At 36.9% G+C, this 63,339-nt stretch overlaps 2 protein-coding genes across 3 annotated transcripts; one reads left to right on the forward strand and one right to left on the reverse strand.

Moving 5' to 3' along the window:
• Nucleotides 1–10,374: 10,374 nt before the first annotated feature.
• AASDHPPT (aminoadipate-semialdehyde dehydrogenase-phosphopantetheinyl transferase) lies at nucleotides 10,375–42,167 on the reverse strand. Its single transcript, XM_062567276.1, has 6 exons — nucleotides 41,978–42,167; nucleotides 40,881–41,106; nucleotides 24,790–24,911; nucleotides 24,180–24,338; nucleotides 16,956–17,033; nucleotides 10,375–13,774 (listed from the first exon to the last, which is right to left on the reverse strand). The coding sequence occupies exons 1-6, from the start codon at nucleotides 42,119–42,121 to the stop codon at nucleotides 13,616–13,618; spliced, it is 888 nt and encodes a 295-aa protein (XP_062423260.1). The 5' UTR covers nucleotides 42,122–42,167; the 3' UTR covers nucleotides 10,375–13,615.
• KBTBD3 (kelch repeat and BTB domain containing 3) lies at nucleotides 42,165–56,297 on the forward strand. 2 transcript variants are annotated; one of them, XM_062567275.1, is made up of 3 exons: nucleotides 42,165–42,232; nucleotides 51,238–51,485; nucleotides 54,617–56,297. In XM_062567275.1, the coding sequence occupies exons 2-3, from the start codon at nucleotides 51,262–51,264 to the stop codon at nucleotides 56,235–56,237; spliced, it is 1,845 nt and encodes a 614-aa protein (XP_062423259.1). In that variant the 5' UTR covers nucleotides 42,165–42,232; nucleotides 51,238–51,261; the 3' UTR covers nucleotides 56,238–56,297. The 2 variants fall into 2 exon arrangements, with proteins under 2 accessions (XP_062423259.1, XP_062423258.1); XM_062567274.1 differs by lacking the exon at nucleotides 42,165–42,232 and adding an exon at nucleotides 49,963–50,038.
• Nucleotides 56,298–63,339: the final 7,042 nt, after the last annotated feature.

Consider the following 63,339-nt stretch of genomic DNA (forward strand, 5'->3'; position numbering starts at 1 on the left):
ATTCAATGAAAAAGTAGTAGTATATTTTTGCAGGTTATAAGAACAAGGTTAGATGTTAAATGTCAAGAAACATCCAGAACACTGGTAAAAGAATATGGCTTTTAAAATTAGAAGTAATCTTTTAGTTTTGGCTTTGATTACTGTTTTGTTCATTTCTCAATGTGAGCCACTTGCCAGAAAGTCAGTATCCAGAGAACAAAACCCCTATCACAGATTAAATAATATGTAATTAAGACCTAACAATTCTGTTAGATGAATATTGAAGTAAGAGAAACAATAGATCAGTTTATGTTTATTGAAGAGCAATAATCTCATGGGAAAATATCAACTTATTCTTTACTACAGAAAGTAATAAAATCATAAGCATTTCCCTTTTTATGTATAATTAAGCTAGTCACTGTTTTCATTCTTGTGGTGTATAACATAAATCATTCATGAGCAATAACAATAAAAATCAGTCATTCAAAAGCATCAAGGAAACATAAAACTATTCATTTATTATATTAAATGAACATTTATTCAAGTACTACAGCTTAGTAGTTGTGGCCACTAGCCATATTTTGATGCCTTTGAGAAACTGCTCTATTCTGACAAATCTCAAATTACCTTATTAATAAAAATACACTTTATGCAGCCCTTATGATAAATGGTCTCATCATAGGCTTCAGTTCAGACTGTTCAAAAACACCTTGGAATGCAGCTGTCTTTTCAAACTTATCATACTATTGAACTACCTATTTTTTGAAATATTTGAGCTAGTACCAAACATCTCAACAAGGAAGTATAACTGTCTTGTGCATGATCTCACTGTTTTCATTTAACTCACCAAATGATTTGAACATTTTTGTTTAAATTGACTCAGCACAAGACTAACTTCAGTGTTACTCAGTGACAAAAGTTAGAGTCACAAAAGTTTATTGAACCCTGGAACTGCCTTGTTCATAGCTAATAAAAACTCTGAGTATGCAGAGACCTGTATGCAGTGGAAGGCCCAAAGAAAGGCCAGAGCTGTAATGTACCACGAAGAGCACACTGGCTGTGCAGTTCACTCCTGGACACTACTTGGACTGCTAGATATCAAGAAATTGGTAGGCTGGCATCTAAACCAATTCAGGCATAGTCTATAACTAAAAGCTATTCTACTAGCAAAAGCAATAAGTTTGAATAGACACACTTTGAAAATGTGATGACTGATTATGCTGATTTTGGCTTGACTACAATACAGAACTCCTCCGTACAACACTTACAGCATTAAAGCTAATAAAGCCTCCATAACCAACTGATGAAAGACTGGTGTCTTTCAAAAACCCATAAACCCTATTGGAACAAGATTTTTTTCATTATTTTTCATTTCTAAAAAATGCTGAGGGCTTTTGGGTGCTAAAAGAACCCAAACCACTGAATAATAGAAAGGCATCAACCCATTTTACAGGTGAGGAAACTTAAACTCATTGATAACTCGCTAAAGGTCCCATGCTAAGATTTCAGTTCTACAATGAAAAGAGTGTCAATGAGACATACGTGGCACAAAAAAGGTACTTTTCTTCTGTCCTCATTGTAACGTCACTTCTGGCTTCATAAGGATACAGTGAAGATCTTTACTTACAACTTTGCCATAGTGTGACTCTATTGTTCATAAAGGAGTGCGCAGCATCTCTGCAAGAGATGGCACCAGTACAAGTTGGGGGCTGTAGGCACCAGCAGACACCAGCACAAGGTGGGGGCTGACCTTCTGGAGAGCAGCTCTGCACAGAAGGACCTGGGAGTGCTGGTGGATGACAAGTTGACCATGAGCCAGCAATGTGCCCTTGGGGCCAAGAAGGCCGATGGTCTCTTGGGGTGCATTGGGAGGAATGTTGCCAGCAGGTGGAGGGAGGTGATCCTGCCCCTCTCCTCAGCCCTCCTGAGGCCTCCTCTGGAGTGCTGTGTCCAGTTCTGGGCTCCCCACTACAAGAGTACTTGGGAGTACTGCCAAGTACTGCCCTATGTGGAATGGCTACGACAGCTGGGCCTGTTCAGTGTGGGGAAGAGAAGACTGAGGGGGGATCTGATCAATGTGTACAAGTACCTGAAGGGAGGGTGTCAAGGGGATGGGGACAAACTCTTTTCAGTTGTCCCATGTGACAGGACAAGAGGCAATGGGCAGAAATTGAAGCACAGGAAGTTCCACCTGACCGTGGGGGGAAATTTCTTCCCTGTGAGAGTGACGGAGCACTGGAACAGGTTGCCCAGAGAGGTTGTGGAGTCTCCTTCTCTGGAGCTATTCAAGGCCCACCTGGACGCAACCCTGTCTACTATGCTGTAGGTGACCCTGCTGAGCAGGGAGGTTGGACTGGCTGATCTCCAGAGGTCCCTTCGAACCTTACTGATTCTATGACTCTAAGAGATACATACTCATTCCTGAAAAGTGTCATATTGTGGTTTGAGACAGTCTAACCAGATCTACCTTCGTCACCTCAGTGCTTGCACATGGAAACCTTTTCTGAAAATGATGAGCACAAAGGGAGAGATGAGGAAAAATCTGGGTGTGAGTGACCCCCCCCCCCATCACCAAAGACAGAGCATATAATTTCAGGAGAGATTTAAGGACTATGTAGGAAAAAAGAAAAGGAGGCATGACTAAGTGGGAAAAGTAAAATGTGGATTTATTTTATCAGGAGAATTAGAGAATAAGAATGTGAAAAGTCCACTGCACTGAGTGGCTGTGCAAACAAGGGAAGGACATCTCCACTGTAAGAGGGAGGCAAATCAGTTCCTCATAGAAGCAAACTGAACTGTAAGGGGTAAAAGAACATGAACGGGAAGAGGATAATGCTAAAAGAATGTGCTGTGTTTGTACAGTATTTAACTTGTTTGGGATGTGATTAGCTTCATAAAGCAGACTTTGGCCAGCAGAAGAGAAAAATGTTCTGACCAAGAGGTTTTAAGTAAGCAGGAAAGCATGGTAAGCAGAGGCCATACACACTAAGCACATCTCAACTGAATTATCTTTTCATTCATACACTCACACGTAATTAAGTTATGATACTGTCAAGCCTTTGGCATGCTGCCTGCTGTATAAACATTTTTGGCCTAGATGTTCTAAAATTCTATTACAGGCTTATTAATTCAAACAGAGGAGTGGGCAGGCATGAAACTACTCAGGCATTTCAACTGAGAACCATCTATAGGCTACATACAGAAGCACAGCATGTTACTGTAAAAGAGTCTAACAGCAATGTCTCCACGCACGGGAGCCATCCAAGGTCTACGTTCATCTCTTTAATATATTAGCAGTCAAACAACTAAGTCTGTCTTGTATCAGTACAACAACTGTGATCATATTCCATGTAAAAAAATAGCATCATCTGAGTTAGAACAAGCTGCTATTGGATTATTAGGTTTGTCACTGGTGGGATTCAATTATTTCTATATTATTTATGCAAGAGTAATGCAAAGAGGCTCCAGCTGAGATCAGGCCTCTCTTGTAAGTACTGGGAGAGAGTTTCTTTCTCAAAATGGGCTTGCAGTTTCAGCTGACAATATGCAGATGGAGGTGAAACAGAGGCACGAAGAAGTGATTTCATTAAGGTTGCACGTTAAGGTTAAAGTATAGCCAATAGGCAAAGACAAATTTTTGACATGGCACTTTTGTATTAGCAAGTGTCCACTTAAAATGTGGCCATATGCCATTTCTTGATCAGGACATAAGCACAGTCATTTCAGACCTACAAGACACACACACACACATATATATGTGCACATACATAAAATAAGAAAATGTATGTTAGAGGTACAGAAGTGCCACACTTAGGAAGCTGGAGGAAGGGAGAAAAATATTTTACATCTAGAATTTGAGGACTTTCTGACATCCTGATAATGCATTTTAGTCTCTCATTGTTTTTAACAGAATGTTCACAAACTGCATGCTTTGCTTTCCATCAAAGAAATGTTTTCCTTGGTACCTGATATACTGGCTGGTATCTTTGTTTTAGAATCTAAAATCCTTAGAATGATTTTCCTCACTGTAAAAGTTACACTATAAATCCCTTTTTATCGAATTGTGTTCCAGCTGCCCTCATACTTACCTTAACAAGTAAAGTTTCTATATCTGAAGTCTTGATTAATACCAGCTCAGGTGCTAGACTGGCTCATAGTCCTTGGACTGCCTTACTTCTCTTACTGGTTTTCCTAGGCTAACCCAGTGCTGAGCTTTCTGAAGCTCAGGAGGAAGCCTTGCATACTGCAATGGCCAAACATCTGAACCAGTGTCCTCCAGTAAAAACGGACTCCTAGGAGCAATGGAATCTTCTCCAGCAGATGCACAAGGTCTAAAGGCCTTCTATCCTCGGCACCTTGGGAGATCAGATCCAGACTTTTGTTAAAACTTATAATCTTGATCATTCTGTTACCAAAGATGTTCTACAGACACAAGTATGTTTGTGCATGCCCACAGAACCTGCACTGCTAAGCGGTGGAGAAGACGTAAGCAGTATTTCTGATATTGTGTCTTAAAATAAGAGCATGAAATCACTCTTTCATAGTTATTTGGCTGTGATATATTCACAAGATTTTCTAATGTGAGTCAGTAATTATTGGGTGTTTTGCTACCTGCTAACGCACAGTGCCAGGAATCTTTTTCAGAAACATTTGTATCTAGATTCTTCTCTTTTAGAACTGTTAGAAATCTAAACACATTTCAGGCATGCACTTACAGGCAGAAGTAGACTTACAGGCTAAAGTAAAAATGATTCAGTGTGGTATTTTTTCCCGAAATGAAAAAAAAATTGAGTTAGTTTAATAAAAATGGAGTTAGTTTCTAGTTCTTTTAGAGCTGATTATCTGTATATATCTACATATCTGTAGCAACTCCTCAATATATCTGCCAGTGACAAATTTACTGTAGCCTGAGAACAAATGAGTTAAAACTCCAAGAGACCAAAATAAATATATTTGCATAAATACATTAAAATTTTAATGCAGCTGCACTTTATTCTCTTTTTAAAAGCTGTACAAACTCAACAATTTAATCCTGCACTAAACTTTGCACTCAAACCAGTGTCACACTAAAACACCCAACACCAAACCCCTCATCATTCTGTAACCTTGTTTCTGAAGTCCAGACATTGACTTTTAAAAAATAATTTTAATATTTAAAAATTCCTGGCACATACAAATTTTCTTAATTATTTCAGCTCTTTACTGCAGGACAAATTACTGCCTTCATCTAACACTATTTCCTTCACTCTTTTCTATGAAGACTCATCTCAGAAGATAAACTATATCGTGGTCAGTGATGCATAGCTCTATAGCAACCATATCTGACTTTACACAAGTCAGTTGAAACCTATGTGCTTCCACTGCAATAAACAGTCTGCTAACCATTGTCTCTTGTTATCCTGAAAGATAACTGAAAAATAACAATTTCTGCAAGTAGGAGCTGCTTCACTGTCATGATTTAAACACAAATAAATATCCTATTGCACATTAGGGAATACATTTTAAATTAACAAAACAATTGTTTAAAGGTCCTAATAAGCAGTTAGGCTGAAACAGTGATATCGGAAAGATCACTCACATGAGAATTTTAATTATGGTATAACTAAGCACACAACTGAAGTACAGCCCTTAACCACACACAATTTTAATAAATAAAATTAATCCAAAACATTTTCCTAATGTTTTACAGGTAGCCAACTAATTATAGCTCATTCTGGATGTCATCTCCAGACATATGGAGGAGAAGGTGACGCAGGAGTAGCCAGCATGGATTCATCAACGGGAAATCCTGCTTAACCAACCTGATAGCCTTCTATGATGGAGTGACTGGCTGCGTGGATGAAGGGAGAGCAGTGGACGTTGTGTACCTTGACTTCAGCAAGGCTTTTGACACTGTCTCCCATCACATCCTCCTAGAGAAGCTCAGGAAGTGTGGGTTAGATGAGTGGACAGTGAGGTGGATTGAGAACTGTCTGAAAGGCAGAGCTCAGAGGGTCATCATCAGTGGCGTGGAGTCCAGCTGGAGGCCTGTGGCTAGTGGCATCCAGGGCTCAGTCCTAGGTCCCATCCTGTGCAACTTCTTCATCAATGACCTGGATGAGGGGACAGAGTGCCTCCTCTGCAAGTTTGTTGATGATACCAAGCTGGGAGGAGTGGCTGATACACCTGAGGGCTGTGCTGCCCTTCAGAGAGACCTGGAGAGGCTGGAGAGCTGGGCAGAGAGGAACCTCCTGAGGTTCAACAAGGGCAAGTGCTGGGTCCTGCACCTAGGGAAAAACAACCCCAGGTACCAGTCCAGGCTGAGGGTTGACCTTGTGGAGAACAGCTCTGCAGAGAAGGACCTGGGAGTGCTGGTAGATGACAAGTCAACCATGAGCCAGCAAGAAGGCCACTGGTCTCCTGGGGTGTATTAGGAAGAATGTTGCCAGCAGGTGGAGGGAGGTGATCCTGCCCCTCTCCTCAGCCCTCCTGAGGCCTCCTCTGGAGTGCTGTGTCCAGTTCTGGGCTCCCCACTACAAGAGTACATGGAGCTACCGGAGAGAGTCCAGCGTAGGGCAACAAAGATGATCAGAGGGCTGGAGCACCTGCCCTGTGAGGAACGGCTGTGAGAGCTGGGCCTCTTCAGCCTGGGGAAGAGAAGACTTGAGGGCGGATCTGATCAATGTGTACAAGTACCTGAAGGGAGGGTGTCAAGGGGAGGGGGACAAAATCTTTTCAGTTGTCCCGTGTGACAGGACAAGAGGCAATGGGCAGAAATGGAAGCACAGGAAGTTCCGCCTGACCGTGAGGGGGAATTTTTTTACTGAGAGAGTGATGGAACACTGGCACAGGTTGCCCAGAAAGGTTGTGGAGTCTCCTTCTCTGGAGATCTTCAAGGCCTGCCTGGATGCAACCCTGTCTACCATGCTCTAGGTGACCCTGCTGAGCAGGGAGGTTGGACTAGATGGTCTCCAGAGGTCCCTTCCAACCTTACTGATTCTATGATTCTGTGATTCTATAGATCACCTGTCACAATACTAATTAAATGCTTTTATGTAGGTAGCTAACACTGCCTGCTCAGAATATTAATCTATTCAGAATACAACATTATGTATGCAGGAAAATTTCAGTTCTCTCACAAAGGCACCACTGACCTCATTAAACAGATAGTTCGCTGTATGTTTCAGAAACGTTTGTGAGGACAGAGTACACTGAACAATCAGCTTACACATGGGCTGAGAATCCAGTCACCTGATGTCAGTATTGCTAGATTACAGAAAGCTGTTCTGTTCAAGTCAACGAAATACAGGATATTCACTTCAAAAGGAAAATATTTTCAAGACAGTAATTTCAAAATATTGCTTGTTTACTGCTTCAACAAACTCAAAGCAATTTTTCTAGGTAGTTAGTTAAGAATATAAAAATTTACCCTGATTAAAAATAACTAAAAACGTTTAAGCTATGTATGTATACTTATACCTATACAAACTGAAAAGAAAAACATGGGCCTATCCTTAACTGAAAAACAAAACACTTCAATAGAGTACTGTAGATATTTATACAATATATATAAAGCACATTGTTCTAATACATTACATATATTGTGCAATATATTTATAAAGATCATTGTATCTTTGTTAATACTTTTGCACTTCACCTACACTGCAGCCCCTTCTGCACTGGTTATTAGTACGGCTGCCTGTCATGCGTGAAAGTCAAATGCAGCAGTACATTTTATATTATGCCTAAAATTGTAAAGTTGTATGAGAACAACCATCAGTAAATTCATGGTGCAGAAACATTAGAAGGATCAAAGAGATTTAATTAGCTGAGGATGGCCAGCTCATGATGTCTAGTGACAGCAATAATTTGGTAGAAGGCCCTGTCACCTTGAGCATAATTTTTCTCCTGGGAGTTCCAGCTTCATACTGTTGTCACAAGTTGAGCTTCCTCCTTTAGTATTTCTTTAGAGCAAGTCCAGATCAGGAAGGAGTTACCTTTGAATTCTGAGCAAAATGGCTCAGATATTTTAGAAATTCATGATGGTTTTGAAAATCCTAAAGTATTTCTAGTGAAGTTGATCCAAAGCTATACTATGTATAAATGCCTTCCAATTTCATTTCAGTCATAACGATTGAAGTATTCCAAAATGCTTCTCCCACTCAAGGCTTTAAACAAACTTCTCCAGTATTTACCTAAAACGTGCCAATGCCAAGAAGTTTATGACACAAATCAGTACTTGCTTCTATTTTGTACTGAGCAGAATAATGGATTTTTCTCAATACGAAAACTATCAGCCACAGTATGATTATGATGCAAGTCCCACACTCAGTTTAGTATCTTAGGTCAAGTCCTTAGTTGTTGTAAATCTGTGTAGCTGCACAAAAACAAATAAAAAAGCACCTAAACCCCCTAAACAAACAAACCAACCAGTCCCCAGCCCCCAAACTTAAAACTAGGCTAATTTACACTGTCTGAAGGACAAACAGTTAAAAACACAAAATCCAGCATAATTTTTAGAAGCAAAATTTCTATAAAAAACTGGCTGGATACAGTACATACATGGTTTGTGATGATGCCACAGATGTACGTTTTCTACACCATTCTAGAAGGCAAAGAAAGATGCATTTCACATGCTATAAATATCAAGATGCAAGATTAAGATCACACACACTTTAATATTCAGCGAAATACCTGTAAGTTCAATGAGTTAAATAGTTCCAGAAATAATCAGGTAAGTTAAGAGTTATTACAACAGGAACATGTACTCTCTACCTCTGAGCAAAACCGAATCATATTGAACACCTGAGCAACGGCTAGTTGTTCCAACAGCAGGTTGGCATGAAGATCTGCATTTCATCAAGCTCTTGCTGATGATTTTATGAGAACATCTGAGACATGCTGGCTGACTCCAGCCTTTACTATCATTCATTAGCACTGCTGTAAGAATGCTATAAATATATCATAACTGGGCAGGTAATAACTTCCATACGGCACCAAAGATCATACGGCACACAGGACACTGACAATCAGAAGCAGGAATGGCTGACCTATACCTGAATTCAGGGGCAGTCCAACTTTCTGCTTTCTTATTTTTGTCAGAGTCTACCATGGATAAATTGCGTGCAACTGGATACTTGCATGAAATTCACCTATTTCAAGATTAAAAGAAATGAATTTGTTAAAATGGAAATCAAGGCTGGAAGACTTAAACTACTGTGACAACAGAAACTCTTTAGGTAGTTTGAAAAATCTAACAGGAACTTCAAAAGTGTGCAAGATGAATACTATTTAACCTTGACAGTTCATTAATTTCAGGAGTATTGAGTTGGATATGATGATGCTTAGTTCCACTGTGCTCGAATCCATTCCTTTTAGCTCCTAGCAATTGTACATTTTATCCAATGACTATTAAAAGCACGTAAACAGTCATGGTAGCAGGGTACAAAAATGAAGAACTTCCATTTTAATACTTTCCTTTAAAGAAAATACTTATTTAAATTAATATTAATTTATTATTTAAAGAAATACTAAAGGAGGAAGCTCAACCTGTGACAGCAGTATGAAGCTGGAACTCCCAGGAGAAAAATTATGCTCAAGGTGACAGGGCCTTCTACCAAATTATTGCTGTCACTAGACATCATGAGCTGGCCATCCTCAGCTAATTAAATCTCTTTGATCCTTCTAATGTTTCTGCACCATGAATTTACCGATGATTAAGAACTTTACAGACCTTCCACTGGAAAGGTCTTACTCAGGTGCTAATTTCAGACTTACTTTCATTTATTGTTTATTGCTATGAACCTTACTGGATAGCAACCGTTTTAGTGTTAGCCTATAATGTATTAAAATATATTAAATTATTCAGTTGTTAGTAGTGATGCAAACTATTTCCTAATGTTATACACATTCATGCCATATTTTAACAGTACTTGCTCATACCATAAGTACCAATCTTTATAAAACGGCTATAGGCAGATTCTCTAATATGTTATTATACCATGATGCAGCTTTACTGCTTTGTAACAAACACAGAGAGGTATGTAGGTACCTCTAGGTGTTACAGGATCAAAGATGCACGTCACTGAAAATACGTTCCCCCTTCCCAAATCTAAAGACATTGCTTATAAATCCAAAATAACTTTTCAAGGATTTTGTTTTGCTTCTTGTTGTGTTAATGAGCTCCTACTAGAATATGAAGAGCCTTTTTGTTCTACAATATAGCTCCAAAATTCTTCAGAAAGTTCCTTACATATATTAAGTATCACTATGCAACGCTGTAGCCTCTGTTGTTTAAAAATATATACCTTCCCACAAGCACTGAACTGCACAATATTCTTGCAATTTAGACCAAATGATGAGACATTCACTCTGAAATAGAACAAACCATTATTATGTTACAATTGTGCCAAGAATTACATTGTACTTTATTAAATTACACTTGCAAGAGGAAATCAAGGAGAACCTTAGTGTCCATTAATTTCTGGAAGAAAAGCAAGAACATCTTTTAAGATTACTACAGAATGGATAGTTGTTCTGGAACTTCATTTTCTGTTTCATCTACAGGATATCTCCAGGACCATATTGACTGGTTTGCACAAATTATTTCAAAAAATAACACTGTGGTTAGATTACTGAATCACTAATTTCATCCATCTCTGAATCTAAATAATATTGAGATCAAAAAAACCCTCAAAGGTAGAGCTATATTAAAAAAAAAAAATCACATTTACAAGAACAGAACATATACACAAATTAACAAACTTTTTATTTCAGTAGAAATTAAAATTCAACCATAGCAGAAATAGGATTTACATATATACACTATCTGACCATAAACAAACAGTACACAATACAATATGCAGACATAGCACAAGTAGTCACAGAAAGCCTTTAAAATACTAGCTCCCTTGAGAAGCATCCAGAGTGGAGTTTCATGCCTACATTTTCCATACAGTGTACAATCTGCAATATCTGTATTCTGGAGGAATATGCCCAGAAGCACAAATACAGGCAACTAGGATGTTTAGGCACCTGCAGATTTAGGCAAAGGCTTAGCAGGGAAGTCTTAATCAGTGTTTTAGACTTGACTGTATCAATTCTGCCCACATACTGCTTATCTCCTTTATTGAATGTACTACTATGGCACTGTAATGCTCCAGTAAAGAGACAGTATGTTCATTTGAAGAACCATCTCCTCCTCTTAATCTGGTTTTCCTTGCATACCACAGTTCTGTTGCAAAGTCTAAGATAAAGATGATTTTTTTAAAAGGTGTGTTGCCTGGATGTTTTAAACAACCTATGAATTACAACCATGTTTGCCCTACTTTTGCCACTATTTCCTGTTTGACTAAATTCAGTGCATTTGATTACAATGAAAGCATTTGATTCTGAAGTACAGTAACAAGATATACTGTCCATAGCTTTACAGTCTTCTGGAAATGCTGAAGGAGTGCTGAATATATATGACTTTCTTTTCAAAGCTAAAGGTTTTTATGCTGAATCTCACCAGTCTCGTCATGTAGATGGAAATTGTATTGAAAAATATTTTTACCACTTAAACTTTGCAATCAACTCTAACATCTTTTCTATGCAAAAATACATATTCTCATGTTTTAAACCTTTACGTGCAAGCTAAATGCATTTATCTACTGAAAAAAATGTTCTGACACACTTAAGAGGCAAAAGTAACTTATTTCTAAAATAGAATTAATTTCTTGATCCCCACAAATGTGGATTGGAAAATTCTCTATTCATCTCACTTCGTATCTGCAGCCCATTTCAATGTCCCAGCTCAAAAGTTGCAGTTTAATCTGACTGGTATAGTCACAACTGATGGCACCCCAGAGCAGTAACAAATATGCAACCAAGGACCTCAGCACTCTTCAGCAGTTCTTATTTCAAGTACTCTGCATTTTTCCAAAAACTGAGGCAGAGTAAGTCCTTTTTTCCATCTTGGAAGCACTGCTAGTTATCTCTGTTCTTACGCGCCTTTACCTGCTTGCACATCTGGAATTACAGTACCTTTCATGTAGAATAGAATAAAATGGAGTGAACTGAAGCAATTATAAATATCTTACATGAGTAAACAAGACAGTTACTTATCTTCTGAATAGCCTTTTTCTGTCCTTCATGAAATTCTGATTATTTGTTGCATGTTATTTTTTAAAACCACACTGAATGTTTTACTTACAATGCATAGAAGAACAATTCTACATTTCTGTTAACTTTAAACAAAGCTACTGAGTATCTAATTTAACTCCTGTGCAGTTCCAAGAAGATGCATTATTTCACTGATTTGCAGTTTTGAACAAAAAGCATGCAGCATCAACATGCAAGATGAGAAGGTCAACAAAACAGAAACAGAAATATTAATCAAAACTGCTAGAATGAATTCAGGTTTGCCTACAGCAAAACCACAACAGTTTGTACCACATTGTAAAGCTCATTTCCTTCTCTCTCTAAATCTTTTATCTATCTTTGTAATAAGGCATGGTTTCAGTGGTTATAGTACATTTTCCTTTGGTCAGACTACAGCAAGTGGCCAATCTGAGTACAAACCTGAACTCACTGAAGATCTGTGTTTAACTGTAGGAAGAAAATCAGCTCTTTGGATTGTGACAATCATTCTGTTCAGTATGTTTCCTTACATTTAGGGACCACACTGTATCTATGATTCTTTGGGGGTGCGGGGGGTGGGGAGGAAAAAAAAAAAAAAAAAAAAAAAAAAAAAAGGAGATGGCACAAAATGATTTTGGAAAATGATTTAGGAATGATTTTGAGAAAGTATATGAAATATTCACGTGCTGCACGTAAGGTCTACAGATCTTCTCCAGAAATCTTTATCTACCATAAGACAATAAAATATTCCATGTCTTCAGATGCTATGAGACTACTGGGAATGCCCATCCCCAAGTCCTAGCGTCTAGTACAGTATAGACTTAAGTGCAAGTCTAGGAATACAGAACTGCTATTATGCACAGATCTACTTCTGAGAGAAATATAGCTAAGAAGAGTTAAAAAAACCCATAAGTTATATACATGGGGCTTTAATTAACAGAGGTCATAAATGAAAAGCATATGCAATGCTTATAATACCCCTTCTCAAGCTAGTTTTATATGGATGGAATTCCAAGAATGCCAAAATTATGGCTTCTTAAGTCTACTATTATAAAAATAAACCTTGAATCTTGTATAACACTTGTGCCATTCAGTTACAGCAAAATCACTTGTACTAATTCTTCTGGCTTTATTCAGCCAGTTGAATAAAAAAAGTATTTTTTAAGACTAGCGGCAATATCATAATTTAAATCGCAGCATAAATAAAGAATAGAAATATATATGTTGAACAGTTGTTGACTCAACCAATTAATGTGGTTCTGCTTGCTGCTCATAGTAAAGGTAATTATTGAAATATGAGAACCATGGCAAGGAGAGGCAAAAGCATCTGATCAGCTTAGATGCTTCATATAACTCTTTCATCAAGAAAATATACCTCTTTCTTAATATAAAGAATGTCAGTTTTGAAAAGACAGGAATCCTACTGTTGGATTAAATGAAGAAAAACATTTCTCATCTAAACATGTACATGTATTCCCACAATCTGAATTATACAGAACAGCATGAGATTGACAATTTTTTTTTCTTACACATATTCTTATCTTGAACATGAATTCTGTTTTGTTGGACTCTCCTGCTTAGAACAAAAGCTATCCCAATATGTAGAATCCTCGGGTGCAATTGGAATACCAGACGCAATTAAGTCTTCAAAAGTCAGTAACATAAACTGTGGTTGATTGAAATCCATGGAATATACCTGAAGAAGATATATAATAGTATTACACGAATGAATGAGCCTCGATTTTCTCCCTGCAGCCTTTGCTGTTCGGTTTAAACTATATATTACTTTCTGAAGAAATAAAAGTATTCTAATCCAGACCAAAGTCACTGACCCTAATTTAGGTTAGGAGGTAACTAACAGAAACACGTAACAGTGCACACAGATGAAATAAAACTTTTCTTTTAGACATAGTTCAGAAAATTGAGAGAACAAGGGATAGAGAATTCCGGAAACACCACAGAATCAGTGTTTAAGGTTGTAAAAAAAAAATAGGGGAAAAAAATGCACTTCATTCTACAGCAGATGTGATTGTTTGAAATGATACTGTCAGGATTTATTCTACCAGAGGTATGTTTATTCATATTCTTTTGAACATCAGCAATCACTGGGCTTGTGCATGTACTTGGTTTTCTCACAGAAGCACAAAAAGGACGAAAGTGATCACAACAAACCTACAATTCTCAGTTTTAAATCCAAATTAAGTGCAGGTCAGGATCAGAGAGGTGTGTGTCAAAGTCTCTGCATTAGTTTCATCACTTCAAAGAAATTTATATTTGAAATAAAAAAAGGTTTGCCTTTCTGAGCATGCAGTATGCATCTTGCTGTTATGTGACTAGCAACATAATTTCTTCCAAATAGCAGAGCAAACAGTATAGCTGCATGAATTAGAGACTAACTGATTCTTCCAAGTTTGGCATTTGCGCAAGAAATATTTAATATATTAACATTTAATATTTGGTAGAAGTCAGCAGGGTTACTCTACAGTTAATCTGAGTATCTCAATTTTTTGATGTAGGCTGAAGATACTACTAACCTCTTAGAACATGAATACTGATGTCTACTAATGAAGCTAGGTGAGTAAACAGACAAAATAGCAAAAATCTCTACTCTCTCTGTTTCACTGTTTGAGAAATAATGTACAGCTAGGAATATATGGAGAGAGAATAAAATGATTGGTGTTTGCCCTAACTGCATAGCAAAACTCTGGAAGTTGTCCAAATATAGATTGAAAGCAAAAATTAATTGAACTGCCTGTCCCTTTATATCCTCACACAAGGGCATGAGACATTCCTGTTCATCTGGCATTTCAGAAATGAGCCAAAGCTGCAGAAAGTGTCTGAAGCCATGGAATTGACATCATGTATGCATACCAAATATGCACTAAGCCTCTGAGATAAGCAAGTTTACAGTTATCAAATCTGGTTTGAACTTGAGTAGACAGTTGCCTGAAGACAATCGTGCTCTAAATTCATCAGTTCTGGTGAAGTTTAGCAACTGATAGACTAAATATGTTTTATAGCAAGCAAATAGGGTAAGGAATTGTTATAAACTTATTGTTATCTTTTGCTGAGACCTGCCTCAGATCAGATAAGAGTCTAGATCTAGGTAAGAGTACAAATAAATGCTCCTTCTGCTCAAGCCAATAGCAATCATTAGTGGACATTTTGTTAAGATTCCTAACACTGTGGAGAATTTAAATCATACTTTATAGAAGATTGGGCTTCCTGTAAATTACAAGTACTTGCTATCAGATTCAGAGGAAAGTTCTGTGAAAATACATTCTGCAAACAGAGCAGAGAGGGAAGAGACAAGCGTTGACAACCTGAGTAAGAGTGTAATGTCTACACATTCAATCTTTTTAAAGTAAGATAAAGAAAACTTTTCTCTCTCAACTTATCTAGTAATAGGCAGAATCCTTTTTATGGTTCTCACATAGAGCACCTTACTGTTAGATGGAGTCCTGAAAAGGCACATGGTAAAAGCAGGTGAACTTTTACTTCATTTCATATTTATATTCCTATCAAAACACCAACCTGTCTCATCTAAAATGGCCTTTTTCCAGTGAATCAAGTTAATTAAATTTAAATTCATCACAGATTTGGGCCAGTGGATGAGTACACCTATGAGACACTTCTTGACTAAAAGGCTTATGTAGCCCCACCATAACAATCCTATTCTTCCTATGATGATTAAAGTACATGATGGTACAGTGATTTTGAAAGCCAATACCTAAACGCCTGTTTTTTTCTAAGCTATTTAGGTAGTTGCCTTCAGAGGTAGTGGCCTTCTTTTCAGCTCAGACTGACATTTATCAGAATTCCAGCAAGAAGATGACACACAGCCCCACTGGGAACTTAGTTATGTCTTGTCAAACAGAACACACATTTTCTTAAAAAAATGTTTGAACACTGATTTGTCAGAGTAAACCCTCAAAAGTAGTTTGATTTTTTTTTAATTTAACCAATACTAGCCACTAACCAACACTTGTCTTCTCTGAAAACTATAGATGTGTAAATGACCACTCACAGCCTTGTATCCATTCAGATTTGGCTCTTTTTCCCCTAGATCCTAACGGAGCCCTTGCAGCTGAATAACAGAAAACAAACTCACTTGTTTTCTTGTGAGTAACTAATGTCACTGACAAATCTGGCAGTTTTTCACACTTTCTTTGCTAACTGTCTGTCATTTGGCTATGACTTGCCAATTTGCCTCAAATTTGACTTCTATTGCTATTTTCATGACTCAAGTCTTTGTTAAATAACACAGAAACTCCTGGAAAGCTTTTAAGTAGCATTGTTGCTTCAGTCAATAAAGAGACTACATGGAATGAAGAACAGAGAATGAACAATACTGCTGTTGCTCTTGTCTGTTGGTTGTTATTGCTTGTCTCCAGGGTTGATCTTGTCATAATGACTTTTGAGAGATGGATCTGCTCTGAGATTCACGCATTGACAATCCTCCACTAAAATCAACATGATGAAGTGGCATACCAGTTTAGAGTCCAGACTGGTTGACTCTCTTCATTTCCCTCTCAAAACTGTCTTTCCCATGTGAGTATTAGCAGGCCGTGATAAAAATCACTTAATCTTCTCTTGAATAAACACACTGAACACATGCATTCTAGATATGACATCTAGAATGTCATATCTGTTATTGTCCTCTGAAACCATCTCATTTAAAGACCTTTTCTGAAACAGGCACAGTAGAATTAGAGCTAACAGTTCACTAACAGACTGATTAATACTGTGCTCCAGATAATCTCTTATCCTTGCCCCTATATCCAAGATAACACACAGTTTCAGCTACAGCATCAGACTGCAAGCTTATGTCCAAGTGATTAGTTACTAAGACCTGCAAAAGTTTCATAACTCCTTACATAGGAATGCTTCTGTCCATGTATCTCCTGTTTCCCAAGAGCCACTGCAACATGATGATTGTCATCTAATCGGGTCTCCTAGTAAAGATGAAAAATAGCAATGTAAATGTATTTTCTTTGTTTCCAGCAAAGACATGGTTAGAATGCGGTTCAGAACAAAAAAAATGCACTTTAAAATAATCGCATTAACATAGGTATCAGCAGATTCACTGGAGAGATCAAGGATGCACACACAGGAACAAGTAATCAGGACTGAGCTGGTTACTGTACGTCACCATCATCCCACTGAATTGTAGACATTATATGCAAGTTTATCACCTTAGCTTTCCTTTACCAATCACTCCTAAGTCACAAGCCACACAACCTATTTGAGCTCTTTTCAGAGTAGATTAATTGTGAACTTCTGATGGAAGGTTTTCTAAAGAGTAAGTATAAACTTAAACCAATGACCCTCTCACTCGCAGCTTCAGACATCATGTAAGATCACAACTTCAGATTTCTGATGCAGCAGTCTGAGCATCTCTCTGTGTGAATATGGAGCAGTTTTCAGCAAATATATACTTAATAACTAAGTTTAAAAGTGTCTGACACTTCTTGTGCCTCCCATAAAGACTAAGTAAGATTAAGTAATTAATTTCAGAAGGAATTGATTTTATGTACTATTTAAAGTCAAATCATAATTGTCAATTTTAGTTTTTTAATAAAAAGAAAAATGTTTTCCTTATTTCCTTATCCAAAAATGTTCATATTATTTCCTTGGGAACTTTTGAAATCAAGAATAGCTAGAACTTTAACTAGAAAAATGAAGCATTCAGATGTCACCAAATCTGAAAATAAATATTTAGATACTAGATATATGAGCTACTAGTCTGGATTCTCTTCTGAGAGAACACCTCCAATTTTCACTTGGGAAATACCCTGACCACACTACATTACTATACAAAGAAATACAATGTACTCTCATTTCCTCTAAAAAGAGTGGTAAATAATAATAATGATAAAAATAAAATAATAATAATAAAAAACCCTAGGTAACATATCTAAAAAAAAAAAATAAATCTGCATTAGACATCTCTACAGTTCATTCACCATACAGGATTTTCAAAGACTTTAGTTGCAAAGATGCTATTTTTGTGAATCCCAACAGCCCAATGCCAGGTGCCCACTCAGTGCAGCCCAGCCAAGACGGCAGCTACTCTGGGTCCATAGATCAGGACAACCATAAGTTTGGGGAAGATGCGAGTGGTAAAGATGCGAGTGTCTTGGCAGATATGTGCTGGGGTGGAATTGGAAGTGTCTTTTTACTTTGATCTCTTCAGTATCTAAATCATACTTATTTGACAGATTTAGCAGTGATCTTTGTCTCCCTCATCTTCCCCAAGCTAAACCAATATATGGGAGTTTATGTTGTTTTACCTTTCTTCAAAGTGCTAGAAATAAAATGACTATTTCCATTCTGTCTATATTGGGAGAAATATTTCATACACATGAGAAAAACAAACCTAAAGTTTTTCATATGTATTTCATATGACTACAGGAGCTACATATGTGCTGAAAAGAAGTCAGACAGAAGGACTTTAAATTCAAACTGAATGAAAGCTAATAATTTGTACACATCACATGCATTTCTATAGCTTCCTAAAAAATAAAAAAAGTTTTTTCTAAAAAAATTAGCTATTTGACGAACCATTGCTAAACGATTTATGTAGTTCTAGAGTGGCAGATTGTGTTTGTCTGTACTGTCAAATAACTAGATATAGTTTTTATCATTCCATTTTCCTCCCTTCTTTCACTTTTTACATGTCCTAGATGTGAAAGACCAATGATATTAAAATACACGTCACAGTACATTCAGCACTGGCCTACTTTTGTAGTTGGAAATCTGAAAAACTACTGTGTTAGAGTTTTAAACTAAATGCACGTAAATTTATGCTTGTGAAATTTACACAGACAAGATGTAATGCATACATGTAACGCAACTGGCTGATAAACATAGTACAGCAACATATAAGAGTTTTTAAGTTATCTAATAAAATCATTTTGTCAGCTCAAAGTTGCATTTAACAGGAGGTGACTCTTTGGATAACCAGGATTGTTTCCCTGCCACAGAGACCCCATCCAATAGATAGTTAATGAATAAAGTTCCATTTCATTTGCTTTACGAATTCCCAGTGCGTCAGAGGTCACAAAACAACTCTCAGCATCTTACGATAAAGAAACTATGCCCTTCATTTTACCTGCAATGCTTCAGAGAAAGATAAAGCGCCCCAAAATGTGGGAGGAGGAGAAGAGCCTTCCTGGCCTCTGCTTCTGGCCAGCAATACCTTAGGATATGGTGTTCACACTAAATAAATCATAAGCCTCAGAAACTCAGCTTGCTTCCATATTCATCTAGAGATATTGGTACAATAGATAATAAATTAAAAATCATACTTATATGTAAATAGATGATTATGCAAAAGGAGGAGGACAACCACACAGGAATCCCTCTGAGGTACAGGACGTTAAAATTATTTTTTAAAAAGATTCCTCTCTATAAAACAGAAAGAAAGGAAAAAAAATTGTTTTTTTTTTTTTTTTGTTTCTGAGCAGAACCACAATGTCACATGAACTGCTCCACCTACAGGCATTACAGACCTGTAACAACCTCATCTGAAAGGCACAGAAGAATATGATTAGATTCAAATCATTCTGGACTTACTCTGCAGGAGGCTTAAAAAAACTCCCATACTTTCCCAGTCAGCAAAACCGCTTTCTTAGTTTTTGAAACAAAAGTTTTGATTTCTATTTATTTCTGACAACACAACAAACTTCACTTACTGAGGGGTGAGATACACTTTGCATCCCAGTAACAATTACTAAATATGTTCCAAATTGACCCAGAGAATTCCACTTTGAAACACATATTCTGGAAGTAGTGTGTTTGTGTACAGACAACCCAAGCAAACATTACTCTGAAAAAAGTGCCGAACAATTATTTGCATAGCAGCAGTGATGTCAACTTGATTCTCAAACACTGAGTGAAGTTTAGAATAAACAAGACTGCTGGCTTTATAACCTGGTTGTATCAAAACTGACGTAGGCACCAAAACACATGACAGCAAAACAGATCTCTCTGGATAGCAAACCGGTATCAAGATACCGGCCATAATAATCACAGTATTTGCCAAAATCAATAGGTGTAAGTCATCATTTAACAAATTTTAAAACAGAAATCTTTTTCTTTTCCCATAGTAGCCATAAAATCCTAGAGTGCAGAGCTGTTGTGAGGTACAAGCATTTACTAACATGAGTTGGATACACCAAGTAATGATTGCTCCCATTCTACCCTGAAGATAATAGCAATCAAATACGATTTGTTTTTATGAACAACTCTATTGCCAAGACATGCACTCAACTACCCGCAGCATCTGACTGCGCCATGAAGCTTAAGAAACCTCTCTCTACATGCACACACAGCACACCACCTTCAAACAAGCCCCGCAGTCCTCCTCACTGGTGAGAGCAGAGAGAGACCTCTACTACAGTACGATCTAACAGTCAAACTTTGTTGACTTCGTATAATCCTTCTATCTTCAACACAAACTATAACAAAATACATCATCACATAAAATTTCTCCATCATAACTGGAAAGGTTCTATTGAAATAGTCTACTGATAAGTAACCTAAAATATTCTACCCAGACTAGAATCCTCAGAAAATTACATGCATCTTATCGGTATTTTTTTTTCCCCAATTTGGAATTAGAATATTAAGAGCCGTATAGTTCATGTTATATTAATGTTCATTTTCACATTTGGCATATAATAAAACACACTAAGCCTGAGCTGCATAAACTGGATTTTATAATAGAAACAATTAATAAAAGTGTCATGCTTTCAAACACAGGCTTATTTGGTCAGTTTTTTTCATAGGGATGCACCTTACTCTTAAAATCTCTGTTCAAATCTGTATCATTAAAAAGAATTAAGAAAAATTTTCTAAGACATTTCTACATGCTGACTAATAACCTGGTAAAAATAAAGCAAGATAAAGTCTTCAATTTTCAGCTAGTTTAATAAAGAATACTAGATGTTTTATCCAAACTGTGCCCTGTGCCTTAAGCCATCATGGCTACTACTGTTTTTGATGTACAGCAATTTGATATGATTCACTATACAAAGCCTATTTTACAGTTGTTACAAGATCTGATTTATTCCTATATAAATATTATATAGAAGAAAGAAAATAGAAGGATCAATTCATAAAGACTGGCTTGAAATCTGAAAACAGATGCTTAAACACAAGTGCACTTTTCACATTCACAGTCATTGTTTTGTCCCCCCCCCCCCCCCAATTGGTATTGAACACAAATTTTGATATTTCAATAGTTGTCAAATGGAATGATCATCTGGAAGCCTACTTTAATATAAAGCTCTATGACTAAGAGGTTCTAGGTATAGAGACTAGGTATGACTAGAAGGAGAACCAAAGGAAGTTCTGCAGTTTGTCTTAACAAATTATGGGTGATATCTCAAAAATAGTTATTATTGCACAATGAATTTTATTACTGAGGCAAATCAGACATTCACTTAGTATGAAATGAAATAAGCAGCAAGTCAAGTTTATTCACAGAAAATTCCACCTCCAATATAAGCAAGCTTCATTCTCATTGCGAACAATTTCAGTCTGTTCAGGGTCAACATTCACTTGCGTTAATTCACTAGTATTTCTCCTGACTTTTTCGGCAGGATGAGGTGGTAAATCTCTTTCTAGCCTTTATGCTATTAAGTTCTTTTTAATCACCTTACTCAGTATTCTCAGAAGGATATTTCAGAATATTTTCTGGAATCTAAATGGATTAAGAAAAAAATTACTTCTCTCCTGTTGTTTTGATAAATCACGCTCTCTTTAAAAGAGAGAGTTTTTTTTCCAAACTATGAGGTAATTGGATTTTAATGAGCTTTTCTCCCTCTTTGATCATCTCCTATCACAAAGGTATAAACAAATCTAAAAAAAAAAAGCCTGCCAGGCTATGACATTTTTCATTTGATAAAAAAAGTTCACTCAAGTGAACTCAGCAAAGCAAGAAACATAAGGAGAATATTGTATCAGTAATGTGCAGGTGATTCTCAATGATTTCTCCCTAGTGACTCTCCCATATTTCTCAAAATTATTGTTTTCAGTTAACAAGTCATTTCAAGAGTTTGCCATGTGCAAATAATTAGGAATGTTTCCTCTAATCAAAGAAAAACATAACTTCTGTATGTAAGAAAATGGGGCATAAAATTAAAAACAAACTGGAGAGAAAGAGGAAGTATTTTGCGTGTGTGTGTGTGTGTGTGTGTGTGCGCGCGCATATGCATATACATATGCACACACACTTGTGTGTGTGTGTGTGTAAGAAGGAGATGAAGCAACATTTAATTTTAGGTTGGAGATGGATAATTGAAAAGTTAATTAAAATTAAATTGAAAAAATAATTAACGCCAATATTTTAATTAATTTATACCCAACTGAGCTAGTATTTAAATGAAACTTCATAACAAATCCTTTCTCTGAAATACTGTAATCTGTCTGTTTGTAAGGGTGTGCTGTTGGGAAGTAGGGGTTGAGCATGGGAGAGGAGACATTGCTCAGACAAAAATTAAATTAAGCTTCTAGGAGCAATTACTAAGTAATAAGGAAAAATCAAATAATTATAAAGCATTTAAATAATATAGGAAACTATTTGCATCATCATCTTCAGGCTATTTTAGTCAACCTACCACAGACGTGATTTTGAAGACTGAAATTAGGCATTCCAGTAGTCAATTAAGAGAAGTAACTGCCTCCTTGACAATGATATAGTATTAATGTGGAAGACATTCTGTTACAAGACATGTCACAATCTTTTCTAAGATTTTTTTTCACCAGTCTGTTAATCTAATTAATGAATTTCATGACATGCTTAGTTCCCAGAGAGTATGGCAATATAAGCAAGAGAGCTGATTCAGTACGAGAAAACTTTTAAAATAATACTAATCCAAATGTGATTAGAGATGTCCAAAGCAATAAACTGTGAAGAGGTCAACTTATGCCATAAATTAAGTGTTACTGGTACATGCACTCTTGCTTACTCCACGCATACCATACATATACTTTCTATACCATGAACAGGCATAAACCAGAAATCTGTCATTAAAACAAACTCTACCAGAACAGTTGTTTACAACATTGTACGTTTTCAAAATATAAACATTTCAATTTTAAATGGAAGCTGACTATACTTACTGGAAAGTGCACTTAACTGTTCTGTGAAGTAGAACTGCAAGGTACATACACTTTGAATTGCAAGTCTGCTGCACAAAATTAAGGCAGACAGAGATAGACACAAAGTGGAACAAAGACAGCTTTACAAGCAATTTTAAAATCAAAATGTCTCTTGTCTTTCTTCCTTGAAGTGGTTAACCAGAAGTTTCTCTGGGGGGTACGAACAGCCCTCTTTTTTTTCAGCTTGGTTTCTTAGAATAATTAAATAATACATGATCACAATTATCTATTAGTTCTCTCTCTCCATTCCTTTTAAATTGCATAAGAATCCGTTATCATTTTCTTGTTGAAGGATATATGTTTGATCCTTAAGTCTCAACAAGTATAGATGGGTGGGTGAGTAGGTGTGTACAACCAGATAGAAGATTGAGCACATATTAGTGTTCCAGTTAAGCAAAAGCAAGATTTTTGTATCCATCCATTCTCACAGATAGCAGCCAATCAGTATACTGTAAGGACGCTTCTTGTCCCTACTAGCAGGTAGAAACAACAATAGAAATTGAAGACACTTCCTTCATTTCAAACCTTTAACATAAACCCTAACTGATGGAACTGATTAATCATTAGCCCCATTCTAGACCATCTGATGAAGAACTTTAAAATCTCAGACACCATTCAGAAGTCAGCCCTGAAACTGCTTCAGTGAATTTCCCTAGGATGAATTTTACCGAGTTCAAAACATAGATATTCCAAGAAAAGAAATAGTAAAAATTCATTATAATGAAGGTACTCTAGGGTTTTTTTTGTGATCAAGTGTCAAGAATATCTTAAAATGCTACAAATTTATATTCTGTTTTAATTTATGCCTTTTCTATAGGTTAACAGAATAAAGGTGTAAAGCTGCAGTAAAAAATGAAACGTGCAATGCAACTATAAGATTAAGATTGAGAGTAGTCATTACCGTTAAAAAGTTTAGCTTAAAAATTTCTTACTTCAAAAGTCCATTCTTCTTCCTCTCCATCCAGCAGCATTTTTGTCTCCTGATATACCTTCCCTATTTCCAGTTGCAGTGGGGATACATTAAATTCAATTCTTTGCAAGTTGAAGCCAATTCCAACTCCAATAGCTTTTAAGAAGCTCTCCTTTAGGGCCTGTAAGAGAGAGATATTTTAGTCATACTGACTGTTTCTTATCTAACCGATCTACAAGCTTTACTTCTGAGCAGTGACTGTAGGCCAAATAAATTTAAGACTTACATCTCTGTAAATGTGAGGGTAAGCTGATATAATTATCAAGAGGAAAAAGTATCAGCATTGCTAATACCTGACTCATTGTGTTATAACGAGCACGCAACTGGAATTACTAAGTGTCACATACAGTTATCAACCTTCTTGCTTTGTTCTGCTATGCATTTAAAACTAGTCATAAATCCTTCTAGAAACTTCAGCTGTAGTATGGTCAATTTCAAGATATTCTTACATTATAGAAACAATCTCCACTTGACCAGATAACTATAAATGTATACAATTTTACTATCATGAAAATAACAATATATCAAAGCATCATTAGCAAGTTGCAGTTTAACAGAAAATAATGTATTACCCAGTGCCGATGAAACATATCCAGCTGCATCCATTCATTATTCATAGACCTGATTACGCTCCATTCTGTCTCAGTAAACTGTCGCTTCATAATGCGAAAGAAATTTGGTATTGAGCTACTACCTATAAATTAGAAGAATATATTTACAAAAATTTTAATGGCATAATAATAATAAGTGAATGAATTACTCATGTTATTTCTCAAAGAAATAACTCACTTGCAAGAAAAAAGATTATGAACCAGCTCTGTTCTAAAATACAACCTTACACTATATAGCTTTAAAGCAGTGAGTAGATGCTGATGACAGTTCAGGACAAAGTAAGTATTTAAAAACCATTCCTACAGTAGAAGTACATTACAAAGAAAAAATGTAAAAATGAAAGTCAAAGATATTCCATATTTTCAGAATCTAAAAAGACAGTATTTAACCAGTGCTAACTTTATGATCACAGTCAGCTATAAAAAGTAACTTATACAGTCTTCTGCATTTGACTGGTTGATCTAATAACATTTTATAGAACAGCATGCTGCCTGTCAGAATTCATCAAGCTATTCTGCCTCCTGCCTTTGAGTGCTGGGGATCTGAAAGAAAAGATTTTAAGCACATGTAGCAATACAATCTTCCAAATTTATTATGTGCATAGTAAATCTTTTAACTTATTCCACAAGGAAAAGGCAGGGAAGGAGATGCCTATGATCACATAAATAAAAATATTCAGAAACTGCCCCCCCCCCCAATCCTTAGGTTAAATTTAAACCTTACCTAAGAATAAGTACAGTAGTATATTTCTGCAGCAGTTCTTCAGGGGCAATACCACTTTGCACTACCAATCTCAATTTACTTTGCAGAAGACGCAATAAAGACTAGTTATACTGATCAATGGTATTTCTACAACACACTGGAAGCTATGGACCTCATTACACACTTAACTTACCACCTACAGCCTGTATCATTGATCAGCATACCATGCAATCTGTCCCATACAGCTTACAGCTAGTAAACAGACAATGACGGGGATGATCAAACAGACTGCTTTCTTAGTGGGGATGATCAAAGTCTGGTTAGAAACAATTCTATATACTGAGAGAAATTTTGATAGTTTGCGCAGTGTTCTCATTAAAATAATAGCAGCCACATTCAATCCAAAATATATTATCTCCTTCCAATTCTACAACGTTTCAACTCATCACTACATTCTTGCTTCATCAAGATAGTGACCGTTTCTGGTTCTGCCAGTGGTTCTGAGAGACCAGGGCAAGTCATTCTCTTTCTCCGAATTTGTGTCCCCTATCTTAGACCAGGGATAAGGTTACCAACTCTTCTTTATAAAGTGGTTTTCTTCTACAGGTATCAAAGTGCTATTTAAACAAAAAAAGGCACTGGTAGCAGTAATAATGGATCTGAATGAATTAAGGTCATACTAAAGCACATATCCAGATTTTCTGACTTTTTTTTTCCTTTCCAGATCATATTACAAAACGCAATCTGACATACTGTACACATCATGGCAGTGACATCTCTGTAATGCTTTCAATTTCAGTTATAAATCACAGTGAAGAAAAAGTCTCAAGACAGAAATTGTGCTGACAGTTGCAGCAATCAGGCAATGGAATGATTCAGAACTATCAGGACTGAACCGATTTTCCTTTCAGGAGAAAATTATCATATCAGAAAAGAAAACCAATTGTAATGTCAAGAATGTTTTGATGGATGACCTAGGTAGGACCTAGGACATCTACTTAAATACTCCAACTTCCTTAAAACAACGGAAAAAGCACCCCAGCATTGTTCAACTTGGAAGGAAGATTATTGTCTTTTATCCTGCTGAGTTCGTAGCCTATTTTACGATTAAGTAATTGTAATAACTTCTGCTCCTAACACTCCACTGAAAGTCACTTTTTGCTCTCAAATATTTAAAGGGGTCATAGGGAAACAGCCTTCCCACATAATTCAAATTACAGGCCTAGAAACCTAACCTTGAAACATTCAAGAACTTCTTGGTGTGCCCTTCCTGCTCAGAGTCCTAACTGCTCTCAGGGACTTCTCCTGTTATTTTCTTTCAATAATCCATGGCTCTTCACACCATAAGAGAAGACTTCCACCACCTAGTGGCTTGAAATGGCTTGCCTTGTCAGAGTCCCTCCTCCAACCAAACCTTATCTCACTATGTAAGAGCAGTGCACACTTATTTGGTATACACTTAGTATATCAAATAGTTAAAACACATGCACCACAACCTTTTCACTCCTTACCCTCTTGGCTCCTAGCTTTCTGCACCTCTCCAGTTACCCTTCCCTGATATGCTTCTTAACACTCATTTTCAAGTTTCCACACTACTTTCTTCTCCCTTGTATCTGTTTACTACTTCCTTACTCCGAAAAGCTCAGGAAACACTTCCCCAGCAACTGTTCTCCCTCCCAGTTTCCCTCTTAAAATTGCTCAGTTGTTTCCCTCTCAGGAATGGATCAGAAGACAGGAGTCAGGACTATTATTCTCAACAAATTACTAGTAGTACCATAGCCTCCTCAGTCCCTCAGTGTCTTCATATTTGTTTGATTATCACAGAGGTAGAATCATTGAATCACAGAAACGTTTAGGTTAGAAGGGTCCCCTGAAGATCATCTGCTCCACCCTCCTGTTGAAAATAAGGTCTTACATTAGGTTATCATAGAATTAATAAGGTTGGAAAGGACCTCTGGAGATCATCTAGTCCAACCTACCTGCTCAGCAGGGTCACCTACAGCATGGTAGACAGGGCTGCATCCAGGTGGGCCTTGAAGATCTCCAGAGAAGGAGACTCCACAACCTCTCTGGGCAACCTGCTCCAGTGCTCCGTCACTCTCACAGGGAAGAAATCCTCCATCACGTTCAGGCAGAACTTCCTGTGCTTCAATTTCTGCCCACTGCCTCTTGTCCTGTCACATGGGACAACCTCCCTCGACCTGCTGGCAACAGTCTTCCTAATGCACCCCAGGAGACCATTGGCTTTCTTGGCCACAAGGGCACACTGCGGGCTCATGGTCAACTTGTCATCCACCAGCACTCCCAGGCCCTTCTCTGCACAGCTGCTCTCCAGAACGTCAGCCTCCACCTTGTACTGGTGCCTGGGGTTATTTTTCCCTAGGTGCAGGACCCTGCACTTGCCCTTGTTGAACCTCAGGAGGTTCCTCTCTGCCCAGCTCTCCAGCCTGTCCAGGTCTCTCTGAATGGCAGCAGAGCCCTCAGCTGTGTCAGACACTCCTCCCAGCTTGGGATCATCAGCAAACTTTCTGAGGAGGCACTCTGTCCCCCTCATCCAAGTCATTGATGAACAGGATGGGACCCAGGACTGAGCCCTGGGGGACACCACTAGCCACAGACCTCCAGCTGGACTCCACACCACTGATGATGACCCTCTGAGCTCTGCCTTTCAGCCAGTTCTCAATCCACCTCACTGTCCACTTGTCTAACTCAAAGGTTATCTTTGGACTTGTTTATTTCTAGTGAGGGAGATTCCACCACTCCTCTGGGCAATCTATTCCCATGTTCAATATTTTTCACCATGAAAAAGTGTTTCTTTTATCCAGACAGAATTTCCCCTGAGGTAGCTTGTCCCTGATGCCTTTGCTGTCACTGTGCACTTTTGGGAAGACAGTCACATCACCTTCACCTGTCACCTACAGCTGCCTCCTAGCTACTGGAAGACTGTGATTAGATTCTAAACTACCTTGGAAGGTAGTGATCTTCCACTAAAGCACCTTCAGTTGTCTCATATAAACTGGGGGATAGGGATACCAAAACTAGAAACAGTAGAAGGTTGGGGGTTTATTTATTTTAGATACCACCTTTTTTTGCTTTTATTCTTAGATAAAAAGCTCCAAACACACTCACCTCCATGATTTACAAAAGCTCCTTCCCAAAGAATGAGAACAATTCCCATATAGTAATTATTGAGTTAATTTTAAGTTTACATTTCTAAATTAACTCCCACTTGTCAAACCTGTTTCAGAAATAAACTTACTTTTTAACAGTTATACAAATACTTGGACTTTTCAACTATTTTCAGTTACTAATAATTATTAATGCAACTAGATAAACACACTGCTAGAAAGAATGAACTGCAATATATCTACTTCATTATAAAGCAATCTATGCATTTAAATTAACCCTGATTATTTTAAAACAAATTATTAATTTTAATAAAATATATGCAGCAAAAATGCTTTTGCCTTATAAGTATAATGTAATTTTATCCTAAAAAGCAGTAAAGGAAATTAAAGGATTTTAGAAGAGTGTCTAGAAAAAAGAAAAGTTAGGTTTGGTTTCATATATGCTGTAAGAAACCATATATTGTAGAAGGTAAGAAGAACAATCAATTCAAGATTAACTTATTAAAAGTTATCTTCTTCCTTAAACTGGGCACCATCTTAATTTAAATATAGAAATTCTCTCTGTTAAGATTAGCTTTCTGCCTTTGAGAATAAAAATAAGTCTTACTCTTGAGAACACTGCAGTTCATAATAACCCAAATGCTGGCTTACAAAGTAATTAAATTGCATCATTAAAAAAAAGCTTTAGTTATTCCTGTATGCATATTTTAGAACTAACAGTTATTTTTGATATTTGATTATATACAGTCTCATCCCTAGAGATGATCATTAGAGAAATATCAAAAGATAAGCTACTGCAAGCTACTGGTTACTCACCTTGGAGTGAGGTTCTTCACTGAACAACTAACTTCCTATCCTGTTGGTAACTAAAACCTAACTATCTTCCCTTCTCGTGTTCTTTTTTAATCTTTTTTCTTCCTTCCTCTCTTTCTTCTTCTCTCCGAGAAGTCTACAAAAAGTGCTGGACATACCTGCTAATCTCAAAGCCTACTCTGTAAATTTTAAGTGAAGTAAACAAAACACTGGCCCCAGTATTTTGATTATCTTTGTGAACTTGCAGTATTTTCTACACAGAAACTACAAAGACCAAGTAACAGAATCAGAAAGAAACTGGGAACACAAGCTAGAAGTTTGGTAACACCTTCCTTGAGGAAATAAAAGCATGACAAAGTAGCACTTACATGAGTTATTGCAGAGACATAAGAAATTATTCCAGAAGTATCTTTAAAAGTTTCAGAGGATCTGCCCTCACATACGGTTATAAAAAGACTAGCATGAAAAGTATTTAACATAAAAATCACGTAACATGAAACAAACATTCTCATTAACATGTCAGATTTTGGCTGTGACAATCTTTACCTTTTGACTTTTGGTAACTAAGTAAAATGTGACTTCAGTATCTGTTCTTCACCATGCTGTGATTTCTTCTCCCCTATAAGATGATACCAATGCTCTGAAAGTAATCTGGCTGCAGTGTGTACGTGTACACACACACACAGTTATGCAGATAAAATTCTGATTAAATAAATGCTTTTAAATCCTTAATGTATACAAACTAAAACTGAAGTATTTTTCTTAGAGCAGATTCTAAGAAAATTCTCTCAAGAAAAGATCTATGAACTGGAATAGCACAATACAGAAAGACTGACGGTAAATTTTAAAAATAGATCTTCTGAAGGAAGAAATGTTTTAACTGTAATGCACACTTACAATAAAAATAATTTCAGGATTTTTGTCCTTTTGGATTCAATCAATAATGATAAGGCCAGGTTCTCATTCAGACTTAATCTACCTACACTACTGTTCCTTATTTAACTCAGAAGTATAGGAAAAAAAAAGATTTCTTTAGGATACGCCTATGTAAGGTGTAGAAAACTGTATGTCTGATCTGGTTGTATTTCTAAACATCCACATGGTAACAAACTCCAGAGCAGAAGCCACACAGCTGGATTTACACAGCAATAGGCTCTATCTAATATAATTTAACACTGCCTTCCCATGGTTCAGGATTAAAAAAAAAAAAAAAAAAAAAAAAAAAAAAAAAAGGTAAATTTTGAGCAGCAATATTTGTTGAAGATACCACTACGAGGAAAAACTCCACAAAATGCTCAAAACTATTTTTCAAATATTTCTTTTTGCAAACCAGATCTACAGCTGCTCAAAAATCACAATTTAGATTCTGATCCAAATAAATCCAGTGCACTTAATCTTGCCTGAGTGGACGAGTGCAACTTTTTTCCTATACATACTATGTGTTTCAGAAAAGATATTTATGTATGTAAATCATTTATTTAAACTAGTGAGCATCAGGAAATTGCGTGATATTTATCCGATTGTTTAGGCATTTAACTAGGTGAGGAATCATCACTGAAACAGGATAAAATCCATTTTGTGATTTTAGGCATAAGTAAGAGAGATGAGATACATTTTCATACGAGATTTGAAAAACAAATGGGATTAGAAGCAGAGAAAAAACAGGAAGCTTGCTCCATAGATGGCTAATGATTAATGGGAAAAGATGTTTACCCAACCATCTACTAAAACTCCATGAAAGATGAGACACTCAACTTTTGCCATTTTCTCTCAGAGAAAAAAAGTAATGGTGATAGGAATAGACCTGTGAAAATGCTGGATAAGGTTTCTTAAAGAAGCAAAAAAAAAATATATGAGAAAAATGCTGATTTAGATTCTATGGGAATTCAGAGAGCAGATTTCAGCAGATACAAAACTGAGCCTGTGGTACAAAAATTACTAAAATGGCACTAGAGTAGGAGGAGGAAGGATGAGATTTTAGAACTAAAAATAAAACCAAAATTACCTGAGTCAAGAGGAATGATGAAAATGAGATAAAACTGTAATTAGATGAATTTCAGAGTGAGAAAACTCTAATAAGTTACAGGAAAAGTTCTATCAAAAAATCTAACAATTTAAACTTAAAAACTATTTCCAAGGGTAGGTATAAATACTTCCGACTCATTGTTGCCACTTAATTTCCTAACTTACAACATGCTGCCCAAACATTCGTATGACTTATTACGATAAATTTTGAAATAAAGTAAACTTTAGTTTTCTTTGTAACATTCAATCAGAGTAATATTCCCCTCTCTCACTTCACAAGAAAAATCACATGATTTTCTTTTTTTGTCAGATGAAGATTAACATTTAAAAGTAACCTCTTACTCTCTACATGAATTTCATCACAAATCTGTATCTTGCTTGAAAAATGATGGAACAGACAACCTAATGGAGAAATGCTAAAATAATGCAAAAAATAAAGTTTGTAATCTACAATAACTTTTATCTGAAATATATCTGAAGATTTTCCCCAAATTACTCAAGCAGAACTAAGAACTAAGTGCAAGAACAAAATTCTTTCATAACTTTCCCAGTTATGTCAGCCAGTCAACCCCCCCAACAAATAACTAAGAATTCCACAGTATGTACATTAAAGTACAATTCAAAAGCACAGTACTAAGAAAATTAAACCCATTATTTGAAAGAGAACATCAGGAGAAAGAAACATGAAAGGGGAAGAAGAAGAAGAAAAAAAAAAAAAAAAAGATTTAAAGCCAAGCAGGCAAAAATGAGATAACGAGATCTGAGGACAGTTACAAATAACTTGCTTCTCAGTAAGTTCGAAAGGCAGTTCAGCTGTGCAGTACTACTAGAGCCACTGAAGAGTCTCAATTGTTAACAGACAAGGATAACATCAGCTGGAATACGAAAGAATGTTTTGGCTTGATACTCACATGAGAGGCTAGAGGTTTTATCCTTGAGAATAGGATATATATTCATAGTTTCTTCTTTAACCTACAGGTAGTGAAGTCTCCCCTCTGTGACTACATAATAATGCAGATTTGAATCCAGAGTAATTCACAGAGGAAACTAAATGAAAAATTAGCACAGCTATAAAAATAACTAGCTTCATTTATATATGCGTGTATGTGTGCCCACGCGCGCGCACACACACACACTCTCTGGTTATAAAATTTAAAGCATATTAAATCCTTAAAAATATAACTTGTAAGTAATTTTTCAAAGTCTATGATATATTTCCACTTTTTAAGTATCTAATACAAAAATTAAGTTTCCTTACTAAATTAGAAGTATATGATACCTTGGAAACTCCAGGAAGAGTGAAGAAAATAAAATAGTGAATGATACTAGAAAAAACAAAATCTGTATTAAAGTGTGTGTATATACACATATATAGGAATATACTTTAAAAAATACTATCTATTTATATGTAGAGATAAAATAATATTTATTTCCCATCTATGGCATCTGGTATTTATTTTAGTAATAGTTTATAAGACTAGGCGAAAAATCTGCTTTGCATTTTCCCTGAAGAACAGCAGAAATCCAGGCCAGCTATAAAAGACTGATTTTAAAAAGCTGTAGGAGAGAATTAAAGACAAAATACATGCTTTATTCTCTAGTCCTATTTGATAAAATACTTTAGAATAGTAGATAAACGCAGGGTAGTATTTTTTCATTCTTCTACCTGATTAAAAAAAAAAAAGCCCAGCAAACAGTATTTATCATAGAATCATAGAATCAGTAAGGTTGGAAGGGACCTCTGGAGACCATCTAGTCCAACCTCCCTGCTCAGCAGGGGCACCTACAGCATGGTAGACAGGGTTGCATCCAGGTGGGCCTTGAATAGCTCCTGAGAAGGAGACTCCACAACCTCTCTGGGCAACCTGTTCCAGTGCTCCGTCACTCTCACAGGGAAGAAATTTCCCCCCACGGTCAGGTGGAACTTCCTGTGCTTCAATTTCTGCCCATTGCCTCTTGTCCTGTCACATGGGACAACTGAAAAGAGTTTGTCCCCGTCCCCTTGACAACCTCCCTTCAGGTACTTGTACACATTGATAAGATCCCCCCCCCCCAGTCTTCTCTTCCCCAGGCTGAAGAGGCCCAGCTCTCGCAGCCGTTCCTCACAGGGCAGGTGCTCCAGCCCTCTGGTCATCTTTGTAGCCCTGCACTGGACTCTCTGCAGTAGCTCCATGTCTCTCTTGTAGTGGGGAGCCCAAAACTGGACACAGTACTCCAGAGGAGGCCTCCCCAGGGCTGAGTAGAGGGGCAGGATCACCTCCCTCCACCTGCTGGCAACACTCTTCCCAATGCACCCCAGGAGACCATTGGCCTTCTTGGCCACAAGGGCCCATTGCTGGCTCATGGTCAATCTGCCATCCACCAGCACTCCCAGGTCCTTCTCTGCAGAGCTGCTCTCCACAAGGTCAGCCCCCAGCTTGTACTGGTGCCTGGGGTTATTTTTCCCTAGGTGCAGCACTCTGCACTTGCCCTTGTTGAACCTCAGGAGGTTCCTCTCCGCCCAGCTCTCCAGCCTCTCCAGGTCTCTCTGAAGGGCAGCACAGCCCTCAGGTGTGTCAGACACTCCTCCCAGCTTGGGATCATCAACAAACTTACTGAGGAGGCACTCTATGCCCTCATCTAAGTCATTGATGAAGAAGTTGAACAGAATGGGATCCAGGACTGAGCCCTGGGGGATGCCACTAGCCACAGGCCTCCAAATAGACTCCATGCCACTGATGACGACCCTCTGAGCTCTGCCCTTCAGCCAGTTCTCAATCCACCAATAAAATATATTTATAGGAAAATAAAAGATAACCAGATTTAACAACTATATAAATTATGATGCTATCAAGAGGGAAGAATACTATCCACAGAACTGAGAGAGAAATCCTTGGACTGTCCTTTTATGTTTATACTACAAGAACTACCAGGTCAACCATAAATTAGTTTAGGTATTACCATGTACACTTAAGAAGGCAGCAAGTAATATTTGAGTCTCACTTTGCCTGGAGTTATTAAAACAGTGATATAGTTCCTCCAAATATTGAGAAAATTATGACTGACTTGACTTAATTCAGTTCACAGTCTTCAAATTATCAGGTTTTGGTTCAGATTTAAGCTAACTAGGTTATATCAGGGTCTATATCCAAACTAGGAAAGATGGTGGCTAAAAGCTACTATTGTCAGCTCACTGATCATCTAATCCCTGAAGAAAAAAAAAGAGGACAGGAAAAAACAAAAACTAAAAAAAAAAAACAAAAAAACAACAACAACAAAAAAAAAACAGTGATAGAACTTAGTATCTTAACTACCTTCAACTACATGAAAGGAATAATCAGTTATCAAAAACATCTAATCAACATACATTAATTCACTTTCAGAGGGCAAGTGGGCCCAATGACAACGTGAAACGTACTGGCTAGCAAAATGAGCGACTGAAGAATGAAGAGGTCAACACCCTTAATAATATGAAATAAAACCTACCTATAAATCCTGTAAAATAATCCACTGTACAGGAGAAATGCCTTATGAGTCATTAAGGGCCAGTAATCCTTTTTGTGTCAGACATAACCCACATCACATTTTGTATTTCTAAATGAAAACAATGAAAATCAATACAGGAAAAATATTCCTCCTGCAACAGATGCTCAAGTCCTAGTTGTTCATTCAAACAAACTAATCCTTTTACAGATATTTAGAAACTGACAACATAAGATAAATAACTAGCCAGATAAATGACAAATTTGGAAGAACTAGATAGAAAGTTAGCAAAGCATGGCTTTAAAATCTATTAACTCGTACAGTATTAGTGTGTTTTGGAAACTGGATTTGCATTCTTTGACTCCTCCACTTCCTGCATTATCCTGCAATCCTCCCAGAGAGATGTACGTTAAACGTCCATTCTTGTCTTGTAGCTACTGAGGATATGTTTTATCTTATATACCTCAGCAAAACAGCATTAACTTTAGAAGAGGTTAGATCCTTAAGTTGCCTCCTTTGAATCACTCAACATTTCCCAGAATGTAAAAAGGGAGGGGGGGGGGAAATCAATAAAAGGACTGACATAAATCAATAATGTTTAATTTTTCTCTGTATCAACTGTTAAATCCTTACAATATTAGAGAAACTGCAACGTTTCAACAGTAACACTCAAGTCAAACAGCAGCAATCAATCTTTAAGCAAGCTGACCTGATAGCCAATGTTAAACAGAAGTAAGGAATCCTAAAGGATTAAGTAGTTCTAACTCCAAAACAACACTGGAGCAATAGCAATTTTGACCTAGATGTTACCCAGCTGAAAAACTAAAGGAAAGTCATAAGCTATTAACTTGATACGATGTCACATCTGATTCCTCATAAACTTGCAGACAGGTAGTATATTGTCTGCAACAGGTATAAGTTTGTCATTAGTTCTTAACACACACAATTTAAAAATGCTAAGTTGTCTAAAATTTCAGTTGCAGTCAAACATACTTCTACATGTTCTTTCTATGCCAAATATCTATCTCCAATATATACTTGCTGAAGTGTTTACTGACATAATCATACCTGGGTGTAAATGCACAGCAGTAGTTTGTTTTTAAGTAGAGAAAATACAAATAGTCAAAACACAGAGGTCTTCTTCCACCAAATGAACCAGGAACTCAACATTGTTTTCATAAAATTTATGACTAAAAAGTAACAGCACACAAAAAAAAGTAATAATAAAACACAAAACTCTTAACTTGTCTACATAAGTGGTTGTACCTTTTACTTGCTTAAGCTTTCTCCAAATGCTTGTACAACCACAACTCACAGAGCTCCATGTAGCCATAGTATTTCAACAAAAAGGTAAACTATCTCATGAAAACTGCATTTTAATCAATTTTCCATTGGAAAAAAAGGCATTAAACACTTAAAGAAATCCCTTTTTTTTTTTTTTTTTTTTTTTTACTCCAGAACACTGACCACTCTGCTGCCTTTCAAAACCTGCAAAGTTACTATAAATACTATAAACATCATACTAAAAACAAGTAATTCCCCCTCTCCCAAGTAATTTTTCGTTACTGGTCAGGACACAACTACAGATTAAAAAAACCACCAAATATCCTGAGATTTCTTTAAGGAGGGTATCACTTGCAATCACATTTTCCAGCATTACACTACAGTAGAACTACTATGCAACCAGAATGTCTTAAATGTTTTATTTTATCTGATGGCATAGTGTACTACAGGGCCCTTCTATATATGCAGAAAGAAAATACAAGCTGAACACTTTGCCAATTATATCTGGCTTAAAAATGAGCATTTTAAAGAAAAGTTACCACTTAACAGCATCTCCTGTCCCCAGGAATCAGCCAAGCAAGATCTAACACATCTTAGAAAAACCCTGCCTGAGAATTACCATCTAATGCCCAAACTGGATCACCTCCTAATCTTCAATAAATAGAAATGAAATCAAGACTCACACTATACAATATATAGAGTGCTGCTGTGACACAGAAATTCCACAAAGATGGGGATGACGTCAAGTTTTCTATTTCCATTGAATCAGATATACTGGTAAACAGCATCATTTCAAAGTTACCTCTAATGGTTGCTACTGAACCAAAAATTCCTGGGATGATGTTAACAGAAAAGGGTATTTTTGGTGAAAGTGTGACTGCTGGGAGAGTAATCCTATCTCCAGAAAAACAGTATCAGCACAGAACTTGAGGATGCACTGAGGGGGGGAAATATGTTTATCTTCCATGTGATTTTGACTTGGTGAGTCACACTTCCTAACCCCTTTTTTATCCCACCACTGCTTTCCCCACCCTCTTCCCCCCTCCCCCTCACCCCCTTGCAAAGCTCTGGGACCTTAGCACAAGCTGACTCAGATTGAGCTAGTTCATATGTAAGACTCCAATAAAAGATTCCTGCTCAGAATCCAAAGTTCTAGTCCTCACATCGAGAGGGAGACTAAGACTACACTATGTCCTTTCACCTCACGATATTCTACTGCCTTTGCTTATATTGAACTCTTTGTCCTTGCAGCTATTCTGGAAAAAGAGATTAGAGCGGATTTATGCAAACCTCTACTTTTCAGAGCTATAACATATTAAGCAATTGCAGAGCAACAGCACCACTCAGTGGAACTTTCATAAAAAGCAATACCTATAAAGGCAAAGTTATGTATTTCTAGCACAACAGTAATAACAGTTCCAGGTAACGGTAATTCTAATACAAGACAATTTTCTCAGAAAAAAAATGAATGTGGAAAAATCTTTTAGCAGTAGTTCATATACAAAAACTGTAGAGAGACTCTAAGTTCAAAAAAACCACTAAGTTCAATTTATATTCTTAATATTGCTTATTAAATGGATTATTTTTACACACAGAACTATTAAATTTTCATTACTATTGCATCTCTTTTAAAAAATTACAAATTATTATTTCAAAAAGGAAGTAGTATAGCCATGAACAAAAACTCTTCAAAGTTTGAAAGATGGTATTTTTAAAAATCTGTACCATAATTGTACATAAATATGTTAGAATTCATAAATATTTGTATAAAATAGTTAAATAATATGGAAAGAGAATGCAACAGGTGCTGATACACTTATGACAAGCTTATTTCTTACCTATATAATGGCAAGCTTTAAAATTTCTTCCTCTCATTAGCAAAAGATGAAAAAAAAAGATGTGCTGTATACAAGCTATTGACAGCTAAATTATGTCAGAAGGATAGAGTATGCTAACTACAGAACTTTACAAACTGGAAATGAAACCCAGAAATTTGGGAATTACATTTTTTGTCTTGAGTACTCCTCTGTATACACTGAGAAGCTTGCCACTGTAAATGCAGACTGTGGATGCAATGACTTGCCCTAATAGTCCCATTTTCTGTTAATGTATACTTTCATCTCTGTGAAAAAGAAAGGGGCAGATGTGGGTAAGTAGCACTAGAAATAATTCATGGTCAGGAATCCTAGCAGCCTTTATCTGTCACTAGCCTGTTTTAGACTGCTCATCTGGATACATATTTTCACACTATTTCTTCACTACAGAAGCTTCAATTTAATTTTATTGTTTAGTCTTTGGTATCATTAACATCTCCAGGATAGTCATCTTTATTTTTCAATGAGTGAAAACACTGAAGTCAGGTTGTCACAGATGTCAAAGCATTATTTTGTCTCACCTCATGTTCCCAAACTAAATCCACACAGCTGCTGAGTGCAACTGTTCACAGGGTGATCTGGCATCATTTAATCTGTGGTTAGAGTTCATGACTGCTACCATCAACAATTCCAGGAAATACTGGCAGAAACCTCCCTTGTTAGTCAAGGACTCGGTAGCTGAATGTTGCCTCTCTCCTTCATAAGCTAGAAAAATTAGTTCAATTTCACCTCTTTTCCTATAGTTGAGATTACACTTTCCCTGATACCAAAATCTCCCTTGAACTGCTTCACATTGTTGTTCAGAAACCATAGGACACCTAACCAGACAGTGATGCGACGCAGAACAGCAACCACAAAGATGTTCAGAGGAAGACAAGGTAATTTTTTCCTAAATTTATATATCTACTTTAGCAGGCTAAAAGAGTAAGTAACAGTATGCACTGACTGTGTGACTTTGGTTCAACACCTGTTACCATAGCAAGGATCGGATATTGAGGAAAGAATACACTGTAACTGAATCTGTAACTGAGCAGAAGAACCTCAAGCTGTTCTGAAACTGCCTACAGAATGAGTAACAGATCAATGTACATTGAAACACTGAAACAGTGGATAACCCAATGTGAAGGTAAAAAGAAAGGAATAAGGAAAAAATCAGGATAAAATACAAAAGAAAGGAAGTGAAGGAGATGAGATTTGTTTGGGTTTTTTAAGACAGATAATACTGTAGTTAATAGAAAAAAATATTTTCTATTAACTGAAGAAGAACTAAGAAAATATTCTCTTATAAGCTGAATGTATCACATTTCAAAATGGGGAAAAATTTCAAATACATATTTCTCAATATAAATGTAAAATTAAACCTCTTCTCTTCACAGTTGTTTGCTGCTCTCTGAAGGAAAATGTTTAATGAGTTTCCTAAGAGGGATTAGCTGGACTTCAGCACTGCGTATATTTAAAATGCCAATTATTTTTACAGCTCCAAAAAACCCAACAGAGGATGTAAGATATCCCTATTTCCATATATCCTACTCATGAACATGTACAAATGACTCATTTTTTTTCAGTTCCTGAGGAATAAAAGATTAAAATCCAACCAAGAAAGCTAGATACCGAAGGACAAGATCTCCCGAAACAGGAAAGCTTTTAAAATGAATTAGGGAGCCTTGGATACTGCCAGCTCAGCCAATGCATTTCTAAGCTGCAGAGCCTTTCTACTGGAGTGAGTACACCACATGCTGACCACCACTGTACACTTAGGGTCTACAGAAGATGGAATTGAGTCACAAAGAACTTGGCTCTGGATTGTAGTAAAGTTTCTGTGCATCATAGCAAAACATGTCAATTCAAAAATGTAACACTAATAATTGTTTTAAAAAAGTATATAAGAAGATTAGAAATTCATCCAGCTAAGGCTTCCTTTTGAGTCTTTATCTTATTATGGAAAAATATTCTGTAACACTGGACGAACTGAAGACTGTGAAGAGATTTTCTGAGAACATATCTGCTACTGTCCTGTCTGCTTAAATATTTGATGAAGATTCTCAAAAACTGTGTGTAAAAATTCTGGTAAACTGTAAATACCAGAATGTTTCTCCTTTAATACAGAAATGCAGCAATGAATATTTGTGAACAAAAATGATGCTCACAAAACTGTATTCAGACTACTTTTTGCTACCATTCTAATCAGGTGAGCCTTAATTTCATACAAACAAATAACAACTAATGTCTGTAAAGTTTAGACTTTTACCAAGGGGCACCTCTAATGCTTTTCAGCTGGTGGAGATCTCCTCTCACTATAGCACAAGCCATAGAGAACTTTCAATTCCAGTTTGCTACAGTGCTGGGCCTGGTGCTGATACACACTACCCACATTTACAGGATGAGGAAAAAAGATTCAGTCAAAGGCTATAATGTTCTCATAGGGATGAACTCCACCATCCCTAGTTGGAAAGCTGTCCCTGCTTTTACCTGTCTTAACAGGTTAACAAACATGTAATTAAAATATCCGCAGATGCCAACCTTGACAATTCCATAGAAAAACTCATGACCTCATTTTTCCATGTTTCTGCTTTTCTAAATTGCAAATATATCCCTATCTGACATTACAGAAACTCACAAATACATACTGAAAAGCCAGTACAGCAATAAAAGCAAATATACAATATATTCATATGACCTATTCCAGTAGATCTAAATTCCTAGGGAAACTTTAAGACATTCCACATTTAAACACCACAGAATTTGCTTTGGTAATAGTATTACCTGGTAGACTAGTCTTCATAATATCAATGCCAACTTGAAGCTCAGGCTCAGCTGCAAGAACTGCATAATCCCCTTGATGAGAGACATTGAAGTTGTAATTTGAACAGGTATTGGATGTATTATTTGCCAGAAAAGGTTTTCCTTTTGATGTCCTTTGCAAGTGTATTTCATTCCATGGTATATGCAGCTTTTCTGCAATTAATTTCCTTATCAGCAGACGACCAGCCTATGGAATAAAAATGATTCATGTAGAACCATTATGATAAGGACAAAGAAGTATTTGTAGTTGCTGGAAAACCACCTGCCTAAAATTTTTGTTATTATTGCCAAGACAAAGCAGAAATGTATTTTAGTAAACGCTTAAGATGTCTCTCTTTTATAAAGCACATAGTCAAGTAAAGTTAACTAAAATCCAAAAACAGTTTACCAGACCCGAATACATTTCTAATCACTATTAGCAACACTCAGCACAGTACAAGAGCCAATGAAAAAGAAAAGTCTCAGCTTACAAGAGCCATAAAAAAACCCAGCTCCCTTCCTTATTTATTTGCCTAGGATACTTTATTGCACAGTAGTCCAACATCAAATACTTTTTACACTATCCTGAACACTAAGAGCTTTCTTTTCAGTAATTCAATTACTTTAACATTAGATGAAATACTGAATAATAGCTAAAAATGATGAACAGCAATTAACAAACTGATTTTTAGAAACCCATCTTACATCGCTATGTAAGATTTAAAACCTAGTTACTTGTGCAGTAGGCTCTGAATGATTCAGTATTATTCTCCTCCATGTTACCTCACTCTGGCATAACCTAGAGTCTGCTGCTTTGGGGCCCTCACTTTACACCGTAAGAGGGGAAGTCTTTCAAGACAGCTACCACCAGCCGACCGCGAGCAGCCGCCCCCCGCGGCGGGAGGCAGAAGCGGCAAGCGCTGCGCTCCCCCCCCCGGGGCGCCCCGCACGGCCCACCCCGGCCCGGCAGCGCCCCGCCGGGCGGGAGCCGCTCTAGGCAACCCGGTCCTCCGCGCCTCGCCTCCCGCCCCGGGGCGGGGAGGGGGCGGCTCCGCCAGCGGCCCCCTCGCGGCAGGTACCAGGGCGGCTTTGGCATCGCGGGCAAAGACAAACTGGCCGATGCGGTCCTTCTCCTCGGGCTGCACCAGCCGCGCCGCCAGCAGCCACTCCTCGCGGCGGGGGCGCCAGGCGGCGCAGGGGAAGGCCCAGCGCACGCTGCCCATGGGCCGCTGCCCGGCGCCCGCCAGCAGCAGCGACGCGTCCGCACCCCGCCACTGTTGGCGCGTGGGGCCGCCTCTCGAACGGCGGAGACCAATCCGGCATCAGCGAGCGGGGTGAGTGACAGTCGAATGCGCCAGGCGCTGGCCTATCAGGGCAAAGGCGGTGTCTGCGGCTAGGCTGCGGCCGGCGGGCGCGGAGAGGAGCCCGCTCCGGAGGGTGGGCGGGATTCCACCCGTGTTGGCAGCCGAGTGAGCCACTCGGAGCGCAAGGACTGGGAGAATGACACCGGAAGCAGCCAATCCGCTGGCGGTGCCTCTGCAGAGGGTGGGCCAGACGGTTCGGCGAGCTGCTGGTGTTGGCTGCAGGTGGGTGCGCGCTGTTCGGTGAGAGTGCTAACGGGGAGACTAGCGCTTTGCCAGCTGCAGAGAGGCAGCAGTGCTGGAGACTGCCTTCTCCCGTGGCTGGACCCCGAGGCTGGCCTGAGAGGGGAGGGGAAGCGCTCGACAACGTCCGCCTGCCGTGTCAGAATTAGTCTCCCCTTAGAATGAACGCAGGGCGGTAGGGGCGCATGCGCGGGCGGTGGGCATGCGCAGTAGCGGGTGTTGACGCCCGTGCCCGGCGCTGCGTGCCCGGCGGGAAGATGGCGGCGGTGGCGGGGGGTGGTGGGCGCCGCAGCCGCGGCCTGCGAGGCCTCCGCTGCTCGGCGGCCGGGGCGGGCGGGGACCCGCGGCCGCAGCGCCCTGGCGGTGCTGCGGCTGGATGGTAAGCGCGGCCCTGGCAGGACGGGTGTAGCTTCTTGCGTCTGCTCCCTACTCTGAGAAAGGGCCGCGTTTATGCACGAGATAGTGGTTCCCCCTTGGGTGTTTCGTGGTGCCGTTGTTTATTAACGTTATTTATTAACGGCAGGTGATCCGCGGGTGCCTCTAGCCCCACCGTGGCCTGTCGCGGTGGCGGGTGGCCCTGCTTCCCTCCGGGGACCTTCGTAACCCCGTGGTGGGGACCAGATTGATGGGAAACAGGAGATGCTTGTTCACACTGCTGTTGCAGTATTCATACATAGTGTTACATTACTATAATTTGATCCTGGCATCTAAAGGTTATGTCCAAGTAAAAGCCTTTTTATCTTTTGCTGTCTGATTTACTAAGAATTTTAGTGTTTATTGACAGTGCTGGATATCGTTGCTCCCTCAATTATAGGCTGTCTGCACATCACAGGTGATGATTTTGTTTACCCTTTGGATTTGAATTTGGGCCATGGCTAAACATTTAGTATCTATCTGGAAATGTATGAACTGTCTTCCTAATTGTTGCCTTAGAAATATATATGGTTTAACTTTTCTATATTGAGTACATTAAAATATTGCCAAAAGTTAAATTTGAAAATTACGTTATTTCAGGTATTTCTTAGAATATGTCCCTTTTTGTTATTTTAGCGCTCCAAATCCCTGTTAATGTGAAAAAGTGCTGTTTCCTCACAGACCGGAAGTCTTTCTGTTGTCTTCCTGTCTAATAAGGCTAATTCTAATATGGCTCAGTTTTAACTTATATTAAAAAAAAAATTGCAAAATATTTTAAATACAGAAGTAACATTTGGGACAAAGAGCAAGGAGTCACTGGGGTAATTAATTTTTTAAAAATGATTCATATTTTTCTTCTGGACTTAGGCAAGCAAGATTTGTTACATAGAGTCCTATGTATTACCTGAAGACAAGACACAAAGTTAACTGACAGCATAGGAGGATTTAGTAGAGCCAGAAAAAAATAAGAAATTGCTATTCAATAGTATCAGTTTGTAGTAGAGGCTTATAGTATTGTATACTGCACACTTTGAAGAAGAAATTGTGATCGTATCTAAACTTAGTTTGATAATTTCTAAACTTAGTTAATGACACATGGCAATCCCAATGGAATATGGGGCATATCTAGTTCCAGAAAAGTCAGATTTGTTTAATAGGTTTGACTTGTTTATATTTTCCAATTAAAGATGTAACCATTTTTTTCACTAGAGAATTTATTCCAAGTTTTAGAGACTAAACATCAAGTAAAATATACTATGAAAAACATGCTCAATATTGCATGCATTTTTTTAAAATATATTTAAATCATACATAAGAATTAAAGACCACAAAACCCAGTAAAACCAGTAATTTTCTTTTCCAGAACATATAGTCATTATTTTTGTCAGCATTAGAAGTACAGCATGGCATTTCAATTCCAATTGTGTTGTAAGAATTAAAACTAAAATTCTTAAACTTTTATTTAAGAAAATAATTTCCAGAAGAACTGATGAATTTGAGAAATCCAGCTTTAGGATAAAATCCAATCAATCAGAGTTCTAACTGATTATTTTCTTTATTTTAATGAATTGTGCTTGTGAGAGGATATACAATTAAAGATCACTGTGTGCACAGGGGGAATCTTCCAGTGTTGGAATGCCTCCAGGAGTTGGTGCCATTTCACTGCTTCATACTGGTACCATGCTGTTTTTTTTTCAGTAACTCCTAAAGAACCTGAAGATTTAAAGTATCTATGTCCTCCTTCCTTCTAATAATACTATCTCAACATGTATTATTGATAAATGCCAGAGTTCTGCATTAAATGTCTCAGAATGTCGCATCTTTTTTGATTGAGTGAAAATGATTGCAGAGTAATTTTCTATGAAATTCAGTTATTTATGAAAAGGGTGTGAGATTGAGTTGCATTGTATTTTCCGGAAAGGAACCTATTCCCTATTATTTTCTCTTTTGTGATATTAGACACTGGCTTAAATCTCTGTACATTTTTGTAAAGTGGTCCAGATTTACCTGTGATTAAGAACATCTTTTTAGGTGTTCCACCTGAGTTTCAAGATTAGTACAACAGAAGAAAGCAATAAAACAATATAAAAATACAGAACCTTCAGATAGGTATTTTTTCTGTATTTATACTTAAATTATCTTTCAGTCCACTCTTACCTTTTGAGTCTGCAATCAAAAGTGAAGCCTCATCCTTTAGATGCATGTTCTGCTCATCTTCATCTTGCTGAATGTTAATTTAAAAGCTGTTAAATTAGATGTGTAATGAGGAACTCAAGCATGTAATTCTTTTTCTGTTGTTTTTGCCATAAGCAGAAATGAGCTTGGCCTTCATAAAATATATGAAGAAGATTCTTTGTTTCACACGATTTACAGCTGAAGAAGCTGACATCATGATGGTTAAAATTCCCACTTACCTCAGTGCTTCATTTACTTCTGGTTTTGTGAGAACTTGGGCACAAGTGAGTTGTCTGATTGCAGACCATGCATATGAAATTTGTCATGCACAAGTCCTTGAGAATGTGCAGCATAGTTCTGTAAAACTTGAGTTGATGTGAATCATTCTTACTTTATGGCAAAGTTAACCAAAACCAAATTTAAAATTCTGATAAAGATTCCTTTACAATTCTTTGTTAATAATAAAGTACCAAATAAAGATTGTTTTAGACTTTTTTGACAGCTGCATTTCTAAAAGATATTCTATGTATACATAGAATGTTACCTGCAATGTGCAAATATGTAAGTAATTTAAGATTGGTTTGGTGAACAATCTCAGTTCAGCTCAATGACAAAGGTTCAGTCATGTTTATTGTCAGGCAGGCCCAGTACTAACATGCTTTTTCTGTTGGTGTTTACTTATGCATGCCCATGACAAGGTACTTTCACAAAACATCCCCTATGTTATTACAAAGTCACAAATAAAAATATATATTTTATCTTACTATTCCACAGTGATCAAAACAGTTTGGTTTAAGCCTTTTCCAGTATCATTCTGTACTTTGTGTCCTCATCTGGGTGTTCATGTTCTATTCTTATCATACTAACACCTGGCCCTTGTTTGATAAACTTTCCTTTGTTATTCACTTAGAATTGCACATCTTAATGCTGCTGTCAACTTCATTAGCATGCTTAAACTCCTGTAACCATTTTATTTATCATTCATAGCATCTAAGAGTGTACAAAGGCCATTGGTTTAGCAAAGTTTTTTTAGCATAAATATATAGGAATATATATGCTTTACAGAGAGTATATTCTGATCAATGCTCTTTTGAGAGCTACACTAGGGCCTGCACACAAAAGTTCATCTCTGCTCAAAGTTCACTCTGCAGTTCTGTTTATTTGCTTTGTTGTTTAAAACCTGGTGGAAAAGATGCTAACACCGCTTCTAGGAGGCCTACTGCAGTACTTGTAACTGTAGTGTATGGTTGGTGTATGTACTCTGAAGGTGGCTGTTAGGTGTTTTTGAAGCTTCCTATGCAAGTTTAATGGAATACTCTGTTTACATTCTTTTAGTGTAATATTTAGGATTCTACGAATATCCAGGATACGAAATTACTACTCAAAAGGGCAGCTGGGCTTTCCAGGGAAAAGTATAAATAGATAAATAACACATTTCAGTTTCTTCAAAATACAAAGTTTTAAGTGCATCTAACAAGGATTGTTGGTGGTGCCAAATAAAAGAAATATTTTATCTTTTATGGTATAACTATCTTTGTAAAAGAGAACTTTAGCATCAGCAAAGTAAAAGAATTCCTCTAGAAGTTCAATGAGTTTTTTTCCAACTGTTTGCTTGAAGTACAAGCATTAAGGACAATTGGGCATTCTCTGGTAGTTTTTTACCAATAGGAGTGGGTGTGTGTATACCATGTTTTGACCATGGACATACCACTCCTTTCTGTGTGGATACCTGACACCTGGGTCACAGAGCTCATTATGCTTTACACTGCTTCCTTCCTTTTCCTCTTGGGAAGAGGACCAAGTTAAGACTGGGAGGGCTTGTGAACAGCAGAACTAACTAGTGTGGGTCCTCATTCGTAGACTTTGTTACATGCTATAAGAATGCTGTTACCCTCAGATCTCCCAGCTGGACCCTTAGTTTATACACCTTACTGACCACAATTCCCATATGTCTCCAACCTCCTTTTGGTTGACTGCTAGCTGCTTTCACTGCTTTTTGGCCATATGTGGGCTGCCCATTTGGTGCCACTTTTAACTATAAGGTGTGCAGAATGCCATGCCCCTCAACTGGAGATCTGAACAGATAGTTTTATATGGGGTGTTATATGGGGTTGTTGTCAACCTTAGTAACTTGTAATCTTTATCAAATTCCAGTGAACTGGATGGTGGAATGTTTATTTGATATGGCTTCAAAGTAGACAAACAGGAAAAATGTATGAACTTTGGTTTCTGTGCATTTTTTTTTTAAGAAAACCAGGCTAATACTTAAAGGCTATGCATGGAACTCTGAATTTGTGACAAATAAATTGCCTGTGCACAAGGCAGAGTAAGAACGAAGGGGAAAATTGCACAGGAAGAATGACATACCATCAGCCAGTGGCCACATACTGCCCGCTGGTGTGAACCTACACAGCAACCCCATTCTTTCTTGGGTTGGGGGAGTCTTGAGTACAAAGACAGCTACCTGAATTATTCTAGTAGCCCGCAGTCCGTCCCTGACATTCTCTTATTTCAAGATGCTTTGAGTCTACCCATTCATGTGACCAGTTGTGTGTATGCCATATGACCAAAATGCAGGCATTTGTCAGTATATGTAAACACTCAGTACGTGAACAAACATGAGCTTTGTCGAGTGATGGAATACCTGAATTTGATCACATCAGAGAGCGTGTTTGATCCTGTAGCAGGCAATACCCAGTCACATATGCCACTGCTCCTGATCTGGTGCGTCATATGACAGGAGATACTGGGAAATGAGCTATGTGACAAGTGCCCAGCATGTCACATGATGGAAAAGGGCTTAAGTATGTAGCTTTTGTGTGCCTTGATAAGCGGTTGTATGGCACGCTCCAGTCCAAACGCTGACCGTCATTACTAGCTGTTATAACAAAGTTATACAACCATCAGGTAAGAAACATCCTAAGCCTAATGAACAGTCTACTGGAGTTCAGTTCTCAGTATTCCAAATAAAAATACACTTTGTTATTGGAATCCCGTGGGAATAAATGGAGCAAATATGAGTAGGCTTATTGCCCAGTTTTCCTGAACTCTAGACCTAAGCATCATATGTCTGAACTGCCTATGATTTTTTATGGTTTCGTCAGTAACTTAAGTATTTATAAGTTTAATTATAGCTATTGACTAATCCATGTGGCTTTATAAAAGCATGCATGAAATAATTATAAATGCTAGTTGGCCTTGTTTTAATATATTAATTTTTAGCTGAATTGTTAAGGTCTTTTGGGGGGCTCTAAACTGATCAACAGATCCAGCACCCTGGAAAATTAGTATCAAAATTATCAGGTAAGGCAGCTACAAGAGATGAGATTTTTTTTCTGCAATGGATGACCCATGAATCGGAGTAGTAAACATGAGAAATATCAGGCTTGAATTCATCACATGCAATTTAGGCTGCTAGTTGCAGTAAAAATAGGAAGAACCTTGTTCTGCCATGCACTTTCACTTATCAATTGAGAGATTCCTATGTAAGGTCTTTGTTCCCAGCTATGATTAGTTTTCCTACAAGAAGGTGTGCCCCTCTCTCCCTCTGTCTCGCTACTAGTAGAAGCTTACAGGAGATGAGTTGGTGGGATGAATCTTGGCTTTTAAAAATAATAGCAAATAGGCTTTTATGGTAGGTCAGAGTTATGGCTGGAAAAAAAGGACAGCAATGTAGCAGTTTATCACAGGATGAATGACAGACAAAATTTAGAATCATTTTCATGGAAATACTGTGAAAAGTATTTTCAATCAAAGCAGAAAAGTAACTACAGAGCCTTGTGAGACAGTTGAGAGCCTAACCATAATACTATACACGAAATCAGACACCAGTGGAAGAAAAATGATCTCGAACTGGAATGGATGAAGAAAACTGAGAAGTAAGCAGGTAGACAGACAATCTTATAAACGGAGCTCAAGAAGGTTGACAGTTGTTTAACTCATTGTGATAAAAGCTGAGAGAGGGTATGATCACTTAATCAAGAGTGAATAAACACAAAGGAAGATTAAGTCAATGGACAGTTTTAACAGAAAAGCAAATACATGTAAGCATTAATAATTTCTATGTGTAACTATAAGAAGGCTTGCAGTCTTGGCATCAATGTATTGGGACAGTCTTCAGTAGAAATAGTAGTGGTAAAAAAACCTGACTTTCTTAGACCTAGTTTGCTTTTATGAAAGCAATTGCATGATTACTTTGCCTAAAATAGCAGAGATGAACTTGATGACATGAGATGTTCCTGCATTCCTTATTACTGATTTCAGTAATACTTACCCTTGCATCTTCTAAAGAAAGTAGATCAGAACTTGCTGTAGCGATTACATATAATAGGAGAAACACATCTAGTATCTATTTTCAATTCCAGAATTTTATGAAAAGGTTTACATTTCCTTTGAAAGAAGTTTTACTTTACATGATGCTAAATAAACCTTGAAATTCACCTACAAATGTGGAAAATATAACTTTATTGATACAACTCTGCTTTTGAGGAGTAAATCTTGAGGAACAGACTTTTAAATTCAGGAAAAAAAGGCATTCTAGAAAACTCCAGCATAAAAAGGTTCTATGATTTATGGAAAATGGGGTTTATGAGGCCATACATTATCAGAATAAATGGTGGTCTTGTTCTTCTGTATTTTCCTAGTTCCTCAGGCTTAGAATGGAAAGAGTGAATACGTGAGATTGTCTGGCCCTGCCAAGGAGAAGATGCCTGCTCCAAGGGTGCCAGTGCTGGGAGCAAGATCAATGGATCTCTTCTATTCCAGGAGACATGGAGGTCTATTTGTGGTTGGAGCTACCTGACTAGATAAAAATATAGATCAGTCTACTATGAAAGGACCTCCCATGAAGAAGACTGCCTGATGGCTTAGCTTGCTCTGAATATATCACCTTACCAGATAAGCCTTTTCACCAAACTGAAAAACAAAATCAATTATTTTTGTTTCCAGGTTAGGCTTGGAATTTTTTATCCATCTTTGTCAATTCAGGTGGGCTGATATCTGTTGCTAACTGGAGTTGGAATTGTGGAAACCTCACACAGAATCCTGCAATAGAAAAATCTTACCATGGTTCCTTAAGCTTTAAAATAGACAAGTTTGAGTCAAATTTGTAGTAAGGCCAGTTTATACATCTGTAGCAGTATAAATAGATCTTAAAACAGGTGTAAATAAAATACATTTAAAGCTTCTGTATGCAGTCAAAGTGGAATAAAATACTAAAAAAAAAAATTAAGCCCAACTTACTGAAGTGCAAGGTTTCTAAGGTAAAGGGATTTGACCAGAAAAATCTGTCTACAGAAAGAGAGTCTTAAATCAGTTTTGAAGCCAATTAATTTAAGCCATTGTAAACAAAGCTTATAGTGTGCAGCATAAGTTATAAGCAAACATACGGCTTCACTTGCAAGATTAGAGGTGCAGGGTAAAATCAGTATCAATTGACTAAGCACTGAAAGTTGCACTGTAAATAAACTATCTTTAAATGATGCCACTTGGCAAACCTTAGCAAATCTGTGATTAGGCTAGGCTGTTGGTGTTTGTTTGTATTCCAATTTTTAGTCTGGACTGCAGAATGGGGAATCCAGTTAGCAAAAAGTCTATGCTAGTTCATAAAATTTATATTTCCCTTGGACTGTAAGCTTTAGAAAGACCACTGGTCTGCTTTGGGTTCAGCAGTTTGTAATGTGTAGATGAGCCACTTAAAATTTAAAAATACGTAACCAAATTTTGTTTTCTATCTTCATTTTATGTCAAATTGGAAAAATTTGGACTTTTAGGGGGTGTAAGCCTAGGACTAGACTTCCTTTTAAATGACCATGAAAATCTGTAACACACTCCTTGGTATGCTTCCCACTGACTCTGTTGGGGGAAAAAAAATCCTACAGGTGGGTACTATTTGTAGAGTTACTCTGATACATCTACTTATTTTATTTTTCAAAAGTATGCGGTGTGTATATACTTTGCAAAGTATATACGAAGTATTTGCAAAGTATTAAAATTCAGTGTAAAAGTCACTGAATAAAACAAATTTAGAACTGTGCCTAGGATTTACAAACCAAATTCAGTGCTAGGAATTTGTTTGTTTTATGGCATATTGATTTTTTTAAAATATAGTAAGACTGTAAAATCAATTACTTATTTTTCCATTTCAGTTTCAGGAATAGATTGAAGAAAACATGGCAAATCAACGGGATTACATTAGCAGACCTATTTGCAATGGAATTTCTGTTTCTGAAAATAAAATCAATTCCTTAGTGGCTGAAGGTCATGGACAACAAATTCTAAAAGTACTACAAAAGTTCAGAGAACAGAATATATTTTTTGACTTTAAAATTCTTGTGAAAGATGAAATAATTCCTTGTCATCGTTGTGTACTGGCAGCATGCAGTGATTTTTTCAGGTAAATCTACTTTTGGCATGAGTTTGCGGAAAATGGGTTGTAAGTGCTCTGGGAGGGAGGGTAGGGAGGAATATAATTATAAAAATTCATATATAATTTTTTATAATTATATTTATAAATTTAGAAAATAAATTACCACAACTTATGCATGTCCTCAGAGTTTTGAGAAAAGGGATCAAACATCATATTAGGGATGGTAAAAAAGCAAATATGCAATGTTAGATGCCTAATCATATCCCAGATACAACTGTTTATAGTTCTAAAGTGACATGAGGACTCTATGATTTTGAGATTCAAAGAGCAGTCTGTTACTCTGGAATACAAATGTAAAATCATAACTGCATCATTCCACTGTTAGGTAGAACTGACACAGGTTGTGTATCTTCAAGACTTTCTCCGTTGCCTGTATTTGTACTTGAAGGCCTGCAAGAATATTGTTTGGCTTTCTATGAGATGGCCTGTTTACTTTGATGCCTTTATATTATGAAATATTAGCGGGTTGATTAGGAATACATCTTGCATGGTTATGTTATTCTGAACCATTGTAGATGAATTATACATGGTTTAGGAGGGAGCCAGGGTTTTTTTTGTCTGAGATGAATGGTCAGTATAGTGCAGTTTGTCTTAAGAGCCCATGATCTGTGATCATCCCTTTGAGTACTTGAACCTATCCATTCTTAAGGGACAGATCATTTGCATACAGGATTTTGTCATTTCATATTAATTTATGAAGAACCTTTGCTAACTGTTTCTTTAGTAAGGCTCAGATTTGCAAATCCGTACTGAAAGTCTGTTTCCAAATACACTCTTCACTGAAACACAAAAGATGCTCTAGCAGTGAAAAATTGGGCTTCTGGATATGAGTGAATGACCTTGATTCAGTTGCTGATACATAGGTGTGTCGGGTGCTATTCTCAGATGCGTATCCTTCAAGATACCTGCAGGAGTTTGGCATATATGACAGGACATATGCTAGATGCATGTCCTTTTGCAGAGGCTGCTATGGGCCAGATGCTGTCTGCTGTCTAAAGCAGCATGACATACCTGTTTGATCAACTGTATCAAGCCCAGTATTCTGATTCTCTTTTGGTCTTTGATAACGTAAGTGGTTGACTTTGTACCTGGCATGAACTGAAATCCAGAGATTCCCAGTGAGTACATATTGTTATGCCTGAAGCCTGGTGCATCTCCTGGCTTTTTGCTTTAACTGAAAACAAGTTCTTACTGCAACTTTCTTCAGAAAAAAAGTGCATTAGAACATCAATTGGAGCAACTGTTTTAGGAAGATTACTTCTCTCAGCCTTTATGCTTCATTTTTCTACAGCAGCTTTTAGGATGGCTGCACATGCAATCTGCAACGTTCAAGCTACTGGGAAGCAAATAGCTATTACTTCCTTAGTAAGCGAGAATACTGGAAGCTGAAAGAATTTAGTGCCTTTCTTATAACTGATATGAAATCCTCTGTCCGACTTACTGTATTTTTTTCTCATAGTCATTTTGAATTCTCTCATTTTAAAGACCTCTGACAAAAGGAGAAATGCAAATAAGATGAACTATTTCTTCATTGTAGCAGCAGATTTGGTTTTGCTTCTACATGCAGAACTACTTGAATTTCAAGCATTTACTGTTTGACACCATAAAACAATCTTTCAGAAGACACTGTGGTAGAAAGGAATATCAGTATGCAATAGATTCCTGTAGTATATTTTAAAATTGAAGTTAAGCACATGGTAACATATATGGTATTTTCATCACTTCTCCAAGTTAACTTTCCCAGAAGAGACCTCTCTCTACATCAAACAGTTGATAATAACAGCCATCAAATTCCTAAGTTGTCCTGGAATGCAAGGCCGATTTATTATCTTCGAGGAAAAAAAGTACCTATGTCTACTTGATAAATTTTAAAACAAAAAAATACTTATTTTCTTTCTTGGCCTTGGGCTTTTTTTAGTTTTAGTTTGATTGTGTAAACCCAAGATTCAACATTTTGCTCTGTACTTGTTACCTTTCAAAATCAAAGCCCTCTCCTAGCTTGCATCGCCTCCTACTAATATTATTTTATTGCTATTGTGTGTAAATGAAGCTTCAGCGCATTTCCTAAGCAGCTGGCATCCTTTCTATTTCATTCTGTCATTCAGAGATTTATGTTAAAGGGAAAAATAAAGAACTATTTTTCTTCCTAAGGATCAATTTGTTTAATATGCAAAGAGCTCTTTGGGATATAAATTTCTTATCATCATTTTACCTGTTTGTGCAAGAGGTCAGATGAATTCCTACTTTTTCTGAGGCTTACTTCTCAAAGAGTGTGCTACACACAGTGAACTTTTGGTCATCATGTTAGATTGTGTGCAATAGTTAAATACTGTTTAGTAATAAACCAATGTTGCAATAAAATTTGCACAAATCTATTGGTTAATGATGTTTGTTCCAGACTTTCAACCATCATCTCTGTATTCAGTCAGTACAGTACTTTCTGTACAAGATTCACTATATCATCCAATCCTATGTAAAACCTATTTTTTTCCTGATATTTGCCAGTACACATCTCTGTCAACTCTAAATAAAGAATTGTTTCTGCTTTTAGTTTTTCCTTTGTCACCTTCCTTCCCCACTTTTGTAACTGGAGAATACACCCACCATGTACCTCACCAGTTGTTCTAGCCTCTAATTTGGAAGGCCTTTTTTTAACTTAACTTTCCGTATTGATCCATAATGCATGACCTACATCACGAGGATTTTTTACTATGTATTTTTTATCAGTCTTTCTCAAACTGTTGAAACTCATGCTGCCCCTAACAATTTCACATTTTCTTTCATCTTGAAAGCTGTAGGCTTCATCTCTGTCCCTGAAAATCCATGGAAAACACGGCTGCCAATATAATTTTTATGAGCCATCAGTTTGAATATATTCTTATAATCATTTCTTGCTTTATCTGCCATATCAAACAAATATATTGTTCTTAACTTTGAGAGTCTTAACATTTTAGCCCTATAAAGCCTGTCCACCACAGTGTCTTCTTATACTACTATGATTTTCTCCTCCCTCTCACATCAGTGTTTTTTCCTCGTTTGCTTGAAAAACTACGTATGTTCTTTAATTTGTATGTGTATCTTCTATATTTTATTCACAGAGCCATGTTTGAGGTTAATATGAAAGAACGGGATGATGGCAATGTTACTATTAGTAATCTGTCACCTAAGGCAGTGAAAGCTTTTCTTGATTACGCTTACACAGGAAAAACAGAGATAACAAATGATAATGTGGAAATGCTCTTCCAGCTGTCATCATTTCTTCAAGTTTCACTCCTTTCCAAAGCTTGCAGTGACTTTCTAATAAAAAGTATTGATCTTGTGAATTGTTTACAGTTGCTTTCTCTATCAGAAAGTTATGGTTCCATCCGCTTATTTGATCGTGCACTAGATTTTGCACAACACCACTTTTCCTTGCTACTCAGATCAAGTGATTTTTTGGAGATGAATTTTGAGATATTACAAAAATGTCTTGAGGCTGATGAACTAAATGTCCCTGAGGAAGAATCAGTGTTGAAAGCTGTCCTTCAGTGGACCAAACATAACTTAGAAACACGACAGAAATATCTGCCTCATTTGATTAAAAAGGTGAGACTACATCAGTTACCTGAGAAGACTTTGCAGGACTTTCTGCACTCTGAAGAACAGTTACTCAAGAGTGCTAATTGCTCTGTAATAATCAGTGATGCAGTTAAAAGTGTACAAAGCTTTAGTGGACTGTTTCCGGATGCACGTCCTTCAACAACAGAAAAATATATATTTGTTCATAAAACTGACGAAGATGGAGAAAACAGACATACATTTTGCTACAACATCAAGACAGATAAATGGAAAGAACTACCACATACACATATGATTGATCTTCCAGGGTCAAGTTTATCTAGTTATGGAGAAAAAATATTTATAACTGGAGGATGCAAAGGGAATTGTTATAGGACAGTCAGGCTTCATATTGCTGAACCATTCCACGATGCCACTGACCAAACCTGGTGTTACTGTCCAGTCAACAATGAATTCTCCATAGCGTCAGCTATGAAAAAGCCAAGGACAATGCATACATCTGTTGTAACCTTAAATCAGTTGTTTGTAATAGGTGGAAAGACCAGAGGAGCTCAAGAAACCCGAAGTCTTTTGGATGTAGAATCTTACAATCCTCTTTCCAAAGACTGGAAATCTGTAAGCCAATTACCAAGAGGTATCTACTATCCAGAAGCAAGTGCATGTCAGAATATAATTTATGTCCTTGGCTCGGAAGTAGAGATTACAGATGCCTTTAATCCATCTCTTGATTGTTTCTTTAAATATAATGCTATGACTGATCAGTGGTCTGAGCTTGTAGCAGAATTTGGACAATTTTTCCATGCAACTTTAATCAAAGCTGTTCCAGTGAATTGCACATTGTATATATGTGATCTTTCCACCTATAAGGTATACAGTTTTTGCCCAGAAACCTGTGTTTGGAAAGGAGAAGGATCTTTTGAATGTGCTGGCTTTAATGCAGGGGCAGTTGGAACAGAAGATAAAATTTATATATTAGGTGGTGATTATGCTCCAGAAGAAATTACAGATGAAGTTCAAGTCTACCATAGTAGTAGATCTGAATGGGAAGAAGTATCACCAATGCCTAGAGCCTTAACTGAGTTTTATTGTCAGGTTATTCACTTTAATAAATACAGGGACCCCTGGTCATCTGTAATGACAATTTGTTCTGGAGAGTTTTGAAACTTCTGAGTCAAAAGAATCTATTTAAATGCACAAGTTTTAGAAGAGACTTTTAGCTATTAATTTGCAGAAAACTTTTTTTTTCTTTTAAATATTCAGTTTAAATTATATGCTATAGAACTATTTTTGAAAGGGTCCATAAAATTGTCATTCATGCTAGTCATTATATATAAAATACTGTTTTACCTGAAAGTCTTTTCTGTAATTATCTGAATAATTGGCAAAATGCTATTACTTTCAGAAAAGTAGAGTCATAAGGAATTTGTTTTTAATATCTGCCCTGTTATTTTTGTAATCTTCACAGGTATCCTAATAGAAAAATCGCTGAGCAAGAAAACTGATTGTGATACTGTTTTCTCTGTGTAACTGAAGTTCAAAGGAAATCCTCTGAATTATTGTTGTTTTCTCTAGGTTTTTTATATCAAAAATCTGTTAGAGGAATTCATTGTCAGTTTTATCTTATTACAACAATTTTCGCAGGGCAAAAGCCAAAGAGACCTTGACACCATTCTATTTAGGTATCTAATTGAAGAGACTGATAATTGTTATACCTTATTTCAGCTTTTCAGTTTGACCAGTTTTTCTCCATCCTTGTGCCTTAGTGTAGCTGTACTTTGTTTTCATCCCATAGCTGTGGCAAGACAACCTCCGATAATATTTTTGCAGGTTGGACAGGATTTCTATAGGGTGGATGATTCACTGTGCAGAGGGTCACCTCCGTCATGCTGTTAACCGCAGCTAAGCTGAAAGAACAAAACATTTCAGGCTGTTTTCTCGCAGAAGTCTTCCATCTCTTAAGTCTACAGTGCTATCTACTAAAGCCACTAGGCTGCTTATTGCAGTAATAACAGTTTTAGTTGTTGCTTCAGTTAACTACAGGAAAAGTTTGCATCATGTCACATATAAAATGCAAGGTTACAAAAATGAATTGCTGTATTTTAAGTCAAAGTAAATAGGATTTCTGAAGTGAAGTAATTCATTCAATGTACATAGTGATTTAAATTAATTAAAACACTTTCATCTTGTACTTCATGGTAATTTTAAGTGTAAAAGTATTACATGGTAAATACTACACAATATATTTCTTGAGAAAACTTTCATTAGTCTTCTATTATAATGTTTAAATTGTCACAGACTTTTAGTATTAATATTCCTCTAGGCATATGACATAGCGCAAATGTGATCTCATGTATACAAAGTGGGGCCTGTGTTTGATGGAAGGATACTGGAATTAGCTAGGTTTCATAAGTTCATTTTGTAATCTTCCATAGCCTGAGAATTTTCTTTCTTTCCAGCTATTTAAATAAAAGTTTGGGAGCCCTTATGTTCAATATAAAATCTCTTTAAAACAGTAAAGTTGTCTTATGCCAGACAGAATGATACTAATATCTGAGCTTGTCATTTCCAAGTAGTTTAAAAAAATGAACAAGCTTTAATGACATGTCTGAAACATCTTTCACATAGTGTAAGACGACTCTGGTAATTTCATCATCACATCATCACTGCATGTATTTTTGCAAAAGTCAAGCTCAGTACTGAAACTTAAACCTTGTAGTGACATTTCTGTTTCAAACAGTAAACAGTGGAAGGCTCTGATCCTGTGACTCATTTTATAATTTGCTATCTGATATCTTTATCAACTTAAACAATATTCACCATAAGGATTTTCACAAAGATGTACGTGAAAATTGCGCACATTTGAGGAACCTGTTGATAGAGTGGAACCCCCACATACCCCTAGTAATTGTACTAAGATGTGTTAATTCTGTAGAAGTAATCAAGTTGTTGTTGTAGGATTCCAGGGAACCTAAGCATTTATTTTACTATTTTTGTAGTGAATCTTCAAATCATACTATAGCTATATTTAGATGGATAACCTTCACAATCATCACACTGAAATGCAAGCATTTTTATACCAAAACACAAATATTTTTTGTTAGTGCAAAGCAAATAGATTGAATAGTTTAGGAGGGAGAAAGAGACAGAGAGAGAATACTATTCCCTCCCACTGAAACAGCAGGAAAAAGCAAGTAGTTATACAGTAGAACAATAGTTTTAGCTTTAATAAGGCTATTCAAACCCTGTTGCTCTTGCTCTTAAAAATTTAACAGAGACTTCTTTGACCATTAATTATTGCAACTTTTAAATAGAGGACCTGATTCTCCTTTACGTGTGGTTTTTGGTTGTTTTTATCCCTGAGTAATCAAAGTATTCAATTCATGGTAAAATAATAGAAGATAAGCAAAACAACATACGTTGCCTACTGTATATGGGCATAAATAGCTATGCAAATTGGAAGAGACTACATAATCGCAAGATTACTTTTGCCACTAATTGCTACTGTCATGACCTATGACTGGGTTACATAAACAGCACTAAGTCAGTGATGCAGACGATGCTCTTTCCTCTAAGTTTTTCCTTACATTAAATTTTATTTGGCAGTCTTCCATCCAGCTACTTTCTGTATGTATAAGTCTCTGGCTTGTGACATCAGATAGAGCAATGACATACATGGTAAGTTACTCCTCACTATTAATATATATAGTGAAAACTGAATGAAGTTTCATTTAGAAAAAAAAATATGTACTCCTTTAATACTCTAAGGTTATGCTACGTTTGCACAGGAACTAGTCACAGTTCCCACTCCAAGAAATCATTCATAGCTTTCAAGTGGAGTTCAGCTCTTATTCAGTGATCAGGAAATAATGTAGTAATGTCAGTTTATACTATTGCTTAAAGGAAAGTTACTGTGAAATAGCATGTATTTCTTCAGTTATGTAGGTAAGCCTGTATTATGACTCTCATGCAAGAAAAAAGGTCATCTGCCACAATTGCACACATAGAGGGTTAAGTCTGCGAGCAGAACTGAGCGCAGAAGAAGCTGTATTAGAAAAACACTGTTAAAACCAAGGCTTCATAATATAATTAAGTATGTTCCAAATCCTGTGATTGATCCATAATGATATAAGAAATCTCAGTGAAATCAACTACTCAAAAGGGATTACTTGCATGAGTTACTGCAGTAGGTCTGGGCCAAATATATTTTTAGTCTACTTTACACAAAAATTATGCAATGAAATATAACAAAATTAGTGCAAATCAAGTTTTTCTATATCTTTTCTGATTTTTCAAAGCTTACAGTACTTTATGCAAAAATACATTTCTCTAAAAATAGTCCATAATGATTAAGCTTAACTATTACTTATGTTTTCACTGAAATAGTAAGATGTTTAAAACATATGAATTGCATGTAAAAGTGTATGCTAATATTTGCACTTAAATGATGTAACCAAAACATTTCTAATAGTCTATTATATGTCAAAAAAAAATTACGCAGCATGACTACTATAGTATACATGAAGATAATATATGGTATGTAGGGCTTTAATATCCAGTAATTATTTTATTGGATAATCTTAATTTTTAAAGAATGCTCTCAAAAGTTTATGGCATTTTGGTAATGTTATCATACTGTTTTAGTTGTTAAAATAAATATCGATAATTCTCATATACTGGAATATTATGTCTGCACAGAACTAATGATTATTATTTATGTACTAATGAATTTATTTTCTAGATTCTAAATACATTAGTAGTAAGCCAGTTTACTGCAGTTAAAAATTCATTATAGTTATAAAATGGAGTACATTTATTGGGTCAGATTTATTCCTGGTATTACCCCACCAATGAAACTATAACTCTTCTGACTAGTAGATACTAGGTGAGGGGCCTGGAATGAAGTATAGGATGTGCTATTTACATTTTGAAATGTTGGCTATAATTTTAGATGGTTCTCTTTCAATGTGACCAACAGGAGGCAGCATAAGACCTATTTTAATTAAAACAGATTTAAACCAGGAATATATTTGACAATATTTGTATCTGAACATTATGTTTAATTTACCTTTTTCCCCTCTAACATCCAGTAAAGAATACGGATCAGTAACATTTGGCTGCTGCCTGGGCTCTGCTGATACATGGAAAATACAATACTGTATGTTTGCTGAGATGTTCATTCCTTTGTGAAATAAAAGCACTGAGCAACCAAATCCTTCTCAGGCCTGATTTTATTCACAGTAAATTTCAAAATACACAGACTTTACATTTTTAGTTAGGTTAGCTGCTTACTAATTTTTTTTAAGTGGAGAACATTTTGTATGTGGTATTATGAACAAGAATGAAATTAGCATGCATAAAAACTGCAGTGAGATTTTTAAAAATTATCCCTGGACTTTGTATATCCTTTGTACATCAGTTTGCTCCTATCAAGCTAAATGGGTGACTTTGAATTGATTTAGTCTGCTGAAAGGTTGTAAGTTTATCATTTTAAAGGACTCGCTTAAATTGGTATTTTTTTTTATTGGCTATGTCTAGATGAGACTGGTGTGCAGTATTTTTTAACAATTTAACTATTGCAAATAATTACATATTTATTTTCACTGACTGTACTGTACCACTTAGAAGTTGCTTTACATAAAAGGCAGTATAAGCCACTTACTCTAAAATATATGTGAAAAGAATACAAAAATGTCAGTAATACAAAGTGCAGGAGCTCTGTGATTCATTGACCTTCAAACCTCTCTATAGAGAAAACAAGAGTGATTTGAGCTATCCCTACCTAAGGCCTTGAGAAGCAAGCACTACTTCTACTCCCAGCAGCTCCTCCTCTACCACAGGCCCCACCTCTAGGCTCCTGCTCTGACAAGGTTTGTGAAGAGCCTTTGCAGGAATGATCATTTCCACTCCAAGACCTCCTGCAGAACTTCATTTTCCTAATATACTAGCTCTAACCAGGCATATCAGTTTTAAGTGCTTCGCACAAGATCATCTGCAAGTGTAAACAGACATGTAAACATTAGTTTATCTAAACAGAGATTCTTGACCAGTAATGTATTATAACGCAAACGTGAGCTAAGTGACTAATCTGATTTATCTGAAATAAGTGAGATAATCACAATATACATATGTTTGCAGAATCAAGACCTATGACTGTATATTACACATGCAGTACCTGATTTGTGTGCCGTGTCTGAATTTAAGCAGATAAATAGTCCCATTCACTTCAACAAGACCACTGCCAGACTAAAATACGAGCTTAATTACTGTTCTGAATCACAGGCAAGAAGAAATGATTTCTTTGTTAAAATGAATCCACAAAATAAAACGTAATGTAGGTTAGCATCTGCTTATTTAGAAGATTACTTTTTTGCATATTACAGAACTACATAAGATTCGCAGATGTTTGACAAATTTAAGAGGGCATAGTCTAAGTAACATCTAGAAAATGTTATCAGGTAAATGTAAATGTGATTTACATATGAAAATATGTAATTTCAGTTTGAAATGTTAATATAAATTGCTTAGAGAATTCAGTGTTCTAGAAGAAACCAAGTATATTTCTCCTTATTAAGCATTTCCTTTTAAAGAATACTATATCCTAAAAAATTCGCTTAATTTATTCACAATGGTTTTATGACTTATTATTAGCAGGAATATTCACAGAACTTTCTCATTGTGAAATACCTAATTCATCTTCCTTGACAAGCACACACTGATTTTTGTCTTTGAATCCCCTTTGCAATCATATGTAAGTTTATCATTGGACAGCATAAATTTCAGATTATTTTCTCCTATTTTTAATCTTCCGCTATTATCATTACTACATTTAAGTATAAACATGAATGCCACATATGCCGTAATCCCACAAACGCCAGCAATTTACAAGTGCAACAGATTCTGCTATTAGTGTATTCTCCTGCAGTTTTCTTAGGCTTCAGTCAAACTACACTTACACTCAAGACAGTTCACATGAACGAAGGAGGTCCAAAAACTTTTAATGTGGGAAGCCATACCAACATATTTCACCTGTGGTTAACAGGCTCTGTAACAATGGAATAACAATGGGCGGAAAAGGGAGCTAGTCCGAATTCTGTGCACAACTACCACACAAAATCACATGCCTTCTAGTTCAAATTATTTTAATGAACACTAATAATAATTAGTGTTCTGTGCTTCACAATAAAAAAGGAATACTCAATTAGGTATAATTAGCAGTAACCATTTTTGCAGGTGGGCAGAGGTTCAGACTGTAAGGTTTCAGTCTCTATCATTTTTCCACCTATCTCTATTGTTTGCGCCTAAATCCAGTTTAACTAGCTTTGCAAGACATTTAGACAGACTTGCATCTTGTATCTGGTCACTGTGAAAATATAGTTAATAATGTAAATTAAAGCCTAATTCACACGACTCTCTGTAAGAAACATTACCATACAACACATTACCAGCAACGTGGCATGGTATCTTAATCTTTGCTATTCTTTTTAAAAATTTTGTAAGTCAGTACACAGTGTGGAAGTATGGCAGCCAAACTGATCAAGTAAGGCTTTTCACATTTAATTTCCGTATTTAAGGTAAAGTTTACTGCCATTTTACTGCCAAAATTGTTCACTGAAACAGTAAAATACCCACTTAAATGAAATTTTAATTTAATCACCACAGCTATGAGCATCTGAAGCTGTATTAATCAAATAATCTATCCATCGAGTCAAAATGTGTAACTGCACATGCTGAATGTGGCAAAGAACTTTGATTTAAAAGCAATCAGCAAGTAATTGTTTATATATATGCAAACAAATAAATGTATGGGTCAGGTTGGGCAGAATTAAAGAGGTGAATTTCCCCAAAATGTATTTTGAATTATTTGCCTGCAAGTACCACCTTGTCTGCACAAAGGTTATGTTACCAAGGCAACAAGATGTAATGCAAAGAACAAATGTCAGACCCTTTATGCATGGCTGCAGAGACAAAAGGGAAAAGCCCAACAAAAGTCTCCACAAAAATGCTTTGTTTGTGTAGTCAGTAAATGTAACACCACTATGGCAGCACTTCCCAAAACATGTTATTTAACTGTTTTAAACCCCAAACGCAGAGAACACTCAGAACACGAGGAAACGTGACCGGAGCCGCAGCGGGGTTTGCTGCTCCCGCGCCGTCACGCAAAGGCCCAAAGCGGGTCTGAGAATCTCGGAGGACCGCGAGCAGCCGCAGGTTGCCGAGGGCACGGACCAGGCTGCGGCCCGCTGCTCTCCGTGCCCGCACCGAC

Source organism: Rhea pennata, chromosome 1, assembly GCF_028389875.1.
Source record: "Rhea pennata isolate bPtePen1 chromosome 1, bPtePen1.pri, whole genome shotgun sequence".
NCBI classification, from domain to species: domain Eukaryota; kingdom Metazoa; phylum Chordata; class Aves; order Rheiformes; family Rheidae; genus Rhea; species Rhea pennata.

Bases quoted from the DNA above. Each gene is read 5' to 3' on its own strand.
- AASDHPPT (XM_062567276.1), bottom strand. From the start codon at position 42,121: ATGGGCAGCGTGCGCTGGGCCTTCCCCTGCGCCGCCTGGCGCCCCCGC. The intron at 24,912-40,880 runs GTAATACTATTA...TCTAATTTATAG, and splicing joins TATGAAGACTAGTCTACCAG to GTAGTAGCTCAATACCAAAT. The intron at 17,034-24,179 runs GTAAGAAATTTT...CATCTTTACTAG, and splicing joins AAGAAGAATGGACTTTTGAA to GAGACCCGATTAGATGACAA.
- KBTBD3 (XM_062567275.1), top strand. From the start codon at position 51,262: ATGGCAAATCAACGGGATTACATTAGCAGACCTATTTGCAATGGAATT. The intron at 51,486-54,616 runs GTAAATCTACTT...TTTTATTCACAG, and splicing joins GCATGCAGTGATTTTTTCAG to AGCCATGTTTGAGGTTAATA.